Source organism: Chionomys nivalis, chromosome 2 (assembly GCF_950005125.1).
Source record: "Chionomys nivalis chromosome 2, mChiNiv1.1, whole genome shotgun sequence".
In the NCBI taxonomy this organism is placed as follows: Eukaryota; Metazoa; Chordata; class Mammalia; order Rodentia; family Cricetidae; genus Chionomys; species Chionomys nivalis.
In genome coordinates, this window is record NC_080087.1 from 77,930,903 (window position 1) to 78,000,355 (window position 69,453).

Below are 69,453 nucleotides of genomic sequence, written 5' to 3' on the forward strand. Positions count from 1 at the left end.
CTCCTCACACACAAATAAACGTAAGCATGCACTTCACGGCTTTTCTGCCTCCCAACACTAGGAGCCTCTTATAGATGGGCAGCCAAGCAAGATCCCCTAACTACTCTAAAGCAGCTGCAGGAAGCATTTACTCCTTGTCAGTGGCCAGACCTTGTTGATCTGGAGGTAAATAGTGGAGAGAGAGAGTTTACAAAAGTAAAAAAGTCCCAGGCACAGAGGCACAAATCTTGAATCCCAATACCTGGGAGACAGAGGCAGAAGGGCAAAAAGATCTCTGAGTTGGATACCAGCATGGTTTACACAAAGAGTTCTAGTCCAGCCAGGGCTTGGTAGGATAGGTAAGCACTCTCCTACCACAAGTATGATGAGAACCACGGTTCAAATCTCCAGTACTTGCATAAGCACCAGGTATGGCTGCTCATGCCCGTCACTCTAACACTGCAGAGACAGTGGGTCCTGTGAGCTGGCTGGTCAGCCACTCCAGCTAAGACGGTGAGCTTCCAGATCAGATGTTCCGTTTTGGCCTTTGCAAATGCAAACGCTGGAACCGGTACCTGCACGCATGCATACTTCACGCAAAGTGCACACATTAAGTGTCGAGGATGTAATTCAGTTGGTAAGAATGCTTGCCTAGAATGCCCTGGATTTGATTCCCAGCACCAGATAAAAACCACACATGATGACTTATGCCTGAAACCCCAGCACGTGGGGAGACAAAGACAGTTTAAGATCATCCTCGGCTACAGCCCAAGCCCAGCTGGGACATGAGACTTTGTCTCCAAAAGCAAAAACCTAGAACAGGTAACATAAGCAGACTCAGGACCAGTTCCTACCCCTCCCAAAACTCCACATCCCACTCTCCACCCCCTGCTAGGGCAGCAGAAGCAACACACCTGAAGCAATCATCTAATCCCATTTCCTCCCCATGCCACATTTTTTCCGTGGCTCTCCAGCGCCCCCTAGAGGACGTCCAAGTACAGAGCCTGACATTCCTGATCCTATACCTGGTTCCCAGCATCCAGGTCATCACTGGGTCTTGATGTATCTGTCCCCCTCTTCGATCACCCAACCCAGGACCAAACAAAGAACAAGTACACTAGGGATGCTGCTGCAGGAGGGAATCACCTGTCCTAACACCACCTCCGAGTCTGTCACTTGTCCATTATTCCCTCAATGGAAGAATGACCAAAGGAACCTTACCTCTGTGGGACTCAGCTGCTTCGTCCCCACATACGTAACCCCAAAGTGGTAATTGGACTCCCCAATTGTGCCGAGGGCTACTGTGTGGGTCACCTGGGAAAAGAGAGTGAGCTATGTATGGGGTCTTGGCAAAGCTGGCTTATCCAAAGACAGAGTTTTGGGGCTGGGCGGGGAATAAAAACTAGGGGTACAGGGAGTGAACACTGGGTGGCAAACCATCCAACCCAGCAGCTGGACAAAACAAACACCAGGCTTGGCCAGATAAGATTAAGAGGCACCTAGGGAGAGAAGTGGGGCTAGAGTGGGGTACACACCTGCCGTGGCACCCCGGCTTAAGGCTGCAGGGTAAGAGGTACCTTTGAATTCTGGGCCCCTAAATCCAAACCTTCCCACTTCCCCTGGAGTAGCCATCCTGGAATGTGTGAGACTCTTAGTGCTCATTTTCCTTTTATGTTTGACACAGGGTCTTGCTATGCACCCCAAGGCTGGCCTGGGACATAGGGTCTTCCCGCTTCAGCCCCTGCTAGTGCTGAGATCAGAAGCATAAGCCACTAGAGTGCTAGCTACTTGTCACCTACCAAAAAGCCCAGGCCTTTAGGAGCATGAGGGGAGCTGTATGCATGGAGGGTCATGGCGCCACAGACTCACCTGGAAGCGGTTACTCAACCCTTTGTTGACTGTAAGTTTGACACCCTCCATCTGCACTGGAAACAGCTCTGTAGAAGAGAGATGCTGTTATACTCCAAATCCCTCCTGCTCTCCTCCCAGCCCCAGCTCTCTCCGGAGACGCGTGTCTCACAGAACATCCCACCACTAAAGGAAACTGTCCAGTGAATGGTGCTGGGTCCTCTGGTTGTTTCTAAAACCCAGTGCAATCACCTGGATTTAGGAAAACTCACTTTCTGGTCAAACTTCTCATCCATACAATGCGGATCCTCACAACACAGAACTGTTCCAAGTATTTTATAAGTTAACACATATTTTGGCATCGAAGATAGAAGTGTACCTCTCTTACGATCAAAATGATCCTAGGCCAGGATCCAGATCCCTTGGGTTGTACCCCTCACAGGAACATTGGGGAACACCTTGCTGACACTGTGACCTTGGGCCATAATTCCTTTTCTGATCACACACACTAAAGAGTCTGGCGGTGTTGGTCCCGGGGCTCGCAGTGTCCAAGACTTCTCTCTCCTGCTGTGGCATTCTTCCCCAGGGGCTTCGCCATCTGATCGCAGTTCCGAGCTCCAAGTCCAAGGTCCCACCGTCCCATCCCATCCACAACTCCTAACATTCTGTTCAATGATTGCAACGGTGCGCGTCAATCCTCCGGGGTCCTTCCCCTTTCCCTCAGGTAAGCTGGGCCCGGCACCCCTCACCTTTGCACTTCCGGTGGCATTCCTCGAACGTGCCCGGGTTGGGCAGGCAGCCGCAGCCCCCATCGTCCGAGGCCCCAGCAGCGCCGCCGGTCGCAGCCCCGGGAGTTCGTTCCGAGCCGCGGCCCGCGTTCGACCCTGTGCCCAGGCCACCCCCGAGCGGCGGCAGCGTAAAGCCGGGCGGCGAAGGCGGCGGCGGCGGTAGCCCCACGAGGGACGGCGTAGGAGGCGGCGGTGGCCCTGCGGGCGGAGAGCTAGCGGCCAACACGTTCCCCATGGTATCTGCGAGGGGAAGGGTCAGAGGGCAGAGGTCAGGGACCACACACTCCCGGATGCGACCTCAGCCACCTCCCACCCAACTCGGACCCGGTTCTCACTGGCGGCGGCGGCAGCGGCGCCTGTTCCCGGCCTGGGCTCCGCTCCTACCCCGTGCGCTCAGCGCAACCGAACCCACTGCCGCCGCCGCGGCTGTCTCCCCGCCCCATGGAGCCCATTGGCTCATTTTTCTCCAAAATCCGCCCATCACGCTCAAAGCGGGACTTTTTATTGGAGTTCTGGAAGGAAGTACCACCCACCTTGCTGGAACACCCATTTCTATTGGTTCTCAATGTCAATCGGTCAGTGCCGCTTCTTCGCCTTTCCCATTGGCTGGCATAGCCCATGCCCATTGGTTCACGACCCGCGGGTCTGGAACTGGCTCCCCATTTGTCGATGCCGCTCGCTTCGCAACGCCCACTTGCTCATTGCCCCACCATCCTCCTGGAGGAGCGGAGCTCCGCCCCAGAAAACGCCGTGACCATTGGGCAGTTTTGGTTCATCTCGCCCTCTGATTGGCTACGGTATGTCTAGTGGGCCGACTTCGGTGACGTTTTCATTGGTTATCTCATTGGCTAAGGTGCCGGGGTCAAAGGACGTGGGCCGAGGTGCGTTGCACCGTAGACGCTGCTAGGCAGCAAGGTCAGGTCCGGCGCCCCACCAGGCACTGCGGTGGAGGGGCTGGGTCGCCGACAGCAAAGCCGGAAGTGCGACCCCTTCCCACAGTGCCTCGGGAAAGCCTCAAGCAGTCCTGTGAAGAGTGGTCCGCGTTGACTTACCCACAATGCCCGCCTTCCCCTGACCACAGCTGCCCCGGAGCCCACCCCTTGTGTTACCCAGCATGCCAGCCGCTCCCGCGTCACCGCAGCTTCTATCTTTGGCCCATTCATTCCTTTCCCATTACCCAGCATTCATTCTCCCATTCATTGCGCTTCATTTCCTCGACTCTGTTTTGCCCATTTCTGCCCGTTCACTTTCACCATCCTTCAGGCCTTTCTCTAATTATCTGTCTTGTCTTGGAATCTTTTACCTCCTGGCTATTTAACCATTACACACACATTCCTTGTTTCTTCTTATCTCTTTGCCTCTGGCTCATTCATTTAGATACATTACCCATCACGCCTTGGGGGCTTCTTTGAAAATATTTTCCCCATGACTTATTTTAATGACATCCCCCCCCCCCCCCGCCAACTCTCTATGTATTTCCAAGCTGACCTCAGCGTCTCAAGTACCCTTAGCCTATTAATTGCCATTGACTTACTAAACCTAAGCCCCCTTGGCTGGTTACTGGTGTGCTTATCTCTGTTTCCATTACTTTGAGCTGTTAATCGTTAGGCAGCTGTTGTAGCCAGTCCTTTCAATATAGTCTGCACGTCAGACGCCTCTTGCATCCCTGTCATTTTGTTTTAGTTGATGCGGTTTTACTTATTACTATTATCAATTTCTGGGATATCTTTGGTCTTTGCGGAGGGGACCAATTTTGTATTGACTTATAGCTCTCTGATTCCTTCAAGCCCCAGCCCTTACACATTTCCCTCATATCTTATCCCACTCTAAACTCACAGAAAACACAAGACTTTATCAAAGTATAAATTCATATTTTGTAGGAAATGCTTACAAAATAATATTGCCCAAACTCCCAACCCAGATGCCCCATCTCATACACATGCCAACCCCCTAAAGAGGAATGTGTAATTCCCTTCCATTAGATAGAGGACAAAAGGATTCAGTAGTCTTCAAGATGAGAGCAAATCTCTCAAACCTGGGGTGGCAAGGCACACTTGCATTAGGCTCTCCCCTCCAGCTCTGGAGACAGGAACTGGGGTACCAGGTGATGAGAAGAGGGTATGAACCCTGAGATTCCTGCCTGCAGGAGTGGGTGGAGATGGGGAGGTCCTACCTTACACAGGGGAGTCTTCTTTTCACCTTTGGGAAGGAGGGTGGGGAGGGATCAGGTGAGCTTCTGCTGCCTGGAGGGCTCAGGTCTGAGCAGCAGGGGGCCCCTGATCCCCTTCTTGTAGACCTGTGGGGACTCTATTGCCTGAGGGCAAGTCCAAGGTCCCAAGTCTTCTTTACGGGTAGGTGAGATCTAGGTGGGCAGTGAGTGGCAAGGTCAGACTGTCACAGTCTTAGGAGTCCTTTAGGGGGTCAGAGGTGGTGCGGAAGGACCCTCTGAGCTCCCCGCCTCGGGAGATAAAATTCCCTTGTTTCCAGCCACGCAGGTCTGTCTGGGTCAGAATCATAAGTTGGAGGTCACGGTGGAGCCACTAAGAAGTCACAGGTGGATTGCAGGGATGATAGCTGACCCTGGCTTGTCTGGAAGTCAGAGTGTCCTAGATCACTGGTGGGAAGCTGGGGGGGCAGGGTCAAGGGTGAAAGGTGAGAGATCAGAGGCCCTGTGCCTCACACATACATGGCCCGTGACACAAAAAAGTCTTTGCCTTGGTAGGAATCAGAGGGGCTGGGGTAGGACAGGGCATCATAAATAGGATTAATTTTATCCAGGAAGTCTTCTTCCTCCTCATCTTCCTCCTCGTCTTCAAGATCCAGGGTAACACCCTCCACAGCAGAGGGTACTGGAGGTACCAGAAGAGAAGGTCCCAGGCCTGTGGCTCCCAAAAGCAGGGGCCCTGACCGCTCTTCCAGGGTGGGCAGCTCGTGATACCGAGGCGTATCCTACAAGTGGTGAGCATGCAGGAATTCAAGGTCACCTCAGTCTCAGAATGGCATTCCCTGATCTGCCCCTTGGTCCAAGATTCCTGACCATCCTTTGCTAAAAAGACTCAACCACCCCACTGTCATCCTTTCTCCCTGGATGGAACTTCTCAGTATGGCCATCCTGCCCAGCACTGGCTTCCTCACCCTGCCAGTCCTCTTCCTTGATCCCTGAACCCAAATCCTTACACTTGACTTCTTTTTTTTTTTTGGTTTTTCGAGACAGGGTTTCTCTGTGGTTTTGGAGCCTGTCCTGGAACTAGCTCTTGTAGACCAGGCTGGCCTCGAACTCACAGAGATCCGCCTGCCTCTGCCTCCTGAGTGCTGGGATTAAAGGCGTGCGCCACCACCGCCTGGCTTGACTTCTTTTGTGGTATGTTTGCTTGTTTCTTTTTTCTAGGCTGGCCTTGAACTCGTAGTGTTGGGGTAAGTATGCACTCTTGATTTTTGTATTTTCAAACACATACACCATGCAGCAAGGATGGGCTCAAACAGTGTAATCCTGCCTCAGACTCCCAAGTACTGAGACTATACCAGGCTCGACAGTCAGTCTTTTCTTTTGGCTGTTGAAAATAACTTGCGTGCACGCGCATGTGTGTGTGTGTGTGTGTGTATACACAAAGGCCAGAAGAGGGTATCTGACCCTCAAAGCTGGAGTCCCAGGCATTTGGCAATGGCCTAGTACGTGACACAAACCCTCCCTCAGTCTCCAGCTGTGGTCCTCACCATGACACAGCAAGTGCAAAACTGCTCAGTCAACAATCCTGCTGGTCTCCTTGGCTATTTTGAAACAAAGTCTCACTCTTTAACTCATGCCAGCCTTGAACTATGTAGACCAGGTTGGTTGAACGCACTATGATTCGAATTCTTGCAATCCTCCTGCCTCAGCTCCCCAAGGGTTGAGATTATAGGCAGGAGCTACCAAGCTCTGGCCTCAATCTTTATTTAACCCTGAGTGCCAATCAGGGCTTTAACCCTCAAGCAGCTTTGACCTCCTTACTCAACTCCTGACCATCCAGGGGACCTCAGAGAAATGTTTCTATCATAGAGGAGACCCCAGGGGAATGTTGTCTCCATCATAGAGGGGACCTAGGGGGATGTCTCCATGATGGTACCTCTGTTGCAGGCACAGATCCTGGGCAACTCAGAAGCCCTAAGTCACTCTACTCTACTCAGCCTTGACCCCCTGACTCTTAACCCAGCCCTAAAACCACCCTAGTTTACCCAGGAACTCCCACCTGATCAGCACAAGAGACACCAGCATCGAAGTATGGCGTCTTCACTGAGCTGTGCTCTGAGGCCCCCAGAGTGAAGAGTTGGGAGGGCTGTGGCATGACATAAGAGTAAGAAGTCAGGACCCCTCATGGTGGCCCTTCCCAGACAGCCCTGTCCCAGCCCAACAGCCCCCTCCCACTCAACCCCAGGGAAGTAGGGTAGCTGGGGCTCTAGAGGAACATCTCACCATCTCTGGTTCTTCCAACTTGGCCTTGGGGGTTGGTGGTTTATAGGAGGGAGGTTCTTCAAGTCTGCAGGGGTCAAGGGTAGGAGTCAGATCAAAGGATGCTAGCCCCCCCCGCATCCCCAGTTTATTCTTTTACAGGATATCTGGCCAGGTATCAAAATGCTGGTTTTTTACTGTGGTTTTTAGCACTGTCCCTGCCCCCAACCCCAGTGCTCTGAGGGAGTCAAACTGAGTAAGGTAGAGACCTGGCATCCCAGACCCTTCTGGGAAGAATTCAAAAAATTCTCATTCAAATAAGTGAGCCAGGTGTGTGGGGCAGACCTGTGACCCCAGCACTGAGGAGGGAATCTTGAGTTCAAGACCAGCCCTGCCTACTTGAGGAGTTCCAGGCCAACAGGTACTAGTGGGATCCTGTTTCAAAAACAAACAGACCAAGGTGGGTGGAGCCTGGGGAATGCCATCCAAGGTCATCCTCTGCCCTCTCTGTGTACAAACATCGGTAACACATACTTGATTAAGCTTGTATTCACATGCACATAGGCAAAAAACAAAATGGGGTTGTTAAGACTGTTTAGTGGGTGAAAGGGCTTGCCACTAAGCTTTTTGTCTTGAGACCCAAATGGTGGAAATAGAGACCCTTTGACCTCCACTAGATAACATTCTCTTACACACACACACACACACACACACACTTTCAAAGGGAGATTGGAGAGATGGCTCAATGGGTAAGAGCACTGGCTGCCTTTCCAAAGGACTTGTGTTCAATTCCCAGCACCCTTATCAGGTGCTCCTATATTCAAGGTCTTTTGGCCGCTGGGGGCACACACACACAGTCACAGAGACCCACACATACACAAAGACAGACAGACAGACACACATGCGCGCGCACACACACAAATAAGAATAAATCTATTTTTTCTTCAGTTTTTCCTTTTTTGTTTTCAAGTCAATGTTTCTCTGTATTCCTGCTGTCTTGGGGCTTGTTCTATAGACCAGACTGGTCTTGAACTCTACCTGCTTCTGTCTCCTGAGAGCTGGAATGAAAGGCATGCGCCACTGCCATCCAACTAAGAAAAGAAATCTTAAAAACAAAACAAAAATATATAGGCAAGTTGACTAGCAGATATATGCTTTGAAAAACCTGAATTCAAACTAGGCAATGGAGGCACACACCTTTAATCCCGGCACTCAGGAGAGGAGGCAGAGGCAGGCAGATCTCTGAGTTCCAGGCCAGCCTGGTCTACAGACCAAGTTCCAAGATAGCCAAGGCTACATAACATAAATATGCCATATTTCCAAAACAAACAAATAGCCAAGCAGTGGGGGCACATACCTTTAATCCCAATACTGGCAGATGTAGGAATCAGCCATGATAAGCTAAATATAAACAGCTCACCCAAAGGAAGTTCTTTATTTCCAACCATTATCACCTGCCAGAGTAGGACTCACCCATTGATAAATTTAAATGGAGCCCCGAGTCTCAGTAGTTTACCCTGAAGCAATCATACCTGGTCACAGGAAGGACCATAAACTAAGATTACCTGAGCACCACCCAAAAACAGACCATCCAAACAAAATGTCTTAACATTCCAACCACTGTAGATAGGATCATCTGCCAGCACATACTCACCAGGACACCCCTAGACAAATGTCAGCCAATCAGGGGTCCTGAACCTCAGAAACCCCTTACCCCCACCTTTACTACTATAAAACCCTATTCTAGGGGCTGGAGAGATGGCTTAGAGGTTAAGAGCACTGACTGCTCTTCTGGAGGTCCTGAGTTCAATTCCCAGCAACCACATGGTGGCTCACAACCATCTGTAATGAGATCTGGTGCCCTTTTCCGGCCTGCAGGCATATATGGAGGTTGAACACTGTGTACATAATAAATAAATCTTAAAAAAAAACCCTATTCTAAGTGAGCTCGGGGGATCTCTGTTTATTCCAATTTGTTGGACATGCGGAGAGACTGAGTTTGCAAACTTGCATAAAATAAAGGCTCTTTGCTTTTACATATGGGACTTGGTCTCTTTGTTGGCTTTTTGGGGGACTTTGCGGATTTGGGCATAACAAGTAGAGGCATATAAGCAAATAAACACACCGAGAAAATAAAAATAAATCTTCTTTTTTTTTTTTTTTTTTTTTGATTTTTCGAGACAGGGTTTCTCTGAAGTTTTTGGTGCCTGTCCTGGAACTAGCTCTTGTAGACCAGGCTGGCCTCGAACTCCCAGAGATCCGCCTGCCTCTGCCTCCCGAGTGCTGGGATTGAAGGCGTGCGCCACCACCGCCCGGCATAAAAATAAATCTTAATAAATTTTTTTTTTTTTTTTTTTTTTTTTTTTTTTTTTTTTGGTTTTACAAACATCCCTAGCAGTGCTGGTGCTGGAAGTTGCTCTGTAGACCAGGCTGGCCTCGAGATCTGCCTGCCTCTACCTCCTCAGTGCTGGGATTAGGTTGTGTGCCACCACCACCTGGCTTCTTCTTCTTCTTTTTTTTAAGTTAAAGAAGAAAACAGTAGACTTATACAGCAGAGTCATTTAGGAAGCATGTTACTAATTCAAAACCCAGTCTTCTTGTGGGAATTCTGGCTCAGTGGGTTTCGGGGTTAGCCCGGAAATGGGAATGTACTATTTGTTGTGAGATAGGGCATCCGAAACTGGCCTTGAATTCTCAATCCTCCTACCTCATCCTCCTGAGATCTGGGATCATAAGCGTATACCATCATCCTTGGTTAGTGTGCACATTATTATTTTTTTAAAATCTTTTAAAAAAAATTTATTTATTATGTATACAGTGTTCTATCTGCATGTATCCCTGCAGGCCAGAAGAGGGCACCAGATCTCATTTCTCCTTGCAGAAGGTTGTCAGCCAATATGCGGTTGCTGGGACTTGAACTCAGGACCTCTGGAAGAGCAGCCAGTGCTCTTAACCTCTGAGCCATCTCTCCAGCCCCCGTATATTAAATTTTAAAATTACATTTATTTATTTAGTCTCTCTGTCTGACTCTGTGTGTGACACACACATGTTCATGCATGCTGAGGTCAAAGGAAAACTTGTGGAAGGGCTCTCTCCCTTTCCACCATGTGGATTTCAGGGAATGAACTCAGGTCATCAGGCTTAGCAGCAAGCATCTTTACTGGCTGAGTCAACTTACTGGCCAATATCTTAATTTTGTTGAGATTGTTTCTCATCAGCCTGTGTAGTGGTTTGAACAAGAATGATCCCCATGAGCTTATATGTTTGTATGCTGGCTCCCCAGTTAATGGAACTGTTTGGGAAGGATTAAGAGGTGTGGCCTTGTTGGAGATGTGTGTCACTGAGGTTTGTCACTCTGAGGTTTCAAAAGCCCAGGATCAGTCTCATTCTTCTCCGCCTGCTGCCTGGGATTAGCACTTAAGATCCCTGCAACCGCTCCAGTGCCAGGCCTGCCTACTGCCAGCACCATGACAATCATGGACTTGCCCCAGAATCTGTACGCAAGCCTTTCTTTAATAGCAGTCTTGGTCGGGGGCTGGAGAGATGGCTCAGAGGTTAAGAGCACTGGTAGTTCTTCTAGAGGTCCTGAGTTCAATTCCCAGCAACCACATGGTGGCCCACAACCATCTATAATGGATCTGGTGCCCTCTTCTGTCAGGTGTACATGCAGGCAGAACACTGTGTACATAATAAAGAAATAATTCTTTTTTTTTTGGATTTTTCGAGACAGGGTTTCTCTGTAGGTTTTGGTCCTGTCCTGGAACTAGCTCTTGTAGACCAGGCTGGCCTCGAACTCACAGAGAAGAAATAATTCTAAAAAAAAAAAAAAAAAAAGCTGTCTTGGTCACAGTGTCTCTTCCCAGCAATAGGACAGAAACGAAGACAGAGTGGAACAGCAGGTATGCTAGGCCACCTGTCTGCTTCCTCAGGGATGGGGTGCAAGTATTCACCACTACACTTTTCTTCCCCCTAAGACAGGGTTTCTCTGTGTAGCCCTGGCTGTCTTGGAACTCTCTCTGTATACTAAGTTAGCCTCAAATTCAGAGGTCTGCCTGCCTCTGCCTCCCGAGTGCTGGGATTAAAAGTGTGCACCACCACCTGGCTGATTTATTTATCTATTTTTAATAAAGGCAGTAGAGATGGAATTCAAATTCTTAGCAACTGACTCATCTCCCTGGCTCCTGTACCTTTCTTCTTAGTTTTTTTTTTCATTGCTGTTTTTTTTTTTGAGACAGATGTAACAGAGGGAGCATGACCTTGAACTTCTGATCCTCCTGCTTCTACCTCCCAAGTGCTGGGAACCCACACTTAGCATCCCTTAAGAGCTGAAGCTCAGGAGAAGGTGGAGCAACAAGATAGTCGGGGCCTGGGCTCTTATGACATCTCAGAGAGTTTCTAATACCCATACTTCACAAGGAAGAGAAAAATCTTTCCTCACCACCGTTAGTTATGGTTATTCATGGTGGTCTCTGTCTCACACCACCTTTAGGATTTTTCCTTCTGTCCCCACCCTGTGCTCCCCAACCTTGACATCCCTACTCCCAAACACTTCTCAAGACCCCATCACTCACTCTTCTTCCTCATCAGCCCCCTGAAGCCTCTGTTCCTTCTGCTGTTGTCGGCAAATGAGGATGCCTGTGGCAGCCACTGCGGTGGCAATGATGGCGGCGATGATGCCTCCGATGATGCCGCCTGTGGCCCCTGCGCCTGCTGTGCTGGGTGACTCTGTTAGGACAAAGAAAACACGGGGCTTACTAAGGACCTCATAGCTGCTGCTTCCAGCTTCATTCCTCAGATACCACAGATACCAATCTTTCTAAATGCTGTTTTGAGACAGGGTCTCACTATGTAGCCCAGGATGAATGCATGCCTCTGCCTTCTGGCCTTGTTTCCTTTGGCTGTACAGGAAACTAAACCCAGGGTCTCAAGCATGCTAGGCAAGTGCTCAGTGTTTGAGCACATCTTCTGCCTGTCCACCCCACCATGGATGGGGCTTTGTGTCAAACAACTGCCCTGTGCACCTGATTCAGGGACATCTCACCTGTGTAGGTGGGAAGAGACATGGAAATGAACTAAATGCAGAAAGTCCCCACCTTCATGGAGCTCACTGCCCAGGCAGGGTCTTAAGGTAGCCCAGGCTGACCTTGGCCAACAGCAAACAAGCAGATTGGGTGCTATCTAATGTCAAGCTGGAACTGGACATACAGTTCAGAATGTTCAGAATGGGGGGGGGGGCAAGGAGTGACAGAAAGCCAGGCAGACAGGGCTTATCTGTGAAGGGGTATTTTGAGTACTCTGTGTTGTACTGTAGAGAAATAGCTAGTGTAAAGGTCCTGGGGCAGCCTGGGGTCTTTTTTTAAGGAACAAGGAGAGCCAGTTGTGACAGTTTAGAGGCACCTATAATTGCAGCACTCAAGAGGTTGAAGCAGGAGGAATGTCAAGAGTGTGAACATAGTCTGGGCTACAGAGTCAGTTCCAGGACAGTCAGAGCCACAAACAAGCCGGGCGGTGGTGGCACACTCCTTTAATCCCAGCACTCGGGAGGCAGAGGCAGGCGGATCTCTGTGAGTTTGAGGCCAGCCTGGTCTACAAGAGCTAGTTCCAGGACAGGCTCCAAAGCTAGAGAAACCCTGTCTAGAAAGACCAAACCAAACCAAACAAAATAAAACAAAACAAACAAAAAACAAAAACAAAAAAACAAAACAATATCCACACACAAGGGGGAAGCAGTAGGAAGAAGTTCTTCAAGTTCAACCTTGGTAGAGAGCATTTGAGGACTGTCTCATACAGAAAAAAAAAATACACACAGGAACAGCATGAAGACTGTGGTATTGAGTGAAGAAGAGAAAGGGGAAGGATGTGGAGCACAGGCTGAAGTGTCAGGAGCAGAACCCTTCATTATTAAGGGAATGTCATGTTTTTAGGCCCGTCAGGAGAGCTCACACAATTTCTCATCCCCAATTGTTCAGTATGGCAGGGTTCCTGGAGCAAAGGCCCTGCCTCCTCACTGGATCCATAGGCCTGGCTTGGCCACAGGCAGACCTGTGAGAGGTGATCTGTGTGCAGACAGAAATCAAGCAAATTGCTGGTCCTGCTCTCAGGACGGAGAAGATGGTGGGCACCTGCCATGAACACCCAGAATAGACACGGATGCAAAGCTCTAGAGTGTCACCAATGACGTTAGTTAATGTGTTTCCCAGACTCAGAGGGGAAGCTGTCCAGGGTGTGCATTCAGCATCCGCTCTCCTGATGGGCATCCTCCACAAGTTTCCAGTGTGTGTGTGTGTGTGTGTGTGTGTTGGGGGGGCAGCAAGAGTGCGCGACACAAGGCCATCGCAAACACTCAACTCTTCCTGCCATTGTTGCTGGCTGGCCACGTTCCCACAGGACAGGGCTCTGTGATCTGCACCACTTTTATGTCCTCAGCATGGTGGACACAGGCTTAGCATTATGGGATCTATGACTCCCGGTTGAGGAAGTGCACATATCCAGGCTTCCTGGCTGCCCCACCCACCCAGAAGGCATCCTCTGATCCTAGTGTCTCAAGAAGTCAGATGGGCCGGGGGTGGGGGGGGCGCGGGGGTTAAGCTCACCTCCTCCCAGGGGCAGATGGTTTGGTACGCTTGGAATCAGATTGTGTTTCTGCTATATATGTTGTGCGTGTGAGTATGTGTGTGTGTGGTATGGGGGTGGTGAGGCCCATCAGAATTTCTGGTAACTCCCATGGGACCAAACCCTGTTAGGAGAGTGGGAGTCCTCCAGGACAGGACACTTTGAGGACATCAAGGTAGGACCATCTGGGTATCACCAACACCTGGAACCTGCCTCTACATCCTTGAGGTCTCCAAATACAGAGAAAAGCAGCCTTCCATTCCTAGGACCTTCCACAACAGAAAAAGGAAGGTCCCCACCCCACAGATCATTAGAACTCAGAATCAAGGGAGTTAGCCTTTCTCTCCCTGAGGAAACTCAGCCCCAAGCCAATTGCTCACCCACCTGTCCAAGAGTTCAAGCTCCCTTCCCCATACTCCTGTCTCTGCGCCTCAAAGTCAGGGACCCCATTCTCAATCCCAGCAGCTACAGGGGAGCTTGGGCGCAAGTGCCGTGACATCTCTCAATCTGGGCCCCCACGTATTTTTCTTTCAAGCTTCAGTACTTAGGGTCTCTGTCCCACCCACTTGTTCCCCAGGACACAAAGAGAGGGGTCTGATGTATTACAAAACACCCCTAAGTTTTTCTGACAAGGCATTTATTAGCTCCTGAGTGTTTCGGGGCCAGGGCCAGGCTGGGGCCGAAAGCAAAGCTCTAAGGAGTCCTGAGTGTGCACCATGGCGCTCTTGGGGTCCATGAGGGCCTGGAGATAGGAGTCTGGTGTGTGGTTCCACTTGTCCTCCATCCAGAAACTGGGAAGGTGGCCTTCCAACTCCTGTGTGCTGAAGAAGAACCAGTCCAACCGGTCCCTAGCCATCCCATTGCTGGCTGGCGTTGGTGTGGTTGGCAGTGGGGGTGGGAATTGGCGTCTCTATGTGTCCGGTGTCTACAGCGTGGGGTCACACATAAACTGCCCGCCGAGAAATGAGGGAGCCATCCAAATGAGATTCCATGTCGTCCTTGGGTGACTCGTGTGGAGGCAGCATGAGGCCTTCCTCGGCCTTCGCCTCTTCGTCCTCCTCCTCTTCTTCTTCCCTGCCATCTGGCCTCATGGGCTCTGGGGATGATGACCTCCAGAAGACAGGACCCCCGTTCCCAAACACCTGAGTCTTTGGATCGTAGGATCCTCTGTCGCCATCATTTCCTCCTCCTCCAGGGCTCTTCCGCCTCCTCCTCCCCCTCAGCAGGATGAAGGCCAGGAACCCCCCAGCCAGAAGTAGCACCAGCAATGTTCCCCCCACGGCCCCCCACACCAGCGGACCCACATCTCGGGAGGCCTGGGGGGTGTCTGAAGAGAAAGGAAGGAGAGAGAAAAAGAGGAGAGGGAGTCAAGAGGACACATCTGGGGGGGAGGGCATGGGGGAGACCCAGGACACGGGTTAGTGACCAGAACTTACGAGGTGACTATGTGGGAGAGGGAGGAGAAAGGTGAGGTGGAAGATGAAGGGGTGGGCATGACACCTCACGCCGGGGTGGGAACTGTATTAAGGAGAGGCTGCCAGCTGATGCTGCCTTAGATAGCTATCTGTACCTACAACATGCTCAAAAATGAAGACCACAGCAAGGTGTGGTGGCACAAGACTGTCACGCTAGCAATTGGGAGAATAAGGCAAGGCAATCATGCCATCAAGGCCACATGGTGAGACGATCTTAAAAATTCTCGGAGGAAAAGTTGTTGGGCTGAGTATGTTGGTCAGCAGTAGAACGGCTACCTACAGTCCTCCAGTGAGGGACTGGGGGTGTGGCTCAGTGGTAGAGCTCCTGCCTAGAATCCTCCAGTGAGGGGCTGGGGTGTGGCTCAGTGGTAGAGCCCCTGCCTAGAATCCCCCAGTGAGGGACTGGGGCCGTGACTCAGTGGTAGAGCCTAGAATCTCCCAGTGCGGGGTAGAATCTCCCAGTGCGGGGTTTGGGACACTCAGTGGTAGAGCATTTGCTTGCCCAGTCTGAGGCCCTGTATCCCATCTCCAACATTACCCAGCGTGCAGAATTAAACCCACTTCTGTGACCTGCAATTGAATCTACTGGGGAAACTCAGGTTAAGATCCCACATTTGAGGCCAAGCTGTTTCCACCCCTCACTCAAAACAACAAAAGACAATAAAGCCGGTAACATGTAGTCAGGGGGTGGGGTCCCAGCCCCTTGTATGTATGTAGCAGCTCAGGATGAGAGGCAGGAGTAAGTAGAGCCCCTCTGCTCCCTCCCACTCAGGCCCAGAATGTGCAGGCAGGAGGAGGAATGGAAGCACTGACCATTCCTGGGTATCTTCTTGGTTTGGGAGATCTCAAATCACCTCGCCCACCTCACACTGCTCTTTCTAGTGTTCCCTGCACCCTGGCTGCCTCATGCTCACCTCCCATGGGCCCCTCCCCACCTGTTCAGCCTGGTGGGGAACATACAGGAAGTCAACAGGACAGGGGATTGGAAGCCTTGTGGCCCACCAGGAGCCTTTTTTACAATACAAAAATCCTGTGGGCTGTCACGATGGCTCTCAGCCAGCTAATGGAGATACAAATGGGTTCCTGACCAGTGAACTTGCTGGCCAGCTGTGAAAGTTGTTTGGCCACATGTAACCAGTTAGCATTCCCTGACAGCTATGCTACCTCCGGTCTGGTGGCCAAGCTGGATTCTGCTGCCAACCTTCGAGTTCTTTCACAGCATTGGGAATGGAATCCAGACTCTGTTCATGATGAAAACATGCTCAACCACTGAACCATTTCCCAGCCCCTCAGTGGGGGATTCTAAGCAGAGGCTCTACCTCTTAGCTACTCCCCTAATCACAGGGCTATCGCTTTTGGATTTTGTTTTGGTTTTTGAGAGGATTCCATGAATCTCAAGCCATCCTCAGCTTCCTGATCTCCTTATCTCCACCTCTGAAGTGCTTAAATTACAGAGCTGGGTTGCCACATCCAGTTTCTAAGTAATGTTTTCAAACATGCTGGGCACAGTTATGGCATGCTTCCGATCCCAGCATGCAGGAAGCAGAGGCAGGCAGGTGTCTGAGTTCAAGGCCAGCCTGGTGCACATGGTGAGCCCCCACAACCTAGGGCTACACAGTGCGACCCTGCCTCAAAACAACAAACAAAACACAAAATCAAACAAAGTAATAAAAAATAGTAATAAAGTAATAGTTTTGGGGGTTGTGTGCAAGTTCTATGCAAACAGGACATTATTCTGTGTAAGGACCCGAATCTGTGACAGTGGGTGTGGCCTCTGAAAGGAGATTGACAGTAACTGTCTCTAAGTACTGGAGGCAGGAATGAAGCCCCCTGAGTGCTGGTCAGTGCATCCCTCAGTCTTCTTCCTTGGAAATGTGGGTGTAACCATGAAGCTGGAGAGGAGCTTTGGAGCACGGGCAGAGTCTAGTCACTTGTGTGTGAGTCAAAGGTGTGAGTTGTCTGCAGAGGCTGCCATGTGTCACAGTGTGCCCACTTGTGTTTTAATTGTTGAGCATCTACAACCATGTTCTAGTGAGACTGAATATATTGGAACCACGAATATGTGCCTGGGAGCAGGGCTTTATGTCCTCAGAGGGCAGCTGGACCTAGAAACCTCGTTTTCCTGGTGTGGGTGGATCTCTCCAACTATGGCCAAATGGATTTATTCCCTTCCTTTCTTTCCTTTTAAAAGATATGGCTGGGGGGCTGGAGAGATGGCTCAGAGGTTAAGAGCATTGCCTGCTCTTCCAAAGGTCCCGAGTTCAATTCCCAGAAACCACATGGTGGCTTACAACCATCTGTAATGGGGTCTGGTACCCTCTTCTGGCCTGCAGGCATCTATACAGACAAAATATTGTATAATAAATAAATAAATAAATATTTTTAAAAAATAAAATAAAAGATATGGCTGGCTTAGATATGGCTGCTATGCTGACCAGGCTGCCCTCAAATTCAAAGAAATCCTCCTGCCTTTGTCTCCCAGGTGCTGTGATTACCGGACCACACTGCTACACACCCAGCTTGTCTGGATTTCTGAGATGGCCTCAGGTTGCACAGGCTGGGTCTGGATTCACTAAGTAGCCAGTGCTGAACTTGAATGTTAAAAGGGAGGCAGAGCAGTCCATCCCCCGGGATGGATTTAAGCTCAGAAAATAAACAGCTAAAAGTACCAGAAAGTGATGAGCTGCAAGGCCGGGTCACTCCCTTGCTCCCTCTCTAAGCCTAGAGAAGCAGTAAGGCAGGCCGAGTGACTCTCAGACCAGCTGAGCTGCCCAGTGCCACAAACAGAGACAAGTGAGTTGCCCGTAGGCTGCATCATGTGCTCCAGTCTGAACTGTCACTGACGCTGGGGTGGGCTCTGATGATGCGGCTGTCCTTGTGTCATGTATGCACCGTAAGTAACCTCAGCACAATGCATGGGTTCACCAAGTTGGTCTATGGTGCTATCCACACAGGGACCTGTCCGATTCCCTATTTTGGATGAATAGATGTTTGATCTTCCAGTTATCTCAACAACAGTGTCCCGCCAATAGGTGGGTTCATGGCTATCTTTATGGGAGTCATGGGTGACTTTTTTATATGGCAGTTTTTCTTTGGTTGTCCAACTTTCTCTCAAAGATTTTATTTTTAACTGTGTGTGTGTGTGTGTGTGGATGTATGAACATGTGAGCGCAAGAACCCCATGAAGCCAGAGACATCCGATCTCCCTGTCATGTGAGTGCAAGAACCCCATGAAGCCAGAGACATCCGATCTCCCTGTAGCTGGAGTTAAGAGGCAGGTGTCAGCTGTCCAATACGGGTACTGTGAATCCAACTAACTAACCGGGGGTCTCTGCAAGAGCAAGCCACACTTAACCACTGAGCCATCTCTCCAGCCCACCCAGGTTTCTCTCTGCACTTGGGGTTTAGGAGTATCTGACTGTACAGCAGACTATTTATTAAACTAGGCCCGGACTAAGCAAGCTAGGGACAGCCTCAGCACTTTGGAGGCAGAAGCTGGACTATTCAGAGTCAGAGATGGCTTGGGCTGTTTCAAAACATGAGAAAAAGGAACACAGGTATCCACGCGCTCCTCACCTCTGCCATGCGATGCCCCGCTGTCTTTCCTTGAATGTACAAGCAAGAAGGCTGTGACTAGATGAGACCCATAGGAGCTGCACCCCCGGGTCTCTGAGCTGAGAGAAACCTCCTTTTATAAAGAAGATGGCTTCAAGCATTGCTTCAGAATAACAACAAAAACTGCCTGAAATAGTAATTGATATAAAAATCTCAAGAGCAGCACTTATTTATTTATTTAGGAAAACATCAAAATAGAGAGAGAGAGAGAGAGAGAGAGAGAGAGAGAGAGAGAGAGAGAGAGACTGTATCCTACATTCTTCGGGTCACAAACCCAGTTGAGCCTCCTGAGACTTTAGGGTGTAGCTCCAGCTAAGCATGTTTCCTAGTGGGTGGAGCTGGGCTCCACTGGCTGAACCTTAGCATAAGGACTGCACCTGTATTTGTTATCATACCACCAATACTAAAGAATTTGTGGGGGCTGGAGAGATGGCTCAGGGGTTAAGAGCATGACTGCACTTCCAGAGGTCATGGGTTCAATTCCCAATACCCACATGGTGGTTTACAACCATCTGCAATGAGATCTTGTGCCCTCTTCTATAGACATATGTGCAGAAAGAACACTGTATACATAATAAATAAATCTAAAAAAGAAAGAAAGAAAGAAAGAAAGAAAAGAACTTGTGCTCAAGAGGAAACCTCAATAAGAATTGCTTAGCAGATGACCTAGTGACTCAGAATCTCTGGATGCAGAAGTGTCTTCTAGAATGTTCTTCAGGTGTGTAAGGAAAGATGTTTCTGTATGTGAACTGTGGCCCTGTTTGACAATGTTTTCATCCAAGTATATGTCCCCAAGGGTTCAGAGCTGATGAGCGAGGCAAGTTTCTGTTCCTACAGGCAAGTCAGCTTGCCATGGGTGCATGAGCAAAAGTTGTGTGTGTCTCAGCAAAGATGTGTTCTCAAGAAGCACATGTCCAACTGCATCACAGGGCTGAGCTGTTATTTACTTTCTCTCTAAGCCATTTGCTGTGTTTCTGAGGGGCTCAGGTCCTGCTTGGTAAGGTCTGTATTTCAGATTAATGTATTTGTTTTTTTTTTTTGTTTTTTTGTTTTTTTTTTTTTTGAGACAGGGTTTCTCTGTGGTTTTGGAGCCTGTCCCGGAACTAGCTCTTGTAGACCAGGCTGGTCTCGAACTCACAGAGATCCACCTGCCTCTGCCTCCCGAGTGCTGGGATTAAGGGCGTACGCCACCACCGCCCGGCTGATTAATGTATTTGTATAAGCAAACTGTGTGGTATCTACAGTGGTACTTCTAAGTCTTCCTCAGATTCCATACTGAGGATTTAATTTAAGGTTTCCAACATGCTAGTCAAGTGCTCTACCACTGGGCCACACCCCATTCCCTCACTGGGGGATTCTAGGCAGGGGCTCGACCACTGAGCCATTTCCCTAAGTCTCTTGTCATATTTTATTTTATGGTATATTTTATTTTCTGAGATTATGGTTTTGTTCTGTAGCCCAGGCTAACTCAGAACTCACTCTGTAGTCCATGTAGGCCCTAAACTTCTTATTCTCCCGCCTCAGCCCCCACCAGGTCTGGTTAAGGGTGTTCTAAGAACAGTTCTTTCCTGGTTCCTGCGGCACGTTATAGGCCCTGGTCAGTGCCACTCTTTCTTGGAATGTGTCTCAGTGACAATGGTTCTGACTATAAAAGGTTACATCTGGGTGACTGGATTTCCAAGTTTCAAGAGAATTCCCAGCCTTGGCTCATGGCCAGCTTGTGGGTCTTGACTGTGGTTCTCATGACTGAGCAAACTTGCTCGGTGTGAGTTTATCCATCAGTAGTCACAAGAACCATGTATGCAACGTTATGACAATCTTGTCTGCTCCTGGGGACAAACCTCGACAGCTGTCATTAGCTCCTGTGTCCATCATAGACTCACCGGTTCTCTTCTCTCACTGAACTTTGGGTGCTTTCTTTGAAACAGGGTCTCACTATGTAGCAAAGGCTAGCCTCACAGTAATCCTCCTGCTCTTGAATAAATGCTGGGACTACAGACGTACCTCATACCCAGCTTAGGCCTTGGCTTTTAAGATAACTCAGTGCAGGTCCCCACTTGGGAACTCTTTTGCCAGCTCTCCTCTCTGGTCACCCCCATTACAGCCTACACCTGCAGGCCGAGATGGAGAAGCTGAACTATACTATACACTTATCTGTGCAGACTGAGGGAATTGTGACTCCCTCTCATCCTAGGACAGCATCAGTGCACCCAAGGGAGAAACCACAGGGCTTTATACTCAATGCCAAGACCTCCTTACCTCGCACCAGGACGACCTGCTCAGCACGACCTGTCCCCACAGCATTGGTGGCTGTACAGATGAAGGTAGTGTTGACCATTCGATCCACGGAGTGGACAAGGAGCTGAGACCCCTGGACAACTGCGGAGGTCGGGAAGACGCCTGAGGTCCTATGGGTGTGGGGTGAGGTGAACAGCAGTGAAGCAGGCACCCAGGGGGAACAGGCTGTCCTGGAGACGGCAACCCTAAGTCCTAGGGGCCCAGACTCCAAGCCTTTTCCCTCAGACCCAGGGTTCTAGGCCCCAGCCCTCTTCCCCACACCCAGTCCTAGGTTCATGTCACTCACGTGCTCCAGTCGTAGCCTGTGGGCTCTGGGTTGCTGCGTACATCACAGGTCAAGATGGCTTCGCTGCGGCCGAGGTACCAGTTGTCATCATAGCCAGAGATGGACACTTCGGGAGGGTCTGAGAGGAAGAGATGACTGACTGAGAGACAAGTAGACTCCAGAACTAACTGGGGACAAGTTAGCAGAACAGGTGGCAGGAAACCATAGATCATAACCAACTGGGGTTAGCAGGCCACACCGTAAATGCTCTGACCAGTGTGGACCCCACCCAGGAAGCCACTTGAATGTCAGCTCAGGCAGGGCCAAGAAAACAACTACAGGTATTGTGTATGTGTGTGTGTGTTGTGTGTGCATGCTCCCGATTCAACGTGCCTAGAGTACTCCATACAGGAGACAGTACATCTAGACAGTTTGGGGCGGCCAGTGTAGAAAGAAGGAAGTCAGGGTGGACAGGCTCACAGAGGATCTCAGGATGAATATGGCTGGAAGAAGCCACTGCAGACGAGGTAGGAGGACTTTATCTCACAGTGAAGGGCACAGCTATTCCACTGGTGTCCTAGGTCAGTTGCGACAGTGAATGGACAGGGTGGTGCTGAAGATAATAGGTTTGCATGGCATGGCTCAAGCTTGTAATCTTAGCAGTAAGGAAGTAGATGCAGGAAGAGCAGGAGGAGTTCAAGGCTACCCGTAGCTATACAGAGCTCAAGGTTAGCCTTACACGAAATCTTCTTTCAAAAAACAAAGACTGCAGAGAAGGCTCAGCACTATGTAAAACTCTTACTGAGAATTGTTTCCAGCACCCATATCAGGCAACTCACGGCGGCCTGCAACTCCAACTCTGGGGCATCTAAGACCTCTGGCCTACTCCATTCATGAGCGCAGAAACAGACACATGCCAGCACTTGGGAGGCAGAGGCGGACAGATCTCTGAGTTCACGGCCAGCCTGGTCTACACAGTGAGTTCTTGGATAGCCAGGGCTACGCAGAGAAACTCTGTCTTCAAAAACCAAAACTAAACAAAACAAAAAACCCCAAACCAAAGCAAAACTGCTGTACATAGCGATGCACGCCTTTAATCCCAGCAATCAGCAGGCAGAAGGACGCATCTCTGTGAGTTGGAGGATAGCATGGTCTGCACAGTAAGACCCTGACTCAATACAAGAACAAAGCAGGTGGAATCCCAGCCTTGTGTAGAGAGTGACTGGAGGTTGTCACTGTAGGCAGTTTATGGAAATGCTAGCCTCCGACAGGAAGACTGGGGGAACTCTAAGACCCCTAGGGAGGCAAATTAAAGCGCACGGGGGGGGGGGGGGGGGGGCAATGCTTGCTCAGCACCCCCCAGGCTGTGCTCCACTCCCAGCACCTCACAGAACCAGGACCAACCACTGTTTTGTATTGTTTGGTTTTTTTTTGAGACAGGATTTCTTTGTGTAGCTTTGGAGCCTGTCTACAGAGCAAGTAGACCAGGTTGGCCTTGAACTCAGAGATCTGCCTGCCTTTATCTCCTGAGTGCTGGGATTAAAGGCGTGCACTGTGCTAGTGGTAATCCCAGAGCTCACAGGCCCAGACTGTGGATGAGCAGGCCCTGCTCATCCTTCTGGGGAGTCAGGTTAGGTGTGAAACTCTGTCTCCAAAAAGGAATCAATGAACAAAGCGCGCCAAGAGTGCTGCAGTGGGCAGCCGGGACCGTGGTCCAGTTGATGAAGACTGTCAGGGGACGAAAAGACAACGGGGCGAGGTGGGGGGACTGTTTACAGGCAAACCCGGTCTGGGAGGTGGAACAGCTTATGTGACACATTCTTCTATTTTCTTGTTTGACCTGGTGAGGGAAAGCCACCTCCCATCACACTCACAGCGCACAGAGAGCGTCACTGGCAGCTGGATCGGCTCCTCGAAGCTCTCGTGTTCTACTCTGCAAGTGACCTTGACGCCATGCGCTTGGCCCGCCGGCACCAAGGAGTATCGGCTGGTGACCGTGACGGTGCCAGCCTGTGGACCGGGCTCCTGAATGTCTCTGGCCTCTCCACCCAGAGATGAGATCCAGGTGATCCGGGCAGGTGGGCGGCCCCCCGTGGAGATACAGCGGGCAACAGGCACGGACTCGGAGCCAATCGTGACCTCCTGGGCTTCAGCATGATTCTCAGGCTGGGCTAGGGAGAGGAGCAAAGAAGGTGTGTGACCCACGACTTGCAGTCATTGAAAAGATCAGGCAGTGACCATGGAGCATGGGCCCACTGCCCGGCTTCAGAGCCTAGCTCATCCGCCTAGCTTGGGCACGGCTTCGGGCAAGCCATTCTAACCATTTTCTTTAGAGTCCCCACTCCACGGGACTGATGTTTGGATCAAAGAACATACCCAGTGCACACGTTATTCTAGCTTAGTGTAAGATATGTACATATATTTACAGATCTCTGAGTTTGAGGCTAGGATATATAATTTATATGAAATATATATATTATATATAAATTCTACTATATATATATTTTCCCCTTTTGAGACTGGGACTCCCCTTGTGGTCTTGGCTGACCTTGAACTTCCAGAGATCCACTTGCCTTTGCCTGAGTGCTGAGATTAAAGTGTGCACCACCAAGTCAGGCCTGTGTAAGACATTTTACAATATCCATACTGCCCCATCGGAAGATATACAGGCCAAAGCTGGCAGGGTAAACCTGTGATCCCATCACTGGGAAGGCTGAGGCAGGAGGATAGTGAGTCTGAGGCTGGGCTTCAGCTACAGTTATACTTTGAATCAATAATAAAAACAGTAAGTGGGGTGAGGTGAGTGGTGTATGTCAGCTCTGGGGAAGTGGGGGGCAGGAGGGTCAGAGGGCAAGGTCAGACTGGGCTACAACGGATTTTCTCTCAAAAAAACCAACCAAACAAAACAACAACAACAAGGCACTAACAATAATTAAAAACAAATCAAAAGCAGAGACAGAGGGCAATAGCCTAAAAGGAAATGAAAATTCTTTAGCTGAGTCAAATAGTTTTAAAGTCCAGTTTAAGTCAAATGCTTTTGATCCCAGCACTTGGGAGGCAGAGACAGGCAGATCTGAGTTTGAGGCTAGGACAGCTAGGACTACACAGAAAAACCCTGTCTCGAAAAAGAACAAACAAACAAACAAACAAATAAATAAATAAATAAATGGGGGGGGGGAGAAAGAAAGAAGAAAGTCTAGAGACTGAGCATGGCTCAGTGGCAGAGCTCTCATCTAGGATGCTGAGGCCTGGGTTCCATCCCCCGGGACGAGAAGGGAAGACAGTGTTCTGTTTCTTTTCCTGTGATCACCACAGTACCGCGCTTCCAAACCGGGAGGAAAACAACAGGGACCCCCTTGCTCATCACATTTGCCCTTTCACCTTATCCTTCCGGAAAACACGGGAAAACCTCCAAGGGAGACAGCGGGGCACACTCCCTGTGTTTCTCTTAACCAGTACTGTCCCTGGAGTCAGGACTCTGGGTCTCCTGCATCAAGTAGACCTGCCCATCCCAGCAGGTATCGCCTGAGCTATCGGTCCCCTCCCTTCTCTGTCCTGTGTCCCCCTGACCGCCAAAGGGCACTGATTCATCAGGCCCTCCGGTCCATCGGTGGCCACTGGGGTTTTCCAGATCCTTCCACTGGGAAATTTCTTTTGACTGTGGAGCCTGGCCATGGTACATGGCTCTCGGTTGGGGGTTCTATACTCTACAGGCCTCACCCCCAGATGGAGGCTAACTTCCTCAACTGGATTTTTCTGGCCTCTGTGGCCCTGAGTCACCAGCCTTTCCACAGAGGTTGCTCTTCCCACAATGCCTGTGGCCTGACTGATGTTCTAAAGTTTGCCTGCCCTCCACCCCTCCTTCCCTCTTTCAGTATTATTGATGTAACCTAGGACCTTGTGAATGATAGCCAAGGCTTTGTTCCTGAGCCGCTCCCCGCCCCCACCGCTTCCTGCTCCCCCCTCCTTTCCCTCTTCCCTTGCCTATGTCTTTCCTGTCTTTTCAGGATCACTGTGCAGCACAGCCTAGGGACACAGTTAAGGACCCTCTACATGGCGGGTAAGCACTTGCTACTGAACAACCCCAGTTTTCCTTTTATGTATTCATTTTTTCTGTGTAGAAGGAGGGTCTGGCTATGTAGCCCAGGCTAGCCTCAATTCCATGATCCTGCTTTAGCCTTGGAGAATAAGCACATGCCTCCACACTTGGCTTGAAGCGTTTCTTGACTATAGTCTTGTTCAAACTATTGCACAAGAGCAGAGGGCTTTACAGAGGTGTGGGAGGACTTTGTGGAGTGTGTGCGCCGCTTTTTCTGTCTTTCTCAAAAACCCCAGGTGGCCTCAACTCTTCCTTCATATATCTGAAGATGACCTTCCACTTGTTGGGAATGCAGGCCCTGCCGTCAGCCCTTGTTTCATGTGGTGCTGGGGATGAACCCAAGGTGCTTTATGCATCATAGGAAAGCACTCTATCAGGTAAGCCCACTTCCAGCTTCCAGCTCTGCTTATATTTCCTTCCTTCCTTCCCTTTTTTTTTTTTGCATGTCAGACAGGTGCTCTGTTACAGAGCCACGCCCCCAGCCCCTCATTGGGGGATTCTAGGCAAATAGTCTATGATAGAGCTTCATCCCTAGCAAAGACCTTTGTGTGGTTTTTTTTTTTTTTTTTTGAGACAAGAATTAATCTGTGTAGCCCTGAACTCACTTTGTAAACCAGGCAGGCTGGCTTCAAACTCACAGTGAAATCTTGTCTCAAAAAAAAAAAAAAAAAAAAAAAAATTGATTTTGAGAACGGGTCTAAAGTTGCCCAGGTTGCCCTCAGCCCCGAGTTTATGGAACAACAGGCCTGCTCCCCCAGAACTGGCAAGAGCTGTGCTTGGATCTACGGAAGCAGCTCTTCTGGTGTCCCTTGGAAAGGGAACCTTCTGTTCTAGAGTGTGAAGGGAGGTCTCCAGCTCTCTGGAGCCAGAAAGGAGGTACAAACCGGGGCAGTGTGGTGTCTAGAGGGCTGGATGGTGTGGCCTGCAGGGGAATTTCCAACTCTAAGGAGAAATCTCTGCCACCCTGCCAGCTGGCTTTGTCAGTCATCTGTTTTTGAGGCCAGCAGGCTGCAAGTCCTTTTTTTTATTATTATTATTTTCTGTGTATGGGTGTTGTCCCTGTATGTGCCTGCATGCCACAGGCCTGCAGTATCCACAGAGGAGGGAAGAGGGAGATGGATCCCCCAGGAAGTTACAGATGATTGTGAGCTGCCATATGCATGCTGGGAACCAAACCCGGGACTTATGAAATAGGAGCCAGTAGTCTTTCCACTGACCCACCTTTTCAGCCCCATGGTGTCCGTTCTGGTCCTCCTTTCCCCCACCACAGGAACAAAATTTCCTGTTTTGTCTCCTCCATTTCCCACACTGCCTCATCCTGCGGCAAGCCAAAGCGATCCCAAGGCTCACTCCCTGCTTCCTGCCTCTCCAATCCCCCACCTAGTCACACTTTTTGATTCAAAGAAGTTGTTCTGAGCTCTCTGGGACATTCACAAGGACTCTTCCCCAAGCCCCAGCTCTGTGCTCGCTCAGAACCCCCATGGCTCTTGTTCTCAGGTCAAAGCCAGAGCAGAGTGCAGTGGCCCACACACCTATAGTCAGCCCTAAGGCAATGGGTTGCTTTGAATTGGAGGTCAGCCTGGACTACATATTGAACTCAAGGGGAAAATATGCTGTAGCCTGCCAAGTACTACTTAGTAGGGGACAAATAAGTGTTTGTCAAGGGTAGGAGCCTTGGTGTGTTCCTGTGATCCTAGCACTCGGGAGACCAAGGCAGGAGGCTTAGAGTTCAAGCAAGCCTGGGCTACATGAGAGAGAGAGAGAGAGAGAGAGAGAGAGAGAGAGAGAGAGAGAGAGGGAGGAAGGGGGGGAGGGAGGGGGGAGGAAGGGAGGGAGAGAAACTGGGGCTAAGGCTGTAACTCAGTTGGGAGAGTGCTCGCCTAGTACACACAGAGCATTGGTTCTGTCCCCAGCACCAAGTGAACTAGATGGGATGGCTCAAATCCTTAATCCCAGCGCTCTGAGGTCGAGGCGGAGACAGGACCAAAATATCCAGCTCATCCCCAGTACACAGGCGTTAGAGGCTGGAGTTGGCAAAAGTGGCTCAGCGGTAAAGCAACAGTCGCCAAGCCCGGCGCTTGACAACCCAAGTTTGATCTCCAGGGCTACCAAGGTATGAGGAGAGAACTGGCTCCCAAAAGTTGTCTTTGACCTCCAAACACTGCGGAACGGACACACATACCCATATGCATGCACCTAATTTTTAAAAAAATAAAAAGAAAGGTTTGAGGCCAGTCTTAACTACATGAGCTATCCTTCTCAATGAAACGAAAACACAAACAAACAAACCGCAACAAAAACAAGCCCTTTGACAACACATTAAGGGCGGTCAACTTGAAAGCTGAGACAGGGAGAAACAGGCAGGGAAGGGGCTCTCACACTGTCTCCCCACTCACCTATGACTCTGAGCCAAGTCACCCCCCTGCGGGTCCCATTGGGAAAGGTGGCAAACTCGCAGGTATAATTGCCCTCGTCCTCCACCCTCAGTCCCCGGAAGGCTAGCGTGGCATCCCGCAGGTCTGCGTTTGTGTCCTCGTTTGCTCTGACAAAGGACAGGCGCTCCTTGTTGAACTGAGGGTTGGGGAAGTCCACGCCGAAGGATGGGTGGAAGGCGGCCACGACTGCGGCATCCAGGCGCTGCCAGGTCACCTGAGAGACGCGCTCGGTCGTGGGTGGGAGCAGGTGACACGGTAACTCCACAGTGCCTCCCAGGCGGCCGCGGACCTCTGGGAGCACTCGTACCCGTACATCTTGGGCTCCTAGGGAAAGAGGAAAGAAGTCAGTCATGTGGGGAAGGGAATAAGGCAGTGGTCTCCAGGACAGGCTGTGCTAAGGCAGAGAGGAACTTCCTACTCAATTGCTTTAATTTAGACGGGGTCTCAGTATGTAACTCAGGCTGGCCTAACTCACTATGTGGCCCAATCTGCCTTGAACTCAGAGATTTGCCTGCCTCCGCCTCCCAGTGCTAAGATTAAAATCATGCACCACCACACTTGACTCCCTCCTTGTCTTTTTAATTTTATTTTTTAGATTTATTTTTTCAGTTTACATGTATGTATGTCTGATGTCTGTGCACCATGTGCATGCAGTGCCACTGGAGGCCAGAAGGGGGAGTCAGAGCCCATGGAGCTAAAGTTACAGGTGGCTCTGAGCCTCTATGTGGGTGCTGGCAATCAGAACCTGGATCCTCTGGAAGGGCAGGCAGTGCTCTTAACAACTGAGCCATCTCTCCAGTTCCCCATCATATTTGATTTAGGGTCTCTGATTGGCTTGGAGCTCACCAGTTCAGCTAAATTGGCTAACAAATCCCTGAGATCCCCCTGTCTCAGCCTTTCCAGTTGCTGGGATTCCAGATGTTCGATGTTGCATCTAGCTTTTTGTAGCAAGGAGACTGCTTGTTCATCCCAGCTGCCCAGAACCAAAATAACCACACAGAAACTATATTAATTAAATCTCTGCTTGGCCCATTAACTCTAGCTTCTTTTTTATTTATTTATTTATTTATTTATTTATTTATTTATTTATTTATTATGTATACAATATTCTGTCTGTGTGTATGCCTGAAGGCCAGAAAAGGGCGCCAGACCTCTTTACAGATGGTTGTGAGCCACCATGTGGTTGCTGGGAATTGAACTCAGGACCTTCGGGAGAGCAGGCAATGCTCTTAACCACTGAGCCATCTCTCCAGCCCCTAACTCTAGCTTCTTATTGGCTAACTCTTACATATTAATTTAACCCATTTCTATTAATCTGTATATCGTCACATGGCTGTGGCATACCAGGTAAACCAGCATATGTCCCCGGTGGTGTCTCCATCACTTCTCTCTAACCCGGCCTTCCTCCCCCCATGCTATAGGCCAAGCCAGTTTCTTTATTCATCAACCAATAAAAGCAACACATATACAGAAGGACCTCTCACACCAGCTTTTGACATGTGGTCCTCATACCAACAGAGAAAGTATTCTGTCCATTGGTCTGTCTCCCCAGCTCTGTCTTACAGCACTGGAGAGTGAATGTGGGGCCCCACACATGCCGGGTGGGTGTTTTACCCCAGGAACTACAGTCCTTTCTCCCTGACCATCACCCCTATTACTTCTCACCTCCTGTGGCTCCTGTTGAACCCCTTTATTGCCAACAAGTCTCCCTGACTTTCATGTGTTTTGTGATCCAATGAATCTAATTTTGGGTGCTGTGCCATAAGCATGGCTGTGGGCTTATCTACTGGAACATGGGCAGCAAGCCCGAGGCCAGGCCACTCGAGAAAATGACTCCCCTTCCTTTAGTGAGCATTAATTCCCCAATATCTCCTCGAGGGGATGGGGTCTTACCAGTCCCTTTTCCTATTTTCCTACGTTATTTTTATTTATTTACTTTTGCTCTTTTTGAGACAGACTATCTCTACATAGAACCGATCATCCTAGAACTTGCTCTGTAGTCCAGGCTGGCCTTGAACACACAGATCCACCTGCCTCTGTGCCACGTGTTTCACCTACATGTATGTCTATGCACATGTATGTGTTCCTGGTGCCTGTGAAATCCAGAAGAGGGCATCGGATCCCCTGGAACTAGAGTTACAGACAACTGTGAGCTGCCATGTGGGTGTTTAGACTTGAACTCAGGTTCTCTGGAAAAATAGTCAGTGCTCTTAACCACTAAGCCATCTATCTCTCCAGCTCCCAATTGCTCACATTAAAAAGATTATTTTTTAATTTTATGTGTCTGTGTCTATGTGTGACGTGTGTGCAGGTACCTATGGAGGCCTTGGAATCAGAGTGACAGGCCCTGGAAGCGGAGCAAGTCCTCTGCACTAACTGTCGAGACTTCTCGCCAGCACCTGTCCCCCACTTTGAACCAGTACAGGAACAAGAAAGTCCTCCACGATGACCCAGGGCACAATAATGTGTGGGTTAAACCCAGGTTCTCCATCTCTGTGCCTCAGTTTCCCAGCTGCATAATGAGGCCATAATGATAGTGTCGCACCCTCCAGGGGTGTCGCACCCTCCAGGGATGTTACGAGGACTGAGGAGTGCTTGAAGAGCACTTTAGCGTGGGTCCACAGGAAGCTTGAATTTGTAAACAAACCAAGAGGCCGATAATTACAAGTGGTCATTGCTGGTGAGCCCGAGGTGAGGGACTCATGACAGGGCACATGACAGCCACCTGGAGAGGGCTGGGCAGAGCTGTGCTCCCGTACAGTGGCGACTGGACAGCCCCGGCCCCCTCACACACAAGAATCCTGGGGAACCAAGGTGTGGCAGTAAAAGCTTTTAAGTCCAGCACACAGGAGGTGGAGGCAGATGAGTTCAGGGTTCTGTGAGTTCAAGGCCAGCCTGGGCCACATAGTGAGTTCCAGGACCGCTAGGGAGACATAGCTAAACCCCGACTCAATATATATACATATAAAGAGTCAGGGACCGAAGAGGTGGCTCAGAGGTTAAGAGCACCTGTTGCTCTTGCAGAGAGGACCTGGGCTCAATTCCCAGAGTCAGCGTGGGGGCTCACAATCATCCACAGCTCCAGCTTTTCCTCAGACACTGCACATACGGTGCACAGACATATGTAGGCGCTACACCAAAATACTTAAAAATCTTTAAAAAGAAGAAGCCAAGTGGCCCTGATGAGGGACTCTGGCAGAACATAAGACTGTGGACAGACAGTGCCAGGGAAGATGGACAAGTGACAACCAGTGATGACTTGGAGAGTCACACTATCTCCAGACACGCTTCACCTTGCAAACCCAGACGGCATTGCCCAAAAGGACTTCATCCTCTGGGGCAGAGCAGAGCAATGTGGGCTTGGGGGAGGACAGCTCAGTAGTTAGAGCCCCTGCCTAGAATCCCCGAGTGAGGGATTGGGGTGTGGGGATGTGGCTCAGAGGTAGATCACCTACATAGCATATGGAAAGCCCTGGGTTCCAGCCCTATCACAGAGGGCAGCAGGGGCAGAAGTACTTTTTAAAAGAATTGCAACACAGATAGACATGAGCTTCCTGCTGATTGCTACTTCCAGGCTGGATGACCTTTTCAAACCCAAGTTCTTCCATGTGTAAAATGGAGACATTTAAGTCACCCTGTAGGATCCCCTGGGACAATTCCAGTAAAAGATCTGACACTCTCTGCAGGCCAGGTCACAAGGTCAGCGCCTGTCCCACCAGGCAGCATCTGGCAGGGTTTGCAGTTTGCGTTTAGCTTCAGCCTAGGCAGAGGTCTTCCAGGGCCTCATTGTTTAGCTCCAGTTTTCTTTGAATTCACATCCATCCTCCAGCCTCACCCTCCTGAGCACTGGGATGACACATCCTTGCAAATGTGGATTAGAGGTTCGTGTAGCTAGACAGGAAGCTTAATGGGCTTTAAAAGGTGTCAACGAGGGGCTGGAGAGATGGCTCAGTGGTTAAGAGCATTGCCTGCTCTTCCAAAGGTCCTGAGTTCAATTCCCAGCAACCACATGGTGGCTCACAACCATCTGTAATGAGGTCTGGTGCCCTCTTCTGGACTTCAGGCATACACGCAGAAAGAATATTGTATACATAATAAATAAATAAATAAATATTAAAAAAAAAAAAAAAGGTGTCAACGAGGGGCTGGTGAGATGGTTCAGTGGGTAAAAGTGATGGCTACCAAGACTGATGACCCGAGTTCGATCCCCGAGACCCACAAATTAGATGAAGAGAATATATACTCCTGAAAGTTGTCTTCTGACGGCCACACATGTGGTGTGGTTCCCTCCCCCAAAAAACACTAAAAGTTGGTAAACCAGGCTCAGTGGCCTTCAGTTGTAATCCCAGCACCAAGGAGGCAGAGGCATGAGGATCATGAATTTGAGGTCAGCCAGTTCCAAGTTAACCTGTTTTACACAGGGAGGCCCTATCTCAAATCATTAATAAATGAAAAACATATAAATAGCAAAAATTTTACTGCCTCAAGACTTCCAGACTAAGCATCTAAATATATATTAAAGAATAGGCCCCGTGGTGGTGGTGCACACCTTTAGTCCCAGCACTCGGTAAGCAGAGGCAGGTGGATCTCTTTGAATTTGTGGACAGCCTGGTCTACAGAGTGAGTTCTAGGACAGCCAGGGCTACACAGAGAAACCCTGTCTCAGAAAACAAACAAACAAAACCTGCCCAAAACAAAACAAAACAAAACAAAACAAAAAAAACCTCAAACAAAGAATGGGATGTTCAGTGTTTTTTTTTTTTTTAATTATTACATTTATTTGTGGGCAGGGCTAGGTGTGCCATTGCACAGGGGTGGGGATTGACTCCCCCTGTCTACTTGTGGGTCTAGGTGACAGAACTTAGGCTTGGCACCTTCACCTGCTGGACCAACTTGTTGGCCCCTGTTTTGTTGTTTTTGAGATGAGTGGCTGGCTATACAGTCTGACTGGCAAGGAACTCAAGACCTTGGAGTCACCTGCTTGAGCCAGGCCCCCACCCCACCCCACCCCCCCTTTTTTTTTGGATTTTCGAGACAGGGTTTCTCTGTAGCTTTTTTTTGGTTCCTGTCCTGGAACAGCTCTTGTAGACCAGGCTGGCCTCGAACTCACAGAGATCCGCCTGCCTCTGCCTCCTGAGTGTTGGGATTAAAGGCGCGCGCCACCACCACCCGGCTTGTTTTGTTTTTTGAGACAGGGTTTCTCTGTGTACCTTGGTGCCTGTCCTGGAATTGCTTTGTAGACCAGGCTGGCCTCAAACTCAAGAGATCTGCCTGCCTCTGCCTCCCGAGTGCTGGGATTAATGTGTGCCACCCTTGCTCAGCTGAGTAGCACATTTAAATGCCCACCCAAAACCTTGTAAAAGGTTCAGGATGGAAGCTGGTTCAGTCCCTCCCAGCTCCCTGAGGAAAAGCCATCAGGAAGTCCATCTCTGCAGGAACCATCTTTAAAATTTATCCACAACCAGACATACATGTGTGATGCCTCAGGGTCCCCACTCTGGCTCACCTCAACAGCATTTCTTGTTTGGGTTACTTCCTAGGTAACCTTGCAGGCTATGTCTCTATGCACAGCCAGAGAGAAACTACGGTAGCTGGTATCCCCTCTTCTCTGCTTGGAGCCATCAGTAGCTCCCTTCTTGCTACGAACCCTGCATGCTCACACCCACCCCATCTCGGGGCTCCTCTCTGGTCCTCAGGCCCAGGCAAGTCCTTTTTGCCCTGGCAGTTTTCCTTTCCCACCAGGTCCACAAAGTTTCCTCCTCACCCGGCTTAGTAAGATAAGCTGCATCACCATACTGATAACAAGGATTTTTCTTTTTGGATTTCTTGTTTTTGGTTTTTCAAGATAGGGTTTCTCTGTGTAGCCCTAGTTGTCCTAGAACTCACTCCCGTAGACCAGGCTGGCCTTGAACTCACAGAGATCCGCCCTGCCTCTGCTCCCAAGTGCTGGGATTACACGTCACCACCGCCCAGGCTCCTCATTGACCCCAGCATGGCCCCAACCATCTACCTCCCCAGGAGAGCCCCAAGGAGAAGAGGTCTTTGTTTCAGTCATCCCATATCCCAGAGCCTAGATGAGTGCTGGTATCCCAAAGGTGCTGGATTACCAGGCATGGAGGCCCACACCTGTAAGCCCTGCTCTGGAGAGGCTGATCTAAGAAAAGCCTACACAGTGGACACCCGTCTTACAAACAGCAAACTATGCTAGGTTCCACAGGCCAGGACTGAACTACAGTGTGTGGGCTTTTAGTGGGGAGCCCCAGGGAATGTAAACATAGGGAAGGAACAGGACAAAGTTTAGGAAGATCAGTGATAATTAAGAAAAGGCCTGTGCTGATGGAGAAGGATCTAGAAGGAAGATTTTCTCCCAAACAGGAATGGGAGCGTGAGACTGGGTTTGGGAGGGAAGAGACTGTTGGGGACCTGGAATTTGAAGACTTGGGGGTGAGGGGGATGAGTGGATTCTGTGTGTCAGGTGAGGAGACAGGGGAGTCATGAAGTCAGGAAGATGTGTGACTCGGTGCTAAAAACATATCTGGCTGGGAGGTGATGGCACATGCCTTTAATCCCAGCACTCGGGAGGCAGAGGCAAGTGGACCTCCGTGAGTTCACAGTTCAGGGCCAGCCTGGTCTACAGAGTGAGTTCCAGGACAGACAGACAGGGCTACACAAAGAAACCCTATCTCCAAAAACAAAACAAAACAAAACAAAACAAAAAAAAGAAGAAGACTAAAAAAAAAAAAGAGAGAGAGAGAGAAACACATGTATGGGCAGCATGGCAGGTGGCTGTGGTATGACCTTGCAGGGACACAGCCAACACCATGCCCCAGAGGCAGTGGCCAGAAAATGGCTGTGGGAACACTTGCTACTCTCTGCTTTCCTCTGCAAGGCTGACTGGTGACAGATCCATAGTGATGTCAGCTGGGTCCTCAAACACACTTCCTCTCCCTGAGGACTGGTTTCCTGCAGGCCAGAGTGGGGACTGCCTCTGGCATTAGGAAAGCCTAGGGTGAGCAAAGACACAGGGGGAGTTGGAGCTGGGGTCTCCTAGCCTGAGGGAGGGGGGCTGGGTTCTATACTTCAGGTCAGGAGAGAGTCTGGGGGATCTAGAACCCCGGATCTTGGGGAAGAAGGCTTGAGTCTGAATTCCTGGCGTCTTAGATTCTTGCCTGGCTGGCTGACTCCTCAAGTCTCCGCTGGGCCCTGCACACCTATAAAACCCGGTGTGTCCTACCCCCAACCATGGCAAGGTGGGGCAGGCCTGGAGCAAACCCTTCATGGCCGGCGTGCTTGGAGCACTGGCATCAGCTGCTGCCTCAGCCACCTGGTTAATTAATTAATTACATTAATCATGGTTCCCACCCCCACAGCGGACATCCGGAGCCGTCTGAGGGGTGAGAATGCAGCCATGCTGCCAGGACACATGGTCCGGGCTGTGTCTGGATTTCACGTGGGCCTCAGCTCAGCTTTAACACTCGGGGTTACACGAGGCCCCTCTGGCCCCTTTGCTACAGGGTTCAGCTTCCAGAGGACTTCCCCTGTGGAAGTGCAGACTCATCAGGGTAAAGGCCTCCAAAGCTCTATCTGGCTGGGCCCTGGGCAGACCATTCCCATATCCTGCCAAGAGGGGCCACCTCAGTGCTTAGTGTACATCCCAGTCCCAGGGGGCTCTGGCCTTTGCCTGTGTCCAGGTCCTGCTTCTGGGATCTGTTCCTTCTCTCCCCATCCCTTGCCTTCTCCCTCCCAAAGAACCAGACTCCTGCCTCTATCTTAATATGTAGCCAGGGCTACATATATATATATGGGGAGAGAGAGAGAGAGAGAGAGAGAGAGAGAGAGAGAGAGACTGACTTAATATGTAGTCTAACTAGTTAATATGTCATATTAATATGACTTAATATGTAGTCTAATTCTAGTTAGACCATGATGCCCTTGAACTCAGAACAGAGATCCGCCTGCCTCTACCTCCCAAGTCCTGGGATTAAAGGCATGTGCCACCACAACACAAAATGACAATTTTGTTTTTGACATAGGGTCTCTGTTCAGCACAGGCTGGTCTGAATTTAATTATATAGCCAAGATGACCTCGAACTTCTGCCATTCTGGTCTCTACCTTTCATTTTCGGGACTACAGGTGTACACTCCCACTGGAGATTCATTTGGTGCGAGGGGATCGAGCCCTAGGCTTCACACGTCAGGCAAGTACTATGGCTTGGATGGCATTCCCAGCTTGTCTGCGCCCTTCTTTTCTGAGAGAAGGTCTCAGGTAACCGAGGCTGGTCTCAGTCTCACTATGCAGCCATGTAATCTTGAACTCATGTCTGGACTACAGTCTTGGGCCACCATGCCTGCTTTAGTTGAAGATGGAACCCAGGGCTCCATGCAAACTAGGTGAGCACTCTCTACCAACTGAGCCCCAGCCAGCCCATCTCTTTCTTTTCCTTCCTCAGCTCTATAGCCAAGGCTCGCCCTGGGGCTCAGATTCTGCTGTCTCAGCCTCCCCGACACCAGCACTAAAATTACACACAGGCCAGCCTCCACCACTCTTCTTGAAGACAGGGTCTTTTAGATGTAACTCAGCCTGGCCTTGAACTCCCTGCAATTCTCCTGCCTCAGCCTTCTTGAGTGCTGGAGTTACAGGTATGTGGTCACCACTCCTGCCTTTCTGTTTTGGTGACCCTGGGATCTCCGTGTCCCTGCGTGTCCAGCACCCACACCAATCCACATCTCCTGACACACTTTCTCACTGCCTGGGCCATCCCTCTGGGTCTCTCTCCTCCTCCCCCTCCTGTTCTGTTTCTCAGCATCGCTGGGACATTAAAAATGTAACAGCATCCCAGGCGGGGGCAGGGGAGCTGGCCCTTGTGCAAGACTCCCTGTCCCTCCTGTGTCTATAACTCCCTGTGGCCCCTCCACATTAGCTGTCCTTGAGACTGGCCTGTGCTATGACCTCTCCAGGTCACAGGATCTCCAGTCTCATGGCTGGGGTCTTTTGGTCTTCTCTCCTGTCACCAAACCTCTCTGCCCTTCGGCTCTCCCTGCCTACACCCCTGCCCCCTCTGCCCTCCCTTGCAGATCTTCATTCTTTGTGCGTGACTCCATCCTTAGATCTGATTCTGTCCTCCCTCTCTTGGCTCCTGTCCCTGTCCCCCCATTTCTCTTCTGCTCAGTGCCCCTTCTCTAACGAGAAGAGACAGCCAGGCCTGCAGTCTCCTCTCCTCCCCTCCCCCACCACTGTGTGGGGCTGCCTGGCAGACAAGGATGAGCAGAGAAAGATGGGGAAGAGTGGGGAGAGAGGAGCAGGCTCAGGCAGGAGGTCCAGGTGGTGAAAGTCCCATTCCCCAAGGAGGCCTGTGTGGGAGGGGGGGAGCTGAGGAGCCAGGGGCAGGAGACAGAAAAGGAGGGAAAGGCGAGGGGAGATAAGAAACAGAGTAGAGATGAAGATGGGAAGGAAGATGGGGAGAAGGGAGTTGTGAACGGGAGAGGGAGAGAGAGAGGGAGAGGGGGAGAGAGGGAGAGGGAGAGAGAGAGAGAGAGAGAGAGAGAGAGAGAGAGAGAGAGAGAGAGAGAGAGAGAGAGAGAGAGAGAGAGAGAGAGAGAGAATGAGGAAGTGGAGAGGTAGGAGCAGGTGGTTAGGAAGGGCTGCAGCTTTCTCCAGGTATGCCCAGCACCTGGGAATCCCCCCCAGGTCTTGCAGAGAAGGGACAGTCTAGAAAACAGGAAGCACTTTAGGGGGAACCTGTCGAGCAAGGCCACTGGATTGCTGGCTTTCAAAGGCCTCCCAGGGACAGAGTGGACCTTGGGAAAGAGTGTGTTTGTTCGGTTTCCTCCTTCACAGGCTGAGAAGAGTTCTGCTTTGGGGTTCTGAGGACTGTTCTGTAGGCTCACACTCAAATCAACACTTGGCTTGGGGGTTCCGCTGGGTTTTGAGAATTCACCCAGAGTGGCAGGTTCTGATCCCACTGTAGCTGACTCAGAGGCAGGGAGCTTAGAGGTCAAGACCTATGACCTCAAAGGAGGTATTGGAATGGAAAAGGAAGCCAAAGAAGTGATAGGCATTCTCCCCAAGATCCCTCTGATCTCTGCCCCCCTTTTCTGAGGAAAGGCTCCGGAAACTCCTCGCCCCCCAGTCCCATAGTTTGCCATTGGAAGAGACAGCCGGGTCACCTGGTCACCTGCTAAGGGCGGGGCGAGGTCAGCACACCTGTTTCCCCACCCCACCCCCAGCCTCCCCGGGGGCCTTTCTCCTCCAGGAGTGGGGAGGGGGTGGGGGAAGGAAGGGGCGCGTGCTTTAGGGAAAAGACTCCTCCCATTTACCTCTCTAAGTGCTTCGAGGACAAAGGCGTGACCAAAGGAAAGATAAGGTCCCGAAACCGGGAGTAGGGACTCTGGAGCGCTCCAGTCCCGCCCCGCCCCTCCCAAACTAGGTGAAAGCGATACCGGAAAACTTCCCCAGGGACGTCGCCACTCGGCGCTCACAGGCAAAGGGAAAACTGCAAATCTCCCGGCCTCCGATTGTACCGGGACACGGCCGACGGAGTTCCCAATTCCAGGCAAAGCCTTTTAGCCTTTGTTTATATCTGGGGTTAAAGGTCAGAGTCCCGGGTTATTAAATTCCATTACCTATAGTTAAATCCTCAGCTGCCAACATAGTGTGCCCCTGGCCTCCAACTATTCCTGGACCCCCAACGAACGAGCTCTTCGGCCAGTTAAACCCAAGACTCACAAGTTTGAATCCCCTTTTCCCCCAATTCTACCTAGATCCTGGTTAGAATCTCCTTCTAAAATCCTGGAGGCAGAACCCCTCAGCTCTTAATTTTTCCAGAAACGGTGGTCAGCGCCTATAAACTCCCTGAGGCCTGAGGTTTGCACTCAGGACTCACACCCTTCCCCCTCAGAGTACCCCCAACTCTCATCATTGGCTTGCTGGAGCCCCCAAAGACCCGAGCTCCCTACCCTTGATCTAGGGAACCTCGACCGAGGGTCCCCTCGCGCCCAATTCTCTCCGGGCCTCAGACGCCCAACCCAGCCAAAAGAAAAAAAAAGGGGGGGGGAGGCGGGTGTCGTCCCTCCTCGTCACGACCCTCCAGCTAGTGAGTGGGGGGAACATTCTTCACATTCCTGAGGGGGGTAGCAGAGACGGAAATCCAGATTCAGGATAACTGATCGGCGCAGGATGGGAAGGATTTAACCCCTTCCACCCCGGGGAAGATGGGGGGGGCACAGAAACCCGGGTTAGAATGGGCACTTGTGATTAAGAGGGCGTGTAGAGAGGGAGGTTAGGCGAGTCGGAGACCGACCGGACCGGGTGTTAAGGGGATCTCTGTGTTAATAGAGACAGCCTGGAAGGTGGCACGAGGGAACGGGCCTCGAAGACCTGGGAGTGAGGTGGGGAACGATGTCCCAGCTCCCTTCACTCTAAGGACAGAGGAAGGCATCCGCGCGTTTTCACCTGTTTCCTGGAGCAGGAGCAGAAGCAGCAGCAACAACGATAGCGTCGGTGACAATCTGGACGGCGGGAGGACTGCGGCCCGGGCCATGGGGGGCCCGGGAAGGGACTGGGCCCGGGCAGGGGGTGCCTAGGGACCACTCTGCGTTCACCGATCGGCTGTGAGGACGGTCAGGGGCCTGAAGTGTCCGGCTCCAGGCCGGCTCCCGCCGCTCACGGCTCCTCGGATCAGTTCTTTTGGCCGAGCTTTCCCCGCCTGGCTCTCAGGATCCGCGCCCCCCGGCCCCTCGCTTAGCACCAGCGGGCCGGACTCATGACGTCACATGCCCCGCCCCCTCTTCACCAAGCCAACCCTGGGATTCAGGCCCCGCCCTCTCCCGGAGCTATGACCCCACCCCTCCCGAGTCCCACACCTGTCCGAACTCACGATTCTATCTCCGCCCTCTCCTGGGATTAAGCACCGCCCCTTTAGCAATATGGTCACGCCCATTGTCAACGAGCCACGCCCCCAGAAACTCCGGGAAGGCCCATTGCGCCCCCTACTGATCATTCTACTTAGATGCGGTCACACCCCCCCTTCTAGACTTCCGGTCGGCTCCCCCCCAGCAGAAGCCATGCCTCCTTGCCCAGACCACGCCCCACTGCCCTCTGGTTAGCCTGAGTAAGTGAATTCTCATAGGGCTTCCCTTTCTGAGGCACCGCCCCTTGACAAGGCCACGCCCCTTTCCCCAGCCCTTCCTCTAGTCCTGCTGCCGTCTTGTGTCGAGGTCACTTCTCAGTGGACTTGGTCTCCTTTTGATCTCTGCCCTGGGTTCTCTAGATTTTTTTCCCCCCTCTCTCTCACCATCTTTGAGCTTCCCTCTGCGTCCCCGTGTTTCTCTGTCGCTCTGCTTCTGGTATTTCTTTGTCTATCCGTGTGTCTGTGTCACTTGGTCCTCATGTCTCGTAGCATTCCTTTGACTGTGTGCGTCTGTTTCTCTTCATCTCTCTTTGCATCCCTGTCATTTTCTGTTTTCTGCTTTCGGCTTTCTGTGTCACTCTTAACATTTCTGTCCCTACATCTGGCCTCTGCGTCCCTCCCACCGAGTATCCTTTCTTTAGATCACAACCTCCCGCCAGGGGGCAGCACAGACCGACCGGGTAGGCCGAGCTCCTCTGGGTGGGGCTGGACCAGTCAGTCACTCCCGACTCTGGCCCCACCAGTCTCTCCCGGTGTCCTTGTCCCACTTTCTCTCTCTATCTCACCAGCCTCCTCTGGTCTTAGTGGGTGGTTTTGACTTGGCCCCTTTGTCTCTTTCTAGACGCTCCGCTCCTCCCTACCCCCACCTGTCTCTTCACATTTCCAGGGCCCCTGAGGGGAGCTGATGAAGTCCATTTGGTGGGGTGAGGGAGGGGAACAGAAAGCAAAGGGAAGGGATTCAGCTGCGGGATTGCCCAATAACCAAATCCTCCCTGAGGGCCAGGTACTAGGAGGTTTCTTGCAAGAGAGCCACCTGGACTGGGATAGGGTCCCATCTCCAGCCTCTCACATTCCTGAACTCCCTCTCCCAGGTGGCACCGCCCAAGGAGGGGAGGGTGGCTCTGACCTACTTGTTACAGATACTATTTGTTTGTTTGCTTGTTATTTTGTGTGATTGCAGGCCATGCCTGCTTCTGAAGGTTAGAGGACAGCTTGTTTTGAGTGGTTCTTCCATCAGGTGGGTGCCGGAGCCCCAACTCTGAAGGTCAGGTTTGGTGGCAAATACCTTTACCTGCCCAGCCATTCGTTCACCCACCTTGGTTTTGTTTCATGAGACAAGAGTCCCACGTAGTTCAGGGTGGCTTCCAACTATCTATGCAGCTGTGGATGACAAGGCTGGCAGCACAGATGTAGGTGGCCACTCCTGGCTCCTGGCCTCGTGGAGCGTTCGGGATTGGACTGTGAGCTGAGCTAGCTAGCACTCTCCAATCTGGGCTGCCACCTTGTCCCTTTAACAGAACTATTAACAAAGGGCCTTAACCTTTTCTGTCTGTGAGGCACTCAACTCAGCCTGCTGCAAATGCCCCCATCAAAACTTGGGGGAGGTAGAGAAACCGAGTCATGGGGAAAGGAATTGACTCGGTCCCAAAGTCAGAGTTAGAAAAAGGCAGATCCAGGGTGGACACTATGCAAAATCCCTTTGTCTTTGTTCATCGCTCAAAAGAATCTCAGGAAAGGTCGAGTATGGTGCTGAACACCTTTAATCCCAGCACTCAGGAGGCAGAGGCAGGAGGATTTCTCTGACAGGCTGGTCTACAGAGTCAAGTTCCAATCAGCCAGGGCTATGTAGAATCCTAATAAGGGGACTGTACTGTAATGATCCCCACTGGTGAAAGGTAAACTGAGGCACGGAACCTTTTCAAAGCACCAGCCAAGAAGTAGCAGGATGAAGCATGAACCTGGACCTCCAGACGCTGCCGCTGGCTAGGAACCAGTGTATGTGAGGACAGAATAAATGCAGTCTAGATCTCAGTGACTCCCGCCCCTCCCCCCAGACAAAGTCTAACTCTGTAGCCCTGGGTGGCTGTAGACCAGACTGGCCTTGAACTCACAAGGATACCGCCCCCACCTCTAAGAGCGTGGGTCACCGTGCATAGAACCTTGATGACTTTTTCCTGTTTTGAGATTTATTTAATTTTATGTATGAGTGTTTTGCCTACATGCCAGAAGAGTACATCAGGTCCCCTGGAACTGGAGTTACGGAGAGTTGTAAACTACTGTGTGGGTTTGAGAAGCAATCCCAGTCTTCTACAAGAAAGAACCACAGATGCGCTTAACCACTTGGTCATCAATGGCATTTGTGTATGTGCGCGTGTGTGTGCGTGTGTGCATGTGCACGTGTGTGTACATGTGTGTGCATGCATGTGCGTGAGTGTACATGTGTGCATGCATGCGTGTGCATGTGTATACTTTAAATTTTTTTGTTTGGGAGGGGCCTATGTGCTATAACATGTGAACAACTTTCAGGAGTCAGTTCTCTCCTTCAATCTTGTAAATCTCCAGGGATTGAATTCAGGTCATCAGGCTTGGTAGCAGGTACCTTTACCTGTTGAGCCACCTTACAGGTCCTGGATCATGAGTTCCGCACCCTCCACATGTTAGGAGGTCAGAGGACAGATTTAGGGAATTGTTTCTCTCCAGCTGTCATGGTTCCAGAAACCAAACTAAGATGGTCATGGTATAGCTTTTAACTTGCCGACCATCACTGGCTTTTTCAAGGCCAGCTAAAGATCCTGCCTCCCGCCCTCTCCCATGAGTCAAAGAGTCTGTGTGTCCGACGGTCTTTTTTTCCCCTTTGCACCTGCCCTTCTGGATGGCCACCAAGTGGGCTGGGCTTTCCGCTGGCTGGTCTTTGTGGGCAGGGCCGGCTCAGGAAGGAAGCCAGAGAGGTGCAGGCTGGAGTGTGGAGATTACATGCCTGTGAGGCAGACTCAAGACTTGTTTAAGATCAGCTTGGTTTGTTGACAAAGGACTGGGTGGGTCTCATGCCTGTGGAGTCAGTCTCCAGGGTCAAGGAGTCCCAAAGGTAGTACTTCACTCTAAAGCAGTAGCCTGCTAGGCCCAAAGCCAAAGGCTTCCTGTTCCAAGTCATTCACCTGCCTAGCAACCCTGCTCTTGGACACAGAGGAAGCCGCAGCCACCTACCTTTGATCAAATACAGCATTTGAGCCCCCTGCCCCGCCCCATCAGCCATGGAAGTAGATTTGATCTCCTGGATCCAACTGTGCCTGAGATAGCTTGCCTTTGATCTTACTGGTTATACATCTAACTTTTAAAATTTATTAGGGAGGGGGGTTACTTTTCAGATAGGACCTTAACTGGTAGCCTTGCCGGGCTCGGAACTCCAAGGAACTCCAGTTATAGCCCCAGGCTAACCTCAGGTTTGTAATAAACTGCCTGCTTCTGCCTCTCAGATGCTTGATTCCCAGAGTTTGGTTTTTGTTTGTTTGTTTGTTTTCTCCTAAGACAGAGTTTCGTTACAGCACAGCCTTGGCTGAGCTCTATGTTGCAGCAATCCTCCTGCCTCAGTGTCCTGCTGAGAATACAGGTGTGAGCTGGGTGGTGGCACCACCACGCGCCTTTGATTCCAGCCCTTGGGAAGCAGAGGCAGGCGGATCTCTATGAGTTCAAGGCCAGCCTGGACTACAGAGCTAGTGCCAGGATAGGCTCCAAAGCTACACAGAGAAACCCTGTCTCGGAAATAAAAAAAAAAAAGAGGATACAGGCGTGAACCACCATGCCTATCTGGATTTAAATAAAAATGTCACCCCCCATATTTGTTTGTTGTTTAGTATTGTGTGTGCTCATGCTCTGATGCTTGTGTAGAAGGCAGAAGGCAGCTTGTATGAGGAGGTTCTCCTTCCACTAAGTGGGATGTGAGGACAAGCCCCCCTCATACTGGGCAGCTCACCAGCCTTCCTTTGTCTGTCTGTCCCAGCATTCTACTGTGGGAGGGAGGAGGATAGAGTCTGAGGCCAGCTCGGGCCACTTGAAACCCTGTCATAGACAAGCAAGCCAGCAAATACAGCAAACAGACAAAACTGCCATCTTCCACTCTGCCATAGAGGACAACAGAGCTCTACCAACAGGGACAGGGAGATGGGAGGGGGACAGGAACAAATCCTGGTATCTGTTGACAGGAGGTGTCCTCCCCTAATCCAGTTTCACTTTCCATGGCCAGCCTTAGTTCAAAAGTGATCAGCAGAACATTCCAGATATAAATATTTCCTAAGTTTAAAATAACTTTTATCTTAAACAGCAATTTTTTTTTTTTTTTTTGGTTTTTTGAGACAGGGTTTCTCTGTGGTTTTGGAGCCTATCCTGGAACTAGCTCTTGTAGACCAGGCTGGTCTCAAACTCACAGAGATCCGCCTGCCTCTGCCTCCCGAGTTCTGGGATTAAAGGCGTGCGCCACCACCGCCCAGTTTTAAACAGCAATTTTTAACAATGCCATACTTTATGTTGCTATATTTATTCTATTTAGTGTGCGTATGCATGTGTGTGTGTGATTGTGTATGTGTATGTATGTGTTTACATGTGAGTATGGAAGCCAGAGGACAACCTCAGATGTTCCTCAGCCACTATCAACCTTTCGAAAAGATATTTTACAGGCTGGAGAGATGGCTCAGGGGTTAAGAGCACTGACTACTCTTCCAGAGGACTCAGGTTCAATTCCCAGCACCCACATAGCAGTTCACAACTGTCTGTAACTATGGTTCCAGGAGACCTGGCAGCCATGGCAAACAAATATATTTTACTTTTAATTATGTGCATGTGTCTATGTGTGGGTATGTGCACATGAGTGCAGGTGACCGCGGAGGCCAGAAGAGGGTGCCAAATCCCCTGGAGCTGAAGTTACAGGTGGTTGTGAGCTGCCTGATGTGGGTGCTGGGAATAGAACTCCAGTCTTCTACAAAAGCAGTAAACACCCTTAACCATTGAGCCATCTGCCTAGCCCCAACCTTTTGGTTTTTTTGAAACAGGGTCTCTCACTGGTCTGAAATCTTGCCAAACAGGCTGGACTAACTGGCCGGCAAGCCAGTCTCTGTTTCCGAAGCACTGGGATTTTATTCAGCTTTTTATGCAGGGATTTATGGATTGAACTCATTCTTATGCTTGCAAAATAGTTTATTGACTGAGCCATCTCCTCGGCCTTCCGTTTCACTAATGATTGTTCACTTTTCTTTCTACTCTTTCTTTCCTTAACTTATTGAGACAGGCTTTTCACACCGTAGCCCAGGAGGGGCTTGAACTAATGGCCATCCTCCTGCCTCAGCTTCCTGAGTGCTGGGATAATAAATATGACCCACACTTGGCTTTCTCAGTAGCTATGAATTTCATCCTGACTTGGGCTATAAAGTGAGATTTATCAGAAGCACATGTGTGTAAGAGAAAAACGGTGTACAGAATGCTTGGTGATGTCTGTTTCTGCAATTTAGTGGGATCTTGGGACAAATCCCTTGTCTCAAGGGGAAGGTGTCTACTGCATTAAAAATGTGAACTTCTGGGCAGTGTTGGTGCATGGCTTTAGTCCCAGAACTCAGGAGGTAGAAGCAGGTGGATCTCTGAATTTTAGGCCAGCCTGGTCTACAGAGTGAGTGCCAGGACAGCCAGGGCTACACAGAGAAACTCTGTCTCAAAAAAAAAAAAAAAAAAAAAAAAAAAAAAAAAAAAAGTAAAATAGTGGTGGCATGCCCCTGTAATCTCAGAACTTGTGAAGTGAAGGCAGGGGGACGTGGATTTTAGGGTCATCTTCAGCTACTCAGTGTTAGTTCGAAGCCAGCCTGGGCTATACGACTCAACTGAAGTCACGAGGGTTGGCAGAAAGTGACCTTGCTCACTAAGACACCTGACTCCAGTTATTTTGTGAGAGTCTTGCTCTGCAGTCCCCCAGCCTGGGACTCGCTATGTAGTCCAGGCTGGCCTCAAACTCACAACCCAATCACCTCAGCATCCCGATTGCTCAGATAACCAGCACGGGTCACCATGCCAGGCCTCTGTCCTCGCCCACCCTTAGAAAGTCTTGTCAGTTTCAGCGTTGCCCCAGGTCCCTTTTGCATTCCTCCTGTGAACCCTGCTTCCCCAGGGAGCCCCCAGCTCCTCCAGGAGGGGGAAAGGATTTTTCTAGCCTTAGTTTCAGCTCCCCAGGGACTCTAGGAATTTTTCCTTAAGGGGATAGGGACCTCACCCCTAAGCAGGCACTGGGCACTGGTCCAGGGTCCAGGCTAGTGCATGGACCCCTGGCGGGGCTCTTCCAACACCAGCTAGTTGTGTCTCATCCCATGGATCTGTCTCTCACTCTCTCTTAGCTTCTGTCTCTTGCGTTCTTCTTGACATTAGGCTTCTCCTGAGGGTGTGTGAGGAGGCAGACAGCCAATGGTAGTAGGAGGGGACAATGGCCTGCACCCTCCCTTCCCCTTTACGCCTCCCCTTCCCCAGAAGAGGATCTGGCCATAGGAAGGTATCCACGTGACAGGCAGCATTTATTTAAGAATCCAGTGTCCACGATGATGGGCTGGGGCGAGGGGCAGGGATGGGGTGGGTTGGGGACTCCAGTGTCAGACTACACAGCAGGGTATCAGGTGGGGGGCAGTGCCCAGCAAGGGAGACAGGAGGTAAAAATAGCCCCGGCCTGCCGACCCTCAGCGCCTTGTCCCAGGCCGGTCCCTGGGCTTGGCTCCAGGAGCTATTCTGGTGCCTGGGAGAGTTACATTCCCTGGAGGAGGGCCCCCTCTCAGCCCTCCCCCACCCTCCTTTTTTCCCTCCCTGAGGCCGCTGGCCACTGTGGGTCCCTGCCCAGCAGGCAGAGGAAGGAAGGGAGGGCCGAGACTGAAGGAGGAAGGAGGTGGAGGCGTGTGCGCAGAGCCGGTCCTCCGATGATACCCAAAGTTCCAGATCCAGAAACAGCCTCTGGGAGGTCCTCAGCCTCAGCACTGGTGACAGAACCCATAGCTCAGCCTGAGCCCACAAGACTGGCCCTGTGCTCAGTTGCTTCCTCAATGGACACCCAGGCCATCACTTACCTCATCTCCGAATCCCCCGCCGCCACCTCTGCCTCCTCCGGAGGGCCCACCCATAAGAAGGCCTGTCTGCTCTGGACGATCTGAGCCAGAGTGGCTCAGCTCTGGTTCCCTGGCTGGCCTGGGGGAGGACAGTGGCATCATGGAAAGATCACTGCTCGAGATCGGAACTGGGAGTGGGGTCGGGGTGGCAATGGCAGTGGGTTTGGTGTCAGGAGGGAAGGGAAGGGTTGCTGAGGTTGGAGATGGGCTAGAAGCAAGGTTAACTTTAGAGAGAGGCCTGGACAGTTATGGGCAGAAGCTGAGGATGCTATAGGAGGTTGGAGATGAGGTAAGATAGGATCGCGTACAGGATGTGGGGTTTGAGGTAAACACAGACATGGGGTTGTGAGGATGTAGCTATGATGGTGAAAGACGGACTTTAAGTGTGACTTTAAGGAGCAGGTCAGGGTGTGACTAGCATCGGTGTGGAAACAGCCCTGTGTGGGACTTTGGAAGGACAAAGTCTAGACTGGAGACAAGTTGGGCTTTGCGGCATAGGGCTCTAAGCCCAGCCTTGGGAGGTTAAAGCAAGAGGACTGAAAGTTCAAGGCTAACCTGGACAACTCAATGTAACCTTGTCTCAGAATAGTCCAAAAGGGACCGGAGATGCATGTAAAGAACCTGCCTAGAATCTCCCAGAGATGGGTTGGGAATGTGGCTTAGTGGTAGAGCAACTCCCTGGAACCCCCTTCCCCCGTGTGCTGGCTAGTTTTATGTCAATTTAACATAGGCTAGTTATTTGAAAGGAGGGACCCTCGGCTGAGAAAATGCTTCCTAAGATCAAGTCTGTAGGGCATTTTCTTTTCTTTTGGCTTTTGAAGACAGGTTTTCTCTGTGTGTCCCTGGCTGGCCTCAAACTCACAGAGATCGCCTGCCTCTGCCTCCTGAGCGCTGGGATGAAAAAGACTTTGCACCACCATTGCCCTGCTAGGAGCGTGGCTCAGGAGCAAGGCTTTGTTTGATGTAAAGTCTGGGTCCCAGCTCCAAAACTTCAGACAGAATGAAAGACTGGAGCTAAAGATAGAGGCCTGTAACTGGGGATGATGGATGGAGACAGACTAGGTCTGACTAAGGAGACTTCAGGGGGCTCTGGGTGGGATTCCGGGTGGTAGGCAAGGCCATCCTTGGGTTGGCGAGGGGTGAAGATAGGTGGGGGAGGACAGGTAGCTGATGGGTTTGGGACTCCTTTTGCAGCAGAGCTGGAGGGCTTGGCTGAGGACAGGACAGGGCTATGGTTGCGGAAGGACTGGAAGCCTGCAAATACTTACGGAGCCCCCTTCTCCTTTCGCCGGCAGCAGCTGGGGCGCCCCTTGCGTCTCATGCAGTAAAAAGCAGCAACCACAAGCAGCAGGAGGCCTACGCTGACGGCTACAGCCATGACAGCAACTCCAGCCTGGGCAGTCTGAGGGGCCACTGCGAGGAGACAACAAAGAGGTCATAGGCTCACTAGATCAGGGCGCCTGCGTGTCCACCCAGCTGCTCCCCTCCTGGTTACCCACCAGAGCCAAAATGGAAGACATGGCTTTTCTTGCCATGGATGTTAGATGCCTCACAGGACACGCCCTCTCGGCTCAGGGCGCTGGTCACTTTCACCATCAGCGAGCTGCTCATCCAGCCTTTGCCCTCAAAGGGAGGCTCTGCTGGCTGTGGAGGCTTGGGTCAGGCCAGGCCCCTTGGGGGTCAAGGGCTGGGGGTGTAGGCTGAGGTGGAGTATAGGGGCTATGAAGCTTGGATCGATGAGGGTCAGGGTCCCCTGTGGAACTTGGGGTAAGCTCAGAGTGGCAAGGCATGTCCCTTACAGTATCGCCTGGCTGGCTCCAGGTGAGTTTGGGTTCTGGGTAGCCTTGGGCGGAGCAGACCAGCATGACTTCATCTCCTTCCATCCAGCTGTTCCCCGATATGGGCTTTATCTCATTTGGTTTTAACTCTGGTGTCCCTGTGGGCGGTGGGGACCATAGCAGAGTGAGGGGGAGGCAGACTGCCAGGGAAAGGAGAGAGACACAGGAGTGGAATGAGGAGAAAATAGAGAAGGGACTGGGGAGATGGCTCAGCAGACCAAGTGCTTGCTATACAAGTTTCAGGACCGAAGTTCGCTCCCTGGCACCCACATAAAAAATGGGTACAGCAGTGCACAGTTAGAACCCCAGCACTGGGGTGGGAGGACTGCAGGGACAAGAGGACTTCTGGAGTCCCCTAAGCAGCCAATCAATGAGCTCCAGGTCTCAAGAAGAAGGCCGAGGGGGATGGCAGGATGGCTCAGCACCGCACGCCTTGTACCGCAGCACTCCAGAGGCAGAGGCAGATGGATATCTGTGAGTTCGAGGCCAGCCTGGTCTACAAAGTGAGTTCCAGGGCAGCCAGGGCTACACAGAGAAACCCTGTTTCACAACACGCACCCCTGCACCACACCCTCCCCCAACAAAAATTAGACAGGGATAGAGGAAGACACTCAGGGTCGACTTCTGGCATCAGGCATGTACATACACGCACACACAGACACACACGACTAGCTACATACACCACACATGCAGACACAACAAAAGAAAGATAACGAAAGAGAGACACTGCCCCCACATAAGGCGCCCAACAATCCAAACCTTGAACCACCAGCTGGAAACTCTGTGTCCGGCTCAGGAGGGGGACGGTGGGTGTAGAGGCCTCACATGTGTAGGTGCCAGCAGAGTCAAAGGTAACAGCGTCGAGAGCCAGCGTGGGACCATATGCGAGGGTCACAGAATCCTAGGGCAGGGACAGGAAGGAAACCGGGGAGGACCATGAGGCTGAGAGGCTGAGGCGGAGCAGCTGAGGCAGAGCAGCTGAGGCCCCACAGCTCCTTCCTTCTGTCACCTTGGTCCAGCGCACAGTAGGAGCAGGCAGACCTCTGGCGGGGCAGTCCACCACCGTGCCACTGCTGTTCAGGAAGACGAAGAGTTCCTCGGGCACGCTCAGCTCCAGGGGATCCAGGTCTGCAGGGGAGAAACATACTCACATTCCCCAGCCCTTGTCCACTCAGCAAGGGCCTCTAGAGAGCTATCAGGGGCAGACAACACCTTGTTCTTTCTAATTCTACCCAGTACCGTAGCAACTTTACTTTCCATTCAGGCCCTGCAGTCAGCACTAGGAGAACAGCTCTGAAGAATGCACTATCTGACCTACTATCTGAGGCTTTGCAGTACTGAGGATGCCATGAGCAAGGCAAGTGCTCTACCACTGGGCCACATCCCAGCCCCTCACTGGGGGATTCTAGGCAGGGGCTCTACCACTGAGCCACGCCCCAGCCCTCACTGGGAGATTCTAGGCAGGGGCTCTATCACTGAGCCACGCCCCAGCCCTCACTGGGGGATTCTAGGCAGGGGCTCTGCTTCAATGCTGTGCCTCCAGCTCTCTATCTCAAGCTCAAATGTCTGCTCCTCTGTACCACCCTCATTCCACCTCCATACAAACTTGATGAGTTTGGCCCAGCAAGAAGGTTCACTAGCTAGACTCCTGCTGACATCGCTCCTCTAGACCCACATGGTGGAAGGAGATGACAAGCTCCTGTAAGCTGTCCTCTGACTTCCATGCACACAGATGCACAAACGAATAAATGGTAAGAATAATTTAAAATGATCAGACAACTTAAAGGGATCGAGCTGTATATAAACACAGGAGGTAGAGTGTTTGTCTACGTGGAAAAGGCGCTAGGTTCAAATGCCAGCATCTCTTTTTTTTTTTTTTTTTTTTGGTTTTTCGAGACAGGGTTTCTCTGTGGTTTTGGAGCCTGTCCTGGAACTAGCTCTTGTAGACCAGACTGGTCTCGAACTCACAGAGATCCGCCTGCCTCTGCCTCCCGAGTGCTGGGATTAAAGGCGTGCACCACCACCGCCCGGCTGCCAGCATCTCAAAAGACAATAAAATTCTGACTGGTTTTGGTGGTTCCGTGCTTGTAATCCCAGCACTTGGGAAGCTAAGGCGGGAAGATCTGAGATTCAGGCTAACCTTGGCTATTTAAGACACTGTTTACAGAAAAACTAAGATTTTTATTTGTCTGCCCTGAGAAGGATCCCCCTACTTCCCTTTACCTGACCCGCTCCCTGTCCTTATCATCTCTCTACTAGTCTTCCCTCGCTGTCTCTTTCTCCTCTCTTTTTTTTGGTTTTTCAAAACAGGGTATCTCTGTGTAGCCCCTGGCTGTTCTGGAAATCACTGTGTAGAGCAGGCTGGCCTCAAACTCAGAGACTGGCCTGCCTCTGTCTCTCCAGTGCTGGGATTAATGGCATGCATTACACTGCTTGGCTTATCCCTCACTTTCTAAAAGTTGTATTTTTTTTTTAAATAATTTAACTTTATTTTATGTACATTGGTGTAAAGCTACAGGCAGTTGTGAGCCACCATGTTGGTGCTGGGAATTGAACCCAGGTCCTCTGGAAGAGCAGCCAGTGCTCTTAACCATTGAGCCATATCTCCAGCCCCTAAAAGTTGTATTTTTATTATTGTGTGTGCACGCATGCATGCGTGAGTGCCGTGGCACATGGATGGAGGTCAGATGATTCTCTCCCTCCTTCATGTGAGACCCAAACTTGGACCATTGGGCCTGGCGGCAAGCTCCTTGGCTTGCTGAGCCATCTTGCCAGTCCTATTTCTCATTTTGGTTATCTTGGTCGATCCTCTACTGAGAAGCCCAAGGAATACTTTCAAAGAACACACTGGTCCAGCCATCTTCCTTCCTCTCTGGCTTAAAATCCTGCTATGGTTCCCCAGTACCCTGGGCATCATGGACAAATTATGCCAGCCTACAAGAGCCTGCCTAGTCTTTGAACACTATCTGCTTAGTTACAGAGACCTTGTTTTTGGGTTTAGTTTTCTCAAGAATACCAAGTTCGTTTCTAGGGTCCGTGCACCAGGTCATCTGCCTGCAGCAGAGGCTTTCGGCTCTCACGTCATTCTTCAGCTTCCTACCCATGTGTCCCCTTCTCTCAGAGGCCTCCCTGCCCCGGCCGCTGTGGACACCCGGATCTCTGGATCTTAGTTCCAACACCAACAACTGATTCCCCCAGCTGCTGCAAGGGGCTGGCAGCTGTCAACCCTCAGCTGTCAGCTCTCAGTGGGAATGCCCTCAACTGCAAGGAGCCCCTCACCCAAGGTCATACCCCCCTTCCTGCACAATACACAGACAGGTCCAGTTCCATCGTGCTAACTGCAAGCAACTGTGGAGTGTCGTCGGCCACTCCCCTCCCTGCTAGACCTTGTGTAAATCACAATCAAACTTCACGCCTGCCCATTCTTGCTGCTTCTGAATACAGAGAGCACAAGAGACTTTTCATAAACACTCTACCTGCAGACATGGTGGCAGAGAACACTTCTAGGGAACTCACGCGGTGACAATTTCGTCACCGACCACCTCCGTTTTATCAGTGCTACTGTTCTAAGATACACTAATGTGATTAAAAGGGTTTGGGCCAGCACTTGCCTTCTGTCTCTACTACTGTGTGGGGGGGTGTACAGTGAGTTCAAGGCCAGTCTAACTTCATGAGACTATCTCAATTAAAACAAAACATAACAACTCAACAGGTCGAGTACTTGCTGGGCAAACATGAAGACCAGAGTCCTAGAACCCTGCCTAGAATCCCCCAGTAAGGGGCTAGGGTGTGGCTCAGCGGTAGAGCCCCTGCCTAGAGTCCCCCAGTGAGGAGCTGGGGTGTGGCTCAGTGGTAGAGCCCCTGCCTAGAATCCCCCAGTGAGGAGCTGGGGTGTGGCTCAGTGGTAGAGCCCCTGCCTAGAATCCCCCAGTAAGGGGCTAGGGTGTGGCTCAGTGGTAGAGCCCCTGCCTAGAATCCCCCAGTAAGGGGCTAGGGTGTGGCTCAGTGGTAGAGCCCCTGCCTAGAATCCCCCAGTGAGGGACTGGGGTGTGGCTCAGTGGTAGAGCCCCTGCCTAGAACCCCCCAGTGAGGAGCTGGGATGTGGCTCAGTGGTAGAGCCCCTGCCTAGAATCCCCCAGTGAGGGGCTGGGGCGTGGCTCAGTGATGGAGTCCCTGCCTAGTATCCCCCAGTGAGGGGGTGGGGACATGGCTCAGAGGTAGAGCCCCTGTCTCGAAGCCCCAGATTCCACATAAAAGGTTCGATGTAGCTGTGCATGCTTACTCTTAGGAATAAGGAAGCAAAGGCAGAAAGATCTCTGGGGCATGCTGGCTGGCCAGCCAGTCTAGCTTAACAGGAGAACTCCATGCAGATAAAGAGATCCTTCTCAAAATCTAAAGTGTCAACCCTGAGTAACGCCAGCCAAGGTTGACCTCCAGCCTTGACACATGCATGCACAGGAGGTGTGTACATGCACTCAGATGTGCACACTAAAGACCACTTTCTTCCTAGCCAAGTGAATGCAAAAGCTACTTAGAAACCGGGGCCGAGCCAAGCATAATCCTGTGGAGTTAGTATGGAAGAGAGGAGCCTGCGGTGTGCTGGAGCTGCGGCCTCCACGGGGGAGGAGTCAGTTGATGGCAAAGCCGCTCAGTTCTGGGGAACACAGATGGTTAAAAGGGGATTGATCTTTCTCTATAAAGCACTGGGGAGGCACAGCAGGTTCCAGACAGGGGAGGGAGACAAGTGTGTGTTCTGGAACTAGGACTCTGGAAGGATCCAGGGTGGGGACCCTGAGGGAGAGGAGCTGGTGAAGCCTCACCACACCCTGCCCTCCCTCCCTGCCAAAGCTCTCACAGGCCACGTGCAGCTTTAGTGTCTTGACAAGTTGTGCGTCCTCAGCGGCATCGTAGTCCTCCACTCTGCATCCGTAGGTGCCACTCTGGTCCCGATGCACCCCCTCCAGGGTCAAGTTCCCCTTGATGCTGACCTTTAGCTGTTCCTCCTGGTTGTTCTGAGAAAGTAAATGGGACGCAAGCATTAGGAATTGTTGTGGGGGCAACTGGGGGTGGAGTCAGAGGTCACCAAGCCAATGTCATACTCGACTAGAGCCTGTTCAAGCCAAAGGTCAGGGGTCATACTGGGTGGGTATAGTCTCCAAACCATCTCCAGTCAGGGTCAGAGGTCCTTCGGTAGAGCCCCTGCCTAGAATCCTCCAGTGAGGGGCTGAGGGTGTGGCTCAGTGGTAGAGCCCCTGCCTAGAATCCTACAGTGAGGGGCTGGGATGTGGCTCAGTAATAGAACCCCTGTCTAGAATCCCCCCACCCCTGTGAGGGCTGGGATTGTCGTTCAGTGGAAGCACAGTTATGTAACATGAGACAGGTCCTGGGTTCCATCTCCCTCATCAGCAAGAGGCTGATGAGGTTAGTATGACCCAGAATCAGGTGGGATCCAAAGGGACCACAGAGTGAGTTACCTTCAGGCGGAAAAAGGAGTACTCCGGGCTGGGGCTGCCATCACCCTGGCAGAGCAGCTGGACAGCGTCACCCTCACGCACCCATCCTTCCGTGGTGGATGGACTTCCCACCCAGAATTCCACATGCTCTGTGGGATCTGTGGGAAGACAGGAAGTAAGGTCATCTATCAAGGGGAAAGGTCAGTTCTACTTTTTTTCGGAGTCAGAGTTTCTCTGGGTAGCCCTGGCTGTACTAGAACCCACTCTGTTCTACTCACAGATTCGCCTGCCTCTGCCTCCCGAGTGCTGTGATTAAAGGTGTGTGCCACCACAACCAAAGTCCAGCTGAGATTTCTGGTTTTTTTGTGTGTGTGTGAGGTGTATATGTCCTATTCCTTCTGTCTGGTTTTTGAGACAGGCTCCCTCTCTGTCACTCAGCTAGATTTCGTACTCTCTAAATTCTTATCTCAGCTTCTCCAGTGTTGAGATGGCTTGAGAGGTCCAGACTCATTCTCAGAACACAGCAAAGGTCAGAGGTCTAGGTAAATTGACAGAATGCCTCAAGGGTCAGCGGCCATTGTACAATTTGAGATTTAAGACAAGATGTTATATGGGGAACCAATTCTGTGGGAGAAGGTGAGTGTCCCATGGGGTACAGGGTCCTATACTGAAGTCAGAATCAGTATGATTGTTTGGGGTGCTGAGGTCAAAGGTCAGAAGCCCATCCCCTCATTATTTCTACAAGGGGTGAAAAGGTAGGGTGAGGACACAGATTGGAAACGGGGTCTGGGAGTTGGACCTTGCTGGGATAGAATCTTGGGTCAGGGGCCGGGGATCATGGGGACTCACAGTGCAGTGTGAGCTGGAAGGCAGGGCTGTCCAGGTGGCCTTCCTGGCCTGAGGGCAACTTGTACTGAGCAGCACAGTGGAACCTTGCATCCCGATCCTCCTTGCGGAGCCTCAGGTAGAGGGTGCTGGTCAGGGAATACAGGCCCGAGGCCTCCCGGACCGTGCGACTGGTCATGTAACCATCTGTGAGAGAGGCAGGCAGCAGGACGAGGTGACTAACCCCTGCCACCAGCCACCACCCCAACCCCCATTCCCCTTGGCTCCTGATGGCTCACTTGTGTTCAATTCCATGGGCACTTTCAGTTGCTGCCCGTTCCGATACCATGTGATGTTAGGCACCGGGTTTCCGTTCTGGCTGCTGCAGGTGGCAATCTGGGAAAGGCATGGGCGTGGCCTGGGCTTGGTGCCAGGACTCTGAAGTCTGGTTCTCTTTTCCCCAGATCTCCCCTTTAGACATGTCCATTGGGCTTTCTCCCCAGGAGAGGAAACAGATCTCATTGACTCCAGTTCCTCCCAATAAAAAGCCCAGAGCCCAGGCCTGTGAGATGGCTCAGTCAGTAAGTGTGCTTGTGGGGGAGATGGAAGACCTGCGTTAAATCCCTGGAACCGTGTAAAGGTATAGAGAGGGAAGCGCCCCTCAAAAGCTGTCCTCTGATTTACGCTGTGGCACGTAATTAACAAATAATTAATGAAATAATTAATTAAAAACCTGAAGCAGGTGTGGCAGCACACAAATGTAATTTCAGCCCTCAAGAGGCTGAGATAGAAACATCAGTTTGGCACTAGCCTGGGCTACATAATGAGTTCCAGGCCAGCCTGAGCCTCATGAGACCCCATTTCACACAACCCTAAGCCACAGCTAGGGTAAGCCTAGCACTTGAATCAATTGTAGAGGTGGGGAAAGCAGAAGTATCCTAGCCACACAGCAGGTTTGAGATCACACTGGGCTATGAGACAGTGTTGCAAACAAAACAAAACAAAGAAAAAAACCAAACAGCTACAATGACTCATGCTTAGGACCTCAGTCCTTGGATGGCGACACAGAAAGTTTCAGGATAGCCTGTGCTACATAAAGTCGCCCTACCAAACAAAAACAAAAACCAAACAAGGAAAATACCCAAGGAGTACCTGCCTGGCATGCTCAAAGAAAGCCCTGAGTTCAATCTCCCATACCACAAAACAAAGCAATAACAAAGGTCTTGGGTCTCTTTACCCACTGCTCAACTCCAGGGCACATTACCTCCTGGGCAGACTCGTCCAACACTGACAGCGTTCCTTTGTTGGGAAACACCTCCGTAGGCTCGGGGGTTGCTGTTGGGGAGATGTTCGTGTCAGGAGGGCCTTCTCTGACCCTTCCCCACCCCCATTCCACCCCTCGCTCCTCAGGATAGTGTTGGGGACACTCACTAAACACACGGACTCTTGAGGTGGCCTCTGAGGTTCCCATTGGCCCAGCCTTCACCAGGCACACGTAGTCCCGCTCATCGCCCACTTGGGTATCATTTATCACCAGTCCCCCATGGGGGTCCAGACTGTATGCGGGATTGCGGCCCCGAGAATTGTGAATTGTGGACCGGAACTCTGAGCCCTGTGCCTCCCCAGAAGCTAGGAGGTGTCGGGACCCAGAAGCATCAACCTGTGGGTATGAACAGGGGTAGTCTTAGCTTGGATTGTGAGCCCTCCCTTACTACTGAATCCCTCTAAAATTTTTTTCCTCTGGGCCTAAGGGAAGAACCTGGTGGCTTCCACATACTAAGCAATCACTACCACCGAGTCACACCCCAGCCCCTCACTGGGGGATTCTAGGCAGGGGCTCTACCACTGAGCCACACCCCCAACTCCTCACTGGGGGGTTCTAGGCAGGGGTTCTACCACTGAGCCACACCCCAGCCCCTCACTGGGGGATTCTAGGCAGGGGCTCTACCACTGAGCCACACCCCAGCCCCTCACTGGGGGATTCTAGGCAAGGGCTCTACCACTGAGCCACACCCCAGCCCCTCACTGGGGGATTCTAGGCAGGGGCTCTACCACTGAGCTACATCCCAACCCCTCACTGGGGGATTCTAGGCAGGTGTAGATCTAGGCAAGTGTTTGTCTGTAAATGGAAATGTGGCTTCTGAAAGCTCCATGTGGGGTCTTCTGGATACGCCAGGGGATCCCGTGTAGGAAGAGTTGATGGGTACTGATGTGACCAGGCCACTGGATCCTCCTGTACCTCCTCCCCACATCATCCCCAGCTCCCAGCACAGAGCACTCACAAGGAACCATTCCATCACATATCGTTCGGGGTGCTCCCGTAGTGTGCAGTTCAGGGTGATATGATGTCCTTGCCACACGTCCACCAGTGGGGGTACAGACACATGCACCTCAGCCTGGGTGCCTGCAGGATGGGTGTGGCGTCAAATGTCTACCCAGTGCTACTAACAGGGAGAGCACTCCAGACCCCGCCTCCTCCCTCAGACAGGAGTCCAGGCTCCCGCCTCCTCCCTCAAATGCAGCTACTCTTTCCCTCCTTGGTCCTCCTCACGTCTGGGACCCATCAGTGTCTCTGTATAACTTGGGAGTTATGTGAACCAGGCTCAAACTCACAGAGATCTACAGATGCCTCTGCTTCCTGACTGCTCAGGTCAGGCTCTCAACTTCTAAGGGTTAAGGTCAAGCCTTCTCCAGCACTCTAAGCTAAAGTCTTGCTTCTCCTAGTTTAGCAAACATCCCCCCAAGGAAGGGTCAGGCCTGTCTCTCCCTTTGGCCTCTAGCACCCTGGGCAGGACGTGGCCTGGGGCTGAAGAACAGGTCTTTCTCCATCTTTGCTTTCCATTTCTTGATCCCATCCTGTTTTCTCTGGTAGCTCCTGGGGGCCCTTCTGCTCTCTGATGTGTGGGGGGCTGGGGTGTAGGCTGCAGCTGGGCCCTGAGCTGAATGGGTGTGTGGGAGTGGCAAGGGGGGGACAGGGCTCGGCAGGTTTCAGGAATGTGGGAGGGCCAGGCTGGCTGAGACCTGCCCGGCTTGGCGCCAGAGCCCCCTACCTGCCCCCTGACAACACCCCCCCACCCATCTCTTTACAAGAGAAGATTGAAAAGAGTAAGGTGAGTCACCTGGGCAGGGAGTGAGCCTGGGTCCTGAGGCAGAAAGGGCTGGAGTTTAGACTCCCAAGCAGCCTGAGGCATTGGAGGCTGGATGTTGGAAACGGGAACCTCTGGGTCCTAGGGACCTGGAAGTCTTAGACTCCTATCAGGGTCTGGTGGGTAGCATAGTTCTTGCTGGGAATCTACCCCCTGGCATGGCATTTTGGCATCATTCTTACCCGCCCAGCTTGGCCTAGGCCTACTCCTGGGTTCCTAACTATATACCACGCTTGTGCCAGGAGCCTGGGTTCCCAGGCACCCACCTCTGGCCCCAACTTGTCCCAGGGGAGCAATGTGGGGCCAGACTGGTACCCAGGGCTGGATGTGAGCTGCAAACAGCCAACAAGCAGATAGATATCCTCTGTCCTCCCTTATCCCTCCCCCCCCTGCCCCGTTCCCAGTGTTCCCGAGCCCCTCTGTCCCTCCTCCCTCCTCACCACGTGCAGGTGTGTGGATTTATCAGGGGCTCCAGGAAAGGGGCCCTTTCAGTCGGAAACACTGTTCCACGTTCTCTGCCAGGCTTGGTACTCCCGGCCCTTTCCGAGAGGTGGGTCCTTTAGAGACAGCCTAGACTCTGAATTGAGGGGAAACCCCACACTGTAGGAAGTGCTTTAGCCGCGGGGTCCCCAGTTTCCCCGAGGAAGCTCAAACTTAATCACTTAGAGAACAGCTCTGGGATGTTGCTCTTTAGTATGCTAGCAGAAGCTACTTTGACTAAGCAGGAAGGCGGGGAGGGGGGGCGGTGCTGGACTCGAGTTTGAGGGACCAGGGAGAACAGAGCCCAGATTCCAGGTATCCAAGGTTATTAGGGGTCGAGGGCTTAGATTCCAGAGTTCCCAGAGAGACGGGAAGGGGCAGCTGGCTCAGGTTGTGTCTGCTCCAGAGCTGGGGTATCCTCAACTCTCGGATCGGGAACATCCCAAGGCCTCCCCGCCTTCCTCCATGGTGGGGAATCCTTAGATTGTACTCCTTGGGGAGATGGAAGATTGTTCCCCTTGTCTTCCCGGGGACCCCGGGGGCCAGCCCCACAAAACCCAACACCAGGTTTCAGCTCTGCCCTCAGTTCCAATTCATACCTGAGTGGCCCGCCAGGAGGAGGGCGAGCCACAGCAGCCCTGCGCGGGCGTCTGGGGGCTCCATGTTCCCTGCGGTGGTGGCGGTGACTGAGCCGGGGTGAGGCTCTCGGCAGCGGTGAGGCTGGCAGCGGAGGCCACGCCCCGGGACACGCCCCCACCCCCCACATCCCCAGGCTGGGCGCAAGGCCAAGACCTCCCACTGCCCAGAGAGGACCTCCCACCCGCGCGTGCAAGGACCCATCCGCACCGCCTGCTCCGCCTCGCGCGCGCGCCGATTTTATCCAACCCACGCCCGCTGCTGTCCTCCGTGGCCTGGGGCCTGACCGACCGACCAGGCTAGCTGGTGCCCAGAGCTGGGATCTGAGGGATACCGCGAGGACCCTCATTCCCTTCCTTCCTGGCCTCCTTCGGGGGTCTTGATGCTCATTTCCACGATGGCAGCCCTACCTCCCGGCTGCAGGTGGATCTTTTTCCTAGTTTGTTTTCTTTTCGGAGACAGGTGTCACAATGTAGCTCAGGCTAGCCTGGAACTCGTAGCAATCCTTCTGCCTCAGTTTCCCAAGTGCCCACCGCCTCTGATTTGTGAACTGTCGGAGTTTACCAACGGTTCCTGGTACAATTAGTTTCCTGTGTTGGCCTCCTTCTGTAGTCTCTCCTGCATGACTGGCTTTTCCCAGGGTGCTCTAGGATGTCCTCCCCTTAGAGCCGCCTTGCTGGGAATCGTCCCTCCTCTGACTGAGCAGTGGCCTGGAACTGGTCCGGTCAATCTTCTCTTTAATGGGTTTTCAATTCCCAGGTCCTCTTAGACCTCTTTGGTGATGGGGAGCCCCTCCCTCTGCTCTGCTCTCCCTGACTCCCTCACATCCCCCCATCCAGGGAATCCAAGGAATGTCACCCCCCTTCTTCCTTCTCTCCCCGCCATTCCCTCCCCACCTTGGGGGGAGGGGAGGAGACGTGGGTTGGCTCGCGGCAGGTGAGTGGAGGAGGGAGAAGGAGCTCAGGCCACTGGGGCCACTGGACGGAAAAGAGGGTCACAGGTCAAAGCCTAGGGTCACAGACTACTCTACCCCAGGGTCCTCACAAGCCAAATCAGCCCGGAACAATATCCCAAGAATGCTGGGTGGGGGCTGGGAAGGAGGGTTCTGCCACTGTTCAGCCTGGAGAAGCTAGCCGGGGATACTGGTAGGGATGGGGTGGGGGATGTCACTGGACATGCTGAGAAACAGTTCTCCCCCAGTCTCTGGCCAGTCTAAGGGACGTCAGCAGTGAGCTTAGGGGGCCCCTGGAGCCAAGGTTTACCCATCAGCCTCAGATGAAAGGCTATAAGTGCTGGCCCTACTCTGCTAAAGGCTGTTTGAGCATTCTTGTCACATAGGACAGTAACTGTGAAACCAGAAAAAGTGACCTTTGCTTGTGGCTGCTCTTTGTCTCCTCTTCATGAAGTCCTCCTTCAACCCTCCCCTTGCAAATCTCTGGATACCCTGGCAGCCCCCCCACACTCTGGGAGGCGTCTATCCTCCATTCTCCTCCACCTGACCCCCGGCCATCCTGAAGGCTGAGGCTGCCCTGCCTCTCATCCTGCCCCACAGCTGGCAGGAAAGGGTTGTAACGGGGGTCACAGGAGATCACCCTCCACAGCTAATTGGGCTTAGTGACCCACTCTAACAGCCCTCACTCAGAAGAGGCTGAAGCAGGAAGATCAGGAGTTCAAGGCCAGCCGAGCCTCACAGGAACAGAAACGGGACCAAGGAATGGTGTGCTGGGCTGGTAGAAAACTTGTTTAGCTTTCATGAAACCTGGGGCTCCATCCCTGGCACCCAGTCTACCTGGCACACACCATCTATCCCTGCACTTGAGAGGTAGAGGCAGGAGAATCAGAAGTTAATTTGTCCTTGCTATGTTGAGTTTTAAGACAGCTGGGGATGGTGGCACATGCCTTTAATCCCAGTACTCTGGAGACAGAGGCAGGAAAGTCTGGGTTCCAGACCAGCCTGGTAGGTGTACATAGCGAGTTCCAGGACAGCGAAGACTTCATAGAAAGATCTGTCTCAAATAAATAAACAAAATAAAACAAAAAGAGTTTGAGGACAGGGCTGGAGAGATGGCTCAGTGGTTAAGAGCGTTGCCTGCTCTTCCAAAGGTCCTGAGTTCAATTCCCGGCAACCACATTGTGGCTCACAACCATCTGTAAAGAGGTCTGGTGCCCTCTTCTGGCCTGCAGACATGCACACAGACAGAATACTGTATACATAATAAATAATTTTTTTTTTTTTTTTTTTTTTTTTTTTTGGTTTTTCGAGACAGGGTTTCTCTGTGGTTTTGGAGCCTGTCCTGGAACTAGCTCTGTAGACCAGGCTGGTCTCGAACTCACAGAGATCCGCCTGCCTCTGCCTCCCAAGTGCTGGGATTAAAGGCGTGCGCCACCACCGCCCGGCATAATTTTTTTTTTATTTTTTTTTTTTTTGGTTTTTCGAGACAGGGTTTCTCTGTGGCTTTGGAGCCTGTCCTGGAACTAGTTCTTGTAGACCAGGCTGGTCTCGAACTCACAGAGATTCACCTGCCTCTGCCTCCCAAGTGCTGGGATTAAAGGCGTGCACCACCACCGCCCGGCAATAAATATTTTTTTTTTAAAAAAAGAGTTTGAGGATAGCCTGTGCTACACAAGGTCCTATCTCAAAAACAAAAACAAGCTGGGTGGTGGTGGCATACGCCTTTAAACACAGCATTTGGGAGACAGAGGCAGATGAATCTCTGTAAGGTGGAGACCAGCTTGGTCTACAGAGTGAGTTCCAGGACAGGCTCCAAAAGCTACAGAGAAACCCTGTCTCAAAAAAACAAAAAAATGTCAGGTGACGGTGGTGCACGCCTGTAATCCCAGCACTCAAGAGGTAGAGACGGGAGGATCTCTATGAGTTCAAGGTCAGCCTGGTCCACAAGAGCTAGTTACAGGACCGGCACCAAAGCTACACAGAGAAACCCTGTCTTGAATAAAACAAAACAAAAAACCAAAGGTGTTGGAGAGCTGGCTCAGCAGTTAAGAGCACCTATTGCTCTTGCAGAGGGCTCAGCTCAGGTTCTGGTACCCATGTCCAGTTGGGCTCACAGCAGCCTGTAACTCCATTTCCAGGGTGATTTGATGCCTTCTCTGGCTTCCAAGAGCACCAGGCAAACACGAGATGAACATAAGTACATATAGGCAAAGATTTGGACATATAAAATAAAATAAAGCCGGGCAGTAGTGGCGCATGCCTTTAATCCCAACACTCGGGAGGCCGAGGCAGGGGGATCTCTGTGAATTCGAGGCCAGTCTGGTCTACAAGAACGAGTTCCAGGACAAGCCCCAAAGCTACAGAGAAACCCTGTCTTGAAAAACCAAATAAATAAATAAACAAAATAAAATGAACCTTTAAAAATAAATATTAAAAACCAAATAAAAATAAATCTTTAAAAACAACCCAAACCAGAGTAGCCACCATAGGATGCCATCCACACTCCCAGATGGCATTCTCACACAGTGCCCAAGTGCTCTGTAGGACCCTCTTCCACACTGGCACATCAGCGGCCTCTTTCCTGTTCTGTCTCCGTCCTGTGTACCTGATTAACTGGGTCTGGACTCTGATGGGAGCCTGGCATCAACCACCTCCTTTGCAACCATGAGAAGTCAGCAGGCCAGGTGCTGGGTGAAGAAGTGCCACATGGCGAGAGCAGAGAAGAAAGGCATCAGCCCTGGACTTGTAGAAACTCGTATCACAATGTCACCTCCCATTGTCCCTACAATTAGGTCCTACTCAACAGCTAGAAGAATCCTGCGGGGATGTGAGTCAGCTCAGGCCACTGTTCTGTTAGAAGCCGCCCACGGCTCCATCTTGCTGAAAGTAAAAGCGATCATTCTCTCTGTGGTTTGTGAGGTCCTAGATCCGACCTTTTCCCTTCCCTGACCCCATCTGCCATTCACTCTCCCTCTCAAGCCGTATTTTTATCACATTGGTCTCTCTGCTGACGCGCTAGCCCATCAATCCCAGGACCTTTGCCCTTCCTGCCCCCACTGCCAGGGCATCCTTTCACGGAGTGCCTTCCTCCTTGCTTGCTTCTCATCCCTCCTGTGACTTGCCTCATTAGAGGACTTCAGGTTCCAGTCCCCAGCCGCCCCATGTTTCCCTTATCTATCACCTTTATCGCACTGGAATAAATTCTGTCTGCCACAGAACCTGTGCCCCAAGAAGCAGTAACTCTGCAAGGGTCATACTGTATCTCTAGTGCCTAGGACAGTGCCCTGATTTTAGACAAAAAAATACTGTGTACTGAATAAAGTCATGTCCTGACTCCGTCCTCTTGACTTGTGTGTGTGTGTGTGCAGATGGACAGTCACGTGTCTCTAACAATGGGCATCCGTTCAGATAAAGGCGTTGCTAGGCAATTGTGCCCTCATGTGAGTATCACAAAGCAGCTCCACTAGAGAAATCACACGTAAGACATCATCAGTTGATACGATCTTACAGTCCTCTGTTGCACACGGGCTCTTGTGTGACTCATGACTCTATCTCACTGTCCCTTAAATAAAATGCAGATAAACGGCCAATTAGTTGTGTGCATCTCTCCTAGGCTTTATAATAATTATTAATGATTCACGTGTATATGTGTATGTCTGCATGTGCATGCAGCTGCCTTCAGAGGCCAGAAGAGGGTGCTGGAGCTCCCAGAGCTGGGGCTACATATATCTTGAGACACTCCACGCACATGCTGGGAACTGAACTTTGGTTTTCTGAAAGAGCAACAGGTGTCTTAACCACCAAGCCATTGTCTTAGTCACTGTTCTATTGCTGTGAGAGAAACCACGACCAAGGCAACTCTTATAAAAGGAATAATTAAATCGGGGGCTTCTCACAGTTTCAGAGGTGGCACAACAATGCTGGGACAGTTGCCGAGAGCTCTATCCGGATCCTCAGGCTGAGAAAAAGAGGCATACTGGATATGGCAAGGGCTTTGGACACCTCAAAGCCCACCTGCAGTGACACACTTCCTCCAGCAAGGCCACACCTCCTAATCTTTCTCAAACAGTTCCACTCCCTGGTAACTAATCATTCAAATACATAAGCCTATGAGGGCCACTGTCATTTAAGCCACTGCAGCCACCTCTCCAGTCATGTACTTCACTATGTAAGTCCCTGAGAGCTGAGTCACAAGTTGGCACAAATGCTTCTTACCAGAATATATTGCTGTTTGGTTGGAGATGCAGTCTTGCATGGCCAAGGCTGGATTAGAACTTGCTATGAAGCCAAGAATGGACCATAAATTTCTGATTTTCCTTCCATCTCTTCCAAAATGCTAGGTTACAGATGCTGCTGCGCCTGGGTCTTTCTTTCTTTCTTTCTCTCTCTCTCTCTCTCTCTCTCTCTGGAACTTACTCTGTAGATCATGCAGGCCTTGAACTCAGAAATTCATCTGCCTCTGCCTCCCAAGTGCTGGGATTAAAAGCTTGTGCCCCCACTGTCCCAGCTTAGTGAATCTTTCATCATCAACATCGTCATCATCAACATCATCATCATCATCATTGTCGTCATCATCATTTTGAGACGGTTGGTCTTACTATATCGCTTTATCTGGCCAGGAACTCACTCTGTAGACCAGGCTGGGATGAATTCACTGAGATCTGCCTGCCTCTGGGTGTGGGATTAAAGGCGTGTGCCACCACACCAGGCTATTATTATTATTATTATTATTATTATTACTACTGTTCTCTGTGTATACGTGTGTGTGCATGTGCACATGGCATCAAACGTGGTGGTCACTTTGAGGATGACCGTGAGTGTTGGTTCTCCCCTTCCACCTTGTTTGAGACATTCTTTATCACCATGTTCACTGGGCAAGCTGGCCTGCATGCTTCAGCAGACCCTTCCATCTCCTCTTTCACACACACACACACACACACACACACACACACACACACACACACACGCTTCCTGTCTGGCTTCAGTAGGGTTCTGGGGATGTGAACTCAGGACTTCAGGCTTGTATGCCAAGGGTTGTATCCACAGAATGATCTCCTCACTCTCCGTGACCAGGTTGGCTTTGAACTCCTCTTCTTTCTCTCTCTCTTTCAAGCTTTAAATTTTTTTTGTTTGTTTTTTTGGAGATAGGGTTTCTCTGTGTAGCCCTTGCTGTCCTGAGTTCAAGGCCAGCCTGATCTACAAAATGTGTTCCAGGACAGGCAGTGCTACACAGAGAAACTCTGTCTTGAAAAACCAAAATAAATAAATAAATAAATAAATAAATAAATAAATAAATAAATAAATATTTTTTTGCTTACTTTTATTTTATGTGCACATACATATATGTACCAGGTGTGTGCATATATGTATATCACCAGGTGTGTGTGCACATATGTATATGTACCAGGTGTGTGTGCACATATGTATATCACCAGGTGTGCGTGCGCATATGTATATATACCAGGTGTGTGTGCGCACATATGTATATGTACCAGGTGTGTGTACACATATGTATATGTACCAGGTGTGTGTGTGTGCACATGGCGGCAGGAAGAGGGTGAGGGTGCCCCTGGAATTAGAGTCATTGAACGCTGTAAACTACCACATGGGTTCTGGAAACTGAACCTAGGTCCTCCGCCAGTGCTGTAAGCATTCTCTCCAACTCCTGGCCACGAGCTCTGTCGAGCCTCCTTCCTCAGCCTCTCGTGCACTGGGGCTACAGATGGGAGCCGAAGCTTCTGCTCATTCTCTCTCCACTTTCCACACATGGCACAACGGTTCGCAACTCACAGAACATGGGACCATGGCGTGTTTGGAAGGATGGCTATTCTGCCTGCTGCCAGACTTGGGGCTGGAGAGCAGCTGCTGATATTCTTTGTTGTGTGAGTTCACTTTGGGTTGAATGTGGAGAGTTGCATGTGTGAGGATCTCTCAGAAAGCTGCTCTGGTGGGGGCAACGTGTAAATATAAAAACCAAGGGCAGGGCTGGAAAGATGGCTCAGAGGTTAAGAGCACTGGATGCTCTTCCAAAGGTCCTGAGTTCAATTCCCAGCAACCACCTATGATGATATCTGGTGCCCTCTTCTGGTGTGCAGGCACATACATGCAGACAGAACATATATACATAATAAATAAATAAATAAATAAATAAATAAATAAATAAATCTCAAACAAACAAACAAAAAAACAAGGGCAGGCTGGACTCACAATTATAGTTATAGCATGGGAGAGTATAAGAGAAGGGATTCAAGATTGGTCTGGGCCATGTGCGTGTGTGTGTGTGTGTGTGTAGTGTGTGTGAATGGTAAGTGTGTGGGGTGGGTGTGTATGGTAAGTGTGTGTGTGGTATGTATGTGTGGGGAGTGTGTGTATGGTGAGTGTGGTATGTGTGGTGATGTGTGATATGTGTGCATGGTGTGTGTAAATGCATGTATATGGTGTGTGTCTGTGTGCAGTATTACCATACATGTAAAGGCAGAGGCTAGAGGACCAACAAAACTTCAAATCCAGTCTGGTTTAAATAGTTCTAGGCCCGCAAAGGGGAGTGCATGGTAAGCCTTTGTTTCAAGCAACAGCAAACAAAGACATAAGAAACACAGGTTTCAGACTGGCTGTGGAGGCCCAAAAATGTGAGCCTATTTCTACCTCATTTGAAGGTCAGAGAATTTGAGTTTGCTCAATTGTTACAACAATCAGGGCTACACATCCTGAATCAGGATATGGTTACTTGGTCTTTTGACATTAAGATGGCTTATACAGCTAGATCCTCTCCACCCTGACCAATGGTCAGGAAATTCAAGTGTACTGCTGCTCCTTCTTTTGAAACAGGAGGTTTGACCTTGGGAGTGGCTGCCTTCAGAATGCTTGGTCTAGAGTGGGATCACTGCCTAAACAACAGAATGCTAATGACTTGATGTCTCAAAGTATTGGAGCAGGTTAACTGTTCGTTTCATGTTAAAGCAGTCTTTTGTCTTCTTCCCCTGTGGTATTGGGGTGTAAAAGTGTAAGGAAAAGGAAAGGCAGGGGATTTCAGTATTCATTGGCACTCCCTCCCAGTACTATTCTGTTTTCTGTTTTATTATTTTCACATGTGTCTTTGTATTCTTTACAAATATTTCTAAGTCCCCACACCCTACCCTGGCAAGAGGTGCTTTTGCTGAGACTGGTCCCTGACAGCTGGCCTGAGATAGAGTTAAAGTTTGTCTCAAAGAGTAAAACAAAACAAACAGGGCTAGGGACATGGCTCAGGTGATAAAGTACTTGCTACACAAGCATAAGGCCCTGATATCGAATCCCCAGTATCCACTCACATAAAAGCTGGGGCTGGTAGCATGTATCTGTGGGGCAGTGTTGTGTGACGCTATTCCTGGGGAAATAAGTGAAAATGTCTAGTCATCCCGGACAGAGAGCCAATGACAGAAAAGTGAACAAATGAGTGTATTGGGGTCACTTAACAGGAGCAGGGATGACTCAAAAGCACCCAGGCATGGTTGCTGAACCCTGGAGCATACTGCACAGCCTGCACACAGTTCAACAGGTCGGGAATCTCCTCTTTTTAGCATTGCTTACTGATTGTATAACCTTGGGAACTGAGGCGTCTGTGCAGTTGGTCAGTTTCAGGGACTTCCTGAGACTTGTGAATTGCCTTCTTCCTGAGTCTTAACAAGCCTGGAACTTTCCTCTCCAGGATGGAGTGCTTTAACTTGGAGGAAACTCCTACACAAGAGGCAGAGCCCAGGGACATGGCAGGTGCTTGCTGGGCAGAGGGCCTGAAGCATGTCTGTCTTAGTTTTTATTATTGTAAAGACACAACATGGCCATGGCAACTCTTACAAAGAAAACATTTAATTGGCATCTTACGGTTTCAGAAGTTCAGTCCAATGTCATTATGATGGGGAGCATGACGGCAGGCAGGTAGACATGATGCTGACTACATCTTGACCAGAGGCAGTAGGAAGTTGACTGCCTGTCAGACTGAGTGAAACTGGAGAAAAGAGACCTCAAAGCCTGTCCCTACAGTGACACATTTCCTCCAACAAGGCCACACCTCCTAACAGTGTCTCTCCCTTTGGGTGTCATTTTCTTTCAAACCACCGCAATGACTAAGGAAGATGCTCAACTTCACCTTTGGACTCCACTATGTGTGCACACGCACAAATACATCACACACACACACACACACACACACACACACACACACACACACCCCAAAAGACAAAAGCCATGCATGGTAGATCATACCTGTAACCTTAGCACTTGGGAGGTAGAGTCAGGGGGACCAGAAGTTCAGGCAGCTTTCACTACATGATAGGTTCAAGGCCAGCATTGGTTACATGAGAAATTAAAAAAGAAAAAAAAAAAGTCCAACATAAAAAAGTGAACACCAGTCGGGTGGTGGTAGCTCAAGCCTGTAATCCCAACACTTGGGAGGCAGAGGCAGGTGGATCTTTGTGAGTCTGAGGCCAGATTGGTCTACAAAGTGAGTTCCAGGACAGGGTATATGTCTATAGAGTGTCCAAAGGGGTGGTCAATTATATATTTTCTAAAATACATTATTATTAAGATGGGGCATAGCTCAATGGTGGTCAGAGAGAACTTCTGGACTCTATTCCAGGGACCCAGTCCAGGCAGTCAGACTTGATCCCCAGAAGTTTTACCCACTGCCTGTGAGCATCAGTTACCTGCTATCTGCTCACTCTTGCCTTCTCTGGAAGTTCCACACCCTCTGTGGAAACTGACAGTGACAGCTGCTGGCTGTGGCCACTGGGAGCCGAGGTGATCTAAGCTTGGAAAACCATGCCAGACTTTTGAATTAGGAGTGAATACTGCAGAGGGAGCCAGCTTTGGCTAGGTTTCCCAGCCATGACAGCTGGAGAAGATCCGATTTTCTAAAGATGGAGGAAACAATTTCTCAGCCTACAAGACCATCTATAATCAGTTCTTGACATTCCCTGCACAGGAAGTGGGAATTGGTTCCATAGTCCAGCAGTGGGGTGCTTGCCTAGAACCCCCCAGTGAGGGGCTGGAGTGTGGCTCAGTGGTAGACTCCTGCCTAGAATCCCCCAGTGAGGGGCTGGGGTGTGGCTCAGTGGTAGAATCCCTGCCTAGAATCCCCCAGTGAGGGGCTGGGGTGTGGCTCAGTGGTAGAAACCCTGCCTAGAAACTCCCAGTGAGGGGCTGGGGTGTGGCTCAGTGGTAGAGCCCCTGCCTAGAATCCCCCAGTGAGGGCTGGGGCAGGTGGTGCAATGACAGG

At 51.0% G+C, this 69,453-nt stretch overlaps 3 protein-coding genes across 4 annotated transcripts in view; all 3 read right to left on the reverse strand.

The window, feature by feature from the left end:
• Tomm40 (translocase of outer mitochondrial membrane 40) overlaps positions 1–3,044 on the reverse strand; it is a 12,529-nt gene extending 9,485 nt beyond the window's left edge. Inside the window, exons 1-4 of the mRNA XM_057763035.1 lie at positions 2,951–3,044; positions 2,577–2,855; positions 1,849–1,916; positions 1,201–1,293 (exon numbers count right to left, since the gene is read on the reverse strand). Of these exons, the coding sequence (XP_057619018.1) occupies positions 1,201–1,293; positions 1,849–1,916; positions 2,577–2,850 (435 nt within the window). The 5' untranslated portion in view covers positions 2,851–2,855; positions 2,951–3,044. The remainder of the gene's footprint in view (positions 1–1,200; positions 1,294–1,848; positions 1,917–2,576; positions 2,856–2,950) is intronic.
• A 1,474-nt stretch (positions 3,045–4,518) lies between these two features.
• Nectin2 (nectin cell adhesion molecule 2) lies at positions 4,519–39,586 on the reverse strand. 2 transcript variants are annotated; one of them, XM_057763062.1, is made up of 9 exons: positions 39,293–39,586; positions 27,802–28,164; positions 23,181–23,477; positions 21,328–21,445; positions 21,003–21,151; positions 11,613–11,766; positions 7,066–7,129; positions 6,842–6,928; positions 4,519–5,564 (listed from the first exon to the last, which is right to left on the reverse strand). In XM_057763062.1, exons 1-9 carry the CDS (start codon positions 39,378–39,380, stop codon positions 5,292–5,294), a joined length of 1,593 nt encoding a protein of 530 aa, XP_057619045.1. In that variant the 5' UTR covers positions 39,381–39,586; the 3' UTR covers positions 4,519–5,291. The 2 variants fall into 2 exon arrangements, with proteins under 2 accessions (XP_057619045.1, XP_057619046.1); XM_057763063.1 differs by lacking the exons at positions 4,519–5,564; positions 6,842–6,928; positions 7,066–7,129; positions 11,613–11,766 and adding an exon at positions 14,292–14,980.
• A 6,686-nt stretch (positions 39,587–46,272) lies between these two features.
• On the reverse strand, positions 46,273–59,329 carry Bcam (basal cell adhesion molecule (Lutheran blood group)). The gene is made up of 15 exons (XM_057761517.1): positions 59,212–59,329; positions 57,269–57,390; positions 56,418–56,646; positions 56,251–56,321; positions 55,286–55,382; positions 55,011–55,193; positions 54,183–54,319; positions 53,564–53,720; positions 49,718–49,836; positions 49,468–49,609; positions 48,670–48,806; positions 48,370–48,514; positions 48,139–48,283; positions 46,832–46,949; positions 46,273–46,741 (listed from the first exon to the last, which is right to left on the reverse strand). Exons 1-15 carry the CDS (start codon positions 59,273–59,275, stop codon positions 46,736–46,738), a joined length of 1,872 nt encoding a protein of 623 aa, XP_057617500.1. The 5' UTR covers positions 59,276–59,329; the 3' UTR covers positions 46,273–46,735.
• Between the last annotated feature and the right edge of the window lie 10,124 nt (positions 59,330–69,453).

What these genes read in the sequence shown, in the direction of transcription:
- Nectin2 (XM_057763062.1), bottom strand. Translation starts at nt 39,380, where the DNA reads ATGGCCCGGGCCGCAGTCCTCCCGCCGTCCAGATTGTCACCGACGCTA. An exon ending in AGTGACGCTCTCTGTGCGCT is followed by an intron (nt 21,446 to 23,180) that starts GTGAGTGTGATG and finishes TCTTCCTCTCAG; the next exon opens with ACCCTCCCGAAGTGTCCATC. An exon ending in GTGTCTCTTGTGCTGATCAG is followed by an intron (nt 5,565 to 6,841) that starts GTGGGAGTTCCT and finishes CACCACTTGTAG; the next exon opens with GATACGCCTCGGTATCACGA.
- Bcam (XM_057761517.1), bottom strand. Translation starts at nt 59,275, where the DNA reads ATGGAGCCCCCAGACGCCCGCGCAGGGCTGCTGTGGCTCGCCCTCCTC. An exon ending in CCTCCTGGCGGGCCACTCAG is followed by an intron (nt 57,391 to 59,211) that starts GTATGAATTGGA and finishes CCCATCCTGCAG; the next exon opens with GCACCCAGGCTGAGGTGCAT. An exon ending in CGAAAGGAGAAGGGGGCTCC is followed by an intron (nt 46,950 to 48,138) that starts GTAAGTATTTGC and finishes GTCCTCCCCCAG; the next exon opens with GCCAGCCAGGGAACCAGAGC.